The sequence below is a fragment of the Metopolophium dirhodum genome, chromosome 5 (genome assembly GCF_019925205.1).
Source record: "Metopolophium dirhodum isolate CAU chromosome 5, ASM1992520v1, whole genome shotgun sequence".
NCBI classification, from domain to species: domain Eukaryota; kingdom Metazoa; phylum Arthropoda; class Insecta; order Hemiptera; family Aphididae; genus Metopolophium; species Metopolophium dirhodum.
In genome coordinates this window covers 15,438,523-15,505,350 of record NC_083564.1, presented here as the reverse complement: position 1 = coordinate 15,505,350, position 66,828 = coordinate 15,438,523, and the positions used below count along the sequence as shown (strand labels likewise).

Sequence of the window (66,828 nt, the reverse complement as noted above, 5' to 3'; positions counted from 1 at the left end):
ATGATACAAATTTTAAAAATGGTCGTAGAAATGCATTAAAATTGCTTCCTAAATCGTGGTATGGAAAAAAAATGAAGGGCCGATGGAGATGACATTTTTTAAGTTTTATAATTCCACATGGGCGGGGTCGGGGTGATCTACCTACGTCGTGTTTACTTATATATTATAAACGTCACAACGTACGTATTATACAGGTGTAATACCTACAACGTGTGTTGTCAAATTCATCACCATCAGACATGAAATTTTCACTGGTGATCCATCGTAACTTTGACGTGGGAGTCGGGTTGAACGCGAACGGCAACCATATAGGTACACCCCTCGCCACCGCTATCCGCACGTCACGATATTAGGTATTTGTTCCACGTTTATGCGTGGCCGTTCTTGGGGGGTTTAACGTGCTTATTAAGTGTTGAATAGTGCATAATATGTGCTGTATGAGTGTAGACATTCCGGGGAAACTATTATAGGCTTGTATCGGCTACCCGTAAGTACATTTCGATTCTAATTCTCGGTCCCATGAAAAATCGATTGATTCAACTATCCACTAAAACGTATATAGTATAGGTAATCGACCAATAACGAGCCACTATAATGAATCATCTTAGTATATAAGACGTTATTATTATAGATCACCACTATACCTAGGTATATATCGGTTTATTACATTTTTAGTGATTCAGTGATTTTTCATGGAATCTGGCTTACTGAATAGATATTTAATTAATATAAGATTCCAATAATCCCAATACTTGATGCATAGGATAGGTACCTACTCTAAGCATGACAATGGGTTAATCATCATACTTTAAAATAAGTATAGCGTATGGATGCTTAACAACATATTGTGCACCAGCACAAAGATTTGAGTTGACTGTCGAGAGGAGAGGACCTGAGTGGCAATTTTTTATTTTTAGGTAGGTACCTACTTACCTATATTTTATTTATGTTATAACGGTGTTAGAAAACTTCTTTTTTAAATGGCATTATGATGCACCGACCATGTTACGACAAACTGATTTCGCAAAGAAATTAGCGTCGGGTGTGACAATTTGATATTCGTCTCTGTTCCTACATTTATACTGCGAATACCTGGTTAAATTATTATAGGTAGTTATATTTTTTTGCTCGTAGGTATCTTGAATTTTGAAATGAATAAAAAAAATCATCACAATCGAATTTATAACCTTTAATTTGTTTTTATCCTGCAGCAGTTCTGAACCTACGTATTACGTCATATGTTTCAATTCTAAACTTTCAAGCTCCTCAATAAAGTATCGGTAAAGACCAACTGCACCGTGTGGTCATCGAAGGACTTTTTTCTTATTCTACTGGCTCTTTTCTTTGACACTGCAGCGTAAAGTTATTGATTTCCTGGATATTTTATATTATATGTTCAACGATTTTCTTTAAACGTACACAATGTAGGTATCTAGAGTAAATTTTATCTTGGTATTGAAAAAATAAATATAATCTTAGAGTGCAAAAAGAAATATTTATTTTTTATTTATTATAAATAGGTAGACACTTTTATATTATACTAGTTTGTTTAATTGAGTGATAAAGAGTAAACCTATAATAAATAGTGATTCCTTTGTCGTCTATTATCTGACAATATCTTAGAAGACACAAGAGGTTTTTTTTTTGTTTTAAGCATATACCGAATACTGAGTAGGTATCATAAACATTGTAAAAGAGTACTTACGTTCTTAAACATTATAAAAAATGAGAAAATAAGTCCTTCTAATACCTAAGATATTGCCCGAATCACAATAAAAAATGTCTATGAAAATTATATGAATACAAAATATAATACCTATTAACTTATTTTGTATAATTCCTAGTAGTGAAGTAAGTATCTATCTAAGAGAGATGGTAAAAAAAACAATTTATAATATATTTGATTTTGTATAATGCAAATATACAATTGCAAAAAGAAAACATTAACATTAAAATAATATTGTAGGACTCACATTTATTTTAAATTATGTTTGAATGACATTTTTTTTTTATTCAAAGCAGTCTATAGAAAATAATACATTTTCAGTTTTTCATTTATATTGATAAGAATACGTTTAAAATAATTGAAATATATTTTTTAAATTTATACAATATAAATTGATTCAAATTAAATTCTACATCAAATACAGATTTAATAGTTTGTCTGAAATGTTACAAAATATATAAAATGTAAAAAAAGTATTAGAAATGAAAGCGGTCTCCCAACCAACTTGTTGATTTTGATAAAGATAGGTGCATTGTGTAAGCATACCAAAATAATGAAAAATATTTCTATTTTGAACTGGACAATCAATTCAATTTTAATTTTGATACACAATACATTTTTATGCTCATTTTAAATGTATAAATATATCACAAAAATAATAATATATTATGGTTTCTCTAGTCAAATTTCAACCACTGGACGATACTAATAACAATCGATAAACTATAACAATTAATAAGTAATAACTGTAATCTATAAAGCTTCCTTAATGATTTGGTAATTATAATAAATTAACTTTCATGCCATTATCCTTCAACGTTTTAATATAAAATTTACTTTCCATAAAAATTCATCAACATACTTAAAAATATGTGTCATACTTACCTGTGTGCATATTAAATAGGTAAAATAATAGGTACAGAATAGAGTCTCGATTACCCGAATCTCAAGGGGAATAAAAATAAAATATACCTCAAGACTCAAACACAACTTAAATAAAACATCGAGGTGTAAGAAAAAAAAAACCGTGTAATGGAGGCTCTACTGTATATAATAATATGATAAATAATTTCAGCATTTTTTTACCATTACAGTAGGTATTGTATTAATTGTACTCAATTATACTTTATTACGATAACTCCAAAAAAGAAAGAAAAACATATAATTAATATTTAAGAAACCAAATGACGGTTCTGATTTATTTGCTTTTTGTATTTACTTAACACTAAAATATTGTCAAATTTGGATTCAGCACAATATATTGAACTATAATTAGATGATATTATTTTAGATTCTGAGCGAAAAGAATGTACTGATTTTACAATGATGTGTTTTTTTCTTTCTGTCGTCAACATTTTGGGTAGGAATAATGCTCCGATTTCGAGATTAGCATCTTTTCTGATATAAAACTGAATCTAGTTTGTACTTCAGGGAAGTCAGAAGTGAAAATTCCAAGCAGTCTTAGAAAGTGTCAAGAAAAACAAAAAAAAAAGTGGTAATTTGGACACAAAACCAATTTTTGATAAAATTAATTTTATTTATTTGGTGTAACTCATAAATGAATAACCGTAGATCCTTGAAATTTTCGCCAAATATTTATAATTGTATTTTCTATAAATGGTAACATTTTTGAAATACTTTGACTCTATTTAAGCTATTTATAGCCAGGAGACATTTATAAAATGTTTTAAATTTTTTTAGTTAGAAATTCATAAAAGATTTATTTTCATAGCTAAGATTAAAAATGTTAACAGAAGATTAGTTTGTCTACCTAAAACAAAAAAAAAACTATACATATACAGAACAATAATTGTTTATGAGCGTTTGAACTTATAATTTTTACGATATTTGATATTCAGCGATAAATGATCGAATTCCCATTCATCGATTTTTGAGATTTTATTGTATTTCCAAAATGAATAACCATAAGCTCTTGAAATGTTCACCAAATATTTATAATAGCATTTTCCATATATGGTGAAATTTTCAAACATTGTTGACTCTTTATGAGCTATTTATAGTCATGAGAAAGTTTTTCAAATTCTGTAAATTATTTTTCAGTTAGAAATTCATAAACATTTTTCTTTTCGTAGATAACATTAGAAATTTTAAAAGAAGGTTTCCAAAAAGTTATATTACCACTACCAAAAAGAAAATGTTCACGTATAGGTAAGTATTACGCTATTTATATCCATAAGATATTTTCGACTTTCATTAATTTTTTTTTTTAACTATTCAATTTGATTAATTATACAAGTATGATAAGCTGACACAACGTGTTCGCTCAGAATCGTTTTTCGTATACAATGATCTATCATTGAATTCAAATATAATACATCCATTACAACGACATGCTTGACAACTACTTTACAGCAGAGCGGTACACAAAATTTCCAAATATCATTATTTATATATCAATGGTTATGAATTATAATTTATAGAATAATTATCGATAATATAATTAAGCTGAATACAATAGATATAATATTAATTTTTAATCATGAGATATTCACCACACACCAAAATGATTGTTGTTGTCTTGGATGTTGGATCACAACAATAAAAAAATCAAAATATTAAATTAAAAAACAAATATGCAGTGCTATCTAGTGATGAAAGTACAAGACAACATAATATTATCTTAAAAACAATGGTTGCCCGGTGAAGAAGGTCGCGTTTGAGGTCTTTCGGTATGAAATAAGCCCTTAGTAGGAGTAAAATCAATTATTAAGTGATAAATATTGAATTATTATATTTAACGACTATTATTGAAGCCTCATTTTTAATGAAAATCAAAAATCAGTATCTAACACTAAAATGTTATGAAGACATCTTCTCCCTAGTTTCGAAATGGTTGCTAAGTATTGATAAGCGTATACCTAAGGTCGTTGTTTTTTAGATTCTAGGCGGAGCGAGGAAGCTAGTGGTTTTGGTGTCACGTAAATACATCGCGGTAGATTGGTCGCAGTAATTTGGGCGCGGGTGTAATATCGTCGCACGTCATTTTAGCGACTCACGACGATACATGCCTATACTTTATACTTAATCAAATTCTAAATATAATTGAATACAATTGTGCCAAAGATAGCCAAAATAAATTACAAATAATTTATTGTTAAATATAAAATACAGTAATTAATAATACTTAGTTTAAATCAACTTTGTCATAATAAGAAATACGCATTGTTTATTAATTTATTTGTAAGTATAAAATATAATTTAAATCAATTAATGTTTGAGCGTCAAAATAATGAATAATAGTTTTATAAAATACTTTTAGATATAATAGTAGTTTTATTATGTAAATAAAATCGTGTCACAAATAACCAACATAAAAATGTATCAAAAATGTAATTTAAATTATGATTGCAACTGAAAATTAACATCTATCCCATGTAAATAATTTTGAATATTAGTAGTATTTGGGTCAAATGTTGAAGTTAATTTTTTAATACGAATTACGGAATCTTTATATTTTTTTCTTTTTTGGTAATGTTATTCCAGAAAGTAACTGTTCAACTTTAAAAAGGTTTATATTATTTTCTTTTTTCAATGCATTGATAAAAATCCAAATATATGCATGAACTGAATTTTTCAACGAATTGAAACAATTATGCCATCATTCTACTGCATTATTTGTGCGTGGAATATCTTTTTCAACTAAAAACTAACAATTCCATTCTGCAATAGGAAACAGTGGAGGTGTCTTTCGTCCTCTTCTGTTAACGCGACCAATATACGAATCCTCAAAGTAATTTATAAAAGTTGACAGTAGTTCCTCGTTGTTTTTATAAAATTCTGTTTGAAGAAGGTTTTCGAAACTATCTTCAACAAGATTTTCGGGTAAATATGCTAATGCCGGTATTTTTCGAATATTAAGTGCAAATATTTTTAAATCAGTAGAATAATTATTACTTAATTTTAGGCGCACAGCAGCAAAAAATTATGAGCTAAAAAAGAGTTCGATATAAAATCGGCAATTTTATATGGTAATCTAGAAGAAGATATTTACATGAGTCAACCAATTGGATTCGAAGAATTAATAGAACGAGTATGCGAACTAAATGTCTAGTATTGGGAGGTCTTAAAAAACAGTTTGAGATAACACAAGGGAATCTAGATTATTTTCTATGTATGGAAATAACTAGATATACTGACGGATCAATATGTATACTGTATGCATCAAACAAATTACGCTGATACACTTGTTAGCAAATTTTATTTATTAGATGCGAAGTCACACCGATCGATAGGACACATATGGTAAAGAACATGATTTAAAAACGAGTGATAATTAATTTCCATGCAAACGCAGGTTGTAAGAAACTTATTATTCTTATCTCAAGTTACGATGCATTCGCTATAAATTATATAAGTAGGTTTTTAAATAATCCAACGTTGGTACATTGGACCATAGTTAAACGTATAATTCGATGCGTAAAAGGAACAACAAACTTTGGTATATATTATATTATAAATCTAACGTGCATCTGTGTTTAAGTGTTTAAGTGTTTAAAATGTTTATTTTATCATTGACTATACTTATAAATTTTCAAAATATTTAGACTTGTTATGAGCTGTTTACGGACATTTTCAATTTTCAACTTTTAGAAAAATATAAAAAACACACACATTGTACAAAAAATTACAAATTATTTTTTAGTTAAACATTTATAAAATGTTCAACTTTTATAGCTAAGGATTAATAATTTAAAACAAGGTTCCACCGTTTATCACAGATGTTTAAAATATAAATGTATAAAAACCGGTGTAGGTCAGATTGATGTGGAATAATACACACATTTCATATTATTTAGTATTTAGATTTATATTAGGAATATACAATGCACCTATATAGACGATCCTCATAAATTAGTATTAAATTATATTTTAATAATTACAGTTATCGGGTGGTTACAATGTTAAATCATTATGATTGTATTATACTTTGATGAAAAAAATTATCGAAGTATAAAAAAGTATCTCAACTAAGTATCATCGTAGGCCGTAGTTACGGGAATCCCGGTGGCACAAGAACGTGATAACGTATTTTACGAATTATACACACAGGGTCGTATTTATGGTGGTGGGGGGGGGCTGAGTGGGCTGCAGCCCCCCTCCTCGAAATCTTAAGAAAATCTAAAAAATATTATCATTGTCTGTCAAAGTCGCTGCAACTTTTTTTAATTTTAAATTCGTATTTTTATTTTGTTAGCTTATCTTTTCGCTCATGGACAAAAATTTTCCACGCGAGATAATACCGAGAATCATAAATAGTAGATACTTATAATGACCTGTCGTTACCAACGAATAAAGAATATATTATGCACATATTAAGATATCTTAATTCGTGATGCACAATATGGCACAGATGTCAGATATAGATAATAACCTGTTTCTTATCTATTTTTATATAATATGTGTTTTAAATTTCTAATTAGTAAACGGTAACCTTTTTCAACACTACGAAGGTTAAAAAGTAAAATCATATTTGGGAAATTCAACTTCAGAAAATCGTCTAGCGTAGGTTTAACATTTTCAATATATATAACGTGGACTCCCTGGGTCCTACCTATTTTAATTCAATACCTGTTATTATTAAAAAGAATATAATTAACAAACAGAAAAATGTTAAAATAACTATTAATAACTGGCTAATATCTTACTTAGGATAGTCATATAATATTTTTACGAGCAGTTACTGTGTATTCCGTTATGTATTATTCTAGTTTTTATTTGTATTCATATTATTTAATTTATTATTTGTAAGTAAATTGTCGCTCTCCACCTTCAACACAAGCTCCGCTTTTAGAAGGTAGATAAATCTCTTTGTTTATTATGTAATTTTTATGTTTTATGTAATGAATAGATTTATTAAAAACAAATAAAAATATTCATAGAAATATTTGTATATCTGATGATATGGTTTTAGATAAGTTTGCCAATAGTGGACGAGCCTATAACGTTTAAACCTTATTATTTAGTACATTGTATACATTGTGATTTAAATCATGAAATATAATTTTTATATTTTACTGACTATGTTTATAAATTTTGTTCAGCCCTTCCCGAAATAAAATTCTGGATACGCGCCTGTATATACACCATTAACACACTAACATTTATAATTTACTAATTCTCTCATACAGTAACACAGGTCAAATATAAATGCTATATGAAATGCCTATATATTACTCCTTAAAACATGTCACACTCCCCAGCCACCTTAAACAAAATATTTAATATAAGTATAGTTATTTTAAGTTTAAATTTGGACGAATTTCATATTAAATAGCCAAGAATCACGATTTTAGTCATTTCATTGTAATTCAAAAATATTATTCGTGAGTACTTAAAACCTCTCAAGTACCTATTTTATTAATTATTATATACAAATATTGAAATATCATATTATGCAAATAATATTAATTCTACATACCGGCTACCGTATAATAATAATAATACCGATATAAATATTAAATAATAAATAAACATTGCAATATTATTTTAGAAATAGATATTAGATCTAAGGGGGCCGAATATATAACTTAGAACTAGGTAGTATAGGTAGTAATTATATAGGTACCACTGATATACGTACATGTCTTGTTAAGAGAGTGCCCAAAAATATTGTAGTCACCCCCCGAAATTCAGGTCTGCGCACGCCTATATGAATATAATATGAAATATCCTAGACAAACAGTTTCCGCTCAGAATCGTTTTTCGTTTATATAATATCTTATATCATTAAACTCAAATTGAACATCACCCATTACAACAGTGATCCACTTTTAACCTACTGTACAGCAGAGCGACACCCACTTACCCGCTTTTTTTTAATTGTTGTCCATAAAAAATTGTCTGCTCAGTCAATCAACATAAACTTATAATACAAGGTTCCACATAAAATTCTCTCCCCTTAAAAAACTAAACTAAACTGGAATATCCTATTCATTTTTTCGAGCGTTTTAAGTTTATATCATTACTACTTTGGAGGATATTCATGCGTAAAATAACAATTTTTCATTTAACGATATTCTTATTTAGTTATAATTTGAAAACGATGAAGAATTAATTCAACTTACAGTATTATTAATATTATAATAAATAACTTTAGTAGCGATAATATTTATTTATTTATTTAAATTTAACACCCTGAAGTCCGAAGGGGTAAAGAGTACCGGAAATGTCATACAAACTTAAATCTAGTAAGTTACGAAAAATAAAATTCCTAGCAAGAAAATATAACAGGTAACTATTTAAGAAATATTCATAACTATATTTTTAATTTAACTAGAAGTCCAAAACAAAAATCGAAATTAGGTATATCATTACAATGTTTGAAAGTCGGTACTCCGGACCATTTACAATAAATTGAGTTTCTAGAATACTGAGGAACCAGAAAGAGAGGATTGTTTCAAAAAGCAAGGTCAAAAAGAGTCAAAATATTTTCAAAATTGTATGGTGTATAGAAAATGAAAATATAAACATTCAGTAAAATGTTCATGTATCTAAAGTTATTCGTTTTTGAATAACAACAAAATATACATTCTCGCTACACGAGAAATCGAGTGAATATCCAATAGTGTAAAATTATGAATTTCAAACGCTCATTAAAACTTAATTTGATTTGCATGAAGACATTTTTTTTTTGATAAAGATAGACAAACTTATGAAGAATCTTGTATTATATTTTCAAATCTTAGATTTAAAAAGAAAAAAATTTATGAATTCTCAACTCAAAACAGTATGCTAATTTTCGTGATTTTTCCGTATTTTGTCAAGATTTGAACTTTAAAAAAAAACTTTGACTAAGGATTTTTCATGTTTTTTAAATGACATTGTAACAATATATTAGGAGTCTTGCATTAAATTTTCAAACCTTTCCAACAAATAAAGTTTTATCTCCATAGAGAAAAAGACTAATACAATTGGAAACGGAAAATGTTCCTAAACAGTTCAAAACAAATCAAAATATTTTTAAAATTTTAAAGTGTATAGAAAATGCAATTATAAACAGCCAGTGAAAATTTCATGTATATACAATCATTTGTTTTGAAGTTACACCAAAAACCAAAATTGATTTTGTCAAAAACCGATTTTGCGTAAAAATTCCTGTTTTTTCTTAATTTGTATGTTGTTTTTTCCTGGCGCTTTTGAAAACTATTGAGAATTTTAACATGATAAATAATTTCAGCATATTGTTACCACTACAATAGGTATTGTACTAAATTATATTTTATGACAATAACTCCAAAAAATAAATGGAAACATATAAATAATATTTTAAAAACAAATGACGATTCTGATTTATTTGCATTTTGTATTGACTTAAAACTAAAATTGTCAAATTTGAATTCAGCATACCTAATATATTGAACTATAATAAGTTGATATTTTTTAAATTTAATTGTATTATTTAATATTATATCAATGGTTATGAATTATAATTAATAGTATAGTTATCAATGATATTATTAACCTAAAACCTTGATACTATAAATGTAATATTAATTTTCAATCATGAGATTTTCACCACACCAAAATGATTGTTGTTTTCTTGGATCACAACAATAAAAAAAATCAATATATTAAATTTAAAAACAAATATGCAGTGGTATCTAGTAATGAAAGTACAAAACAGCATTTTATCTTAAATATAATGGTTGCACGATGAAAAGGGTCGCGTTAGAGAGCTTTCAGTATGAAATAAGACCTTTGTATAAGCAAAATTAATTAGTAAGTAATAAGTATTGAACAATTATAGTTAACGACTATTATTGTAGATATTTTATTTTAAATGAAAATTAAAAATCAGTATCAAACACTAAAATATAAAGGAAAAAATCTTCTCCCTTGTTTTAAATTGGTGCCAAGTAGTAAAAGTGTATTATATGTAAAACTAATTCCTTCATTCTTTTTTTATATTTAACGCATAGTTTTCTTCGGCTGATTGACAATAATTTTAAGTCTTGGTAAAGACCTCACAATAAAAGTGTTATAAGTAAAAGTTTCAAAGCGACTTGTAGAACTCTACAAGAAACACATAAATCTTAAATATATGAGTGCGCCAATATTTAGATAATATTTTAAGGATTTAGTTATCCAACTTAGTTAATAAATGTCATAAAAAATAAATATAATTTATTAAGTATGTTTTTTAATGCAGAACAGCTTAAATACCATAAAAATAAATTTATAAAAATATTTGGATTGTAAGTGGACATTACATATTTAGGACATACGTTTCTGGCAATCAACGGACTTACCATCAAAGGACAAAAAACACAATCGTCTAAGAAAACATTATATTAAAAAAAATTGTAAAAGTACCTAAATTACAAGTTATCTTAAAACTTAATAACATATTTAATTGCTATAGATGTTAGGTAGGCACTGATTTTGGGCAGCTTATGATAATGATTTAACACATTAATTCAAATACTTACTTTATTTAGAATATTTAAATAATGATTTTGAAAAAAAAAAAAAATTAAAAATAACAGTCATATAAAAACCGAGCAGACTTTGTAACAAAATATTTTCAAATTCTTAAATAATATTAAAATTAGGAGACAATTTTTGACTTGAACGTATACGCAAAATACAAAACTACCATGCTGACAATTGCAGCCAGGAATTCAGAGTTGACCCAAACACCTTTGTAAGCACCGGGATAACGGACGTACGCAGAGTGTACAGGCGTTACACTGCTGATGGATTCTCCATCACGCAACAGTTTCCTGAGTTGACCGTAACCAGCCTCATCATAAAATTTCACATAGTAATCGCCTCGGCGAGCCTTCTTGAAGTCGTCCAACCAACTGACCTGTGGAAACGTCAAGCATAATATTATTACAAAACGGTTTGCGCCCGACACCGGTGACGTCAACGGACTAGGACTACGTACTTGGTATTTGTTTGGACCAGCGTTGGCCGCTACCAGAAGTCGGCCTTCCACTTCGGCATACAGGTTGGACGGTGAATCCTCGCACTCGGCGCTCACTTGTGCGATGAACGCTGCCTCGTTGACGATCATGGCATCGCTGGTGGTGTACGACTCGACGGCATACTTACAACCGGCGGCGGACGAAGCCACCGCGCACAGCGACAGCGCAACGAGAATGCAATGGGTAGGTGTCATCACGGAATTCGGAAAACTTCGAGGAAACAGAGAAAATGATGAGTTATAACGTATACTATTTAGGTGAACGGACACGGTCGATATTAATTATACTTTATGAACTTACTCTGTTTCGAATAATGTAAAAGTGCCAACTGTTACGATCGCGTTTCGCGACGTTTGTGATAACGGGACGTGTCGATAACGCGTGTACTGAGTGTCATCGTTTTTGGGTGTGACCAACGTGACGGGGGCGAGAAGGCAAACACTGTTGCCGCCGGTAAAGAAAAATATAAATTTGGAGGACATAAGAAAAACCTACAAATTGGAATGAGAAAATATATGACCAGAACTACTGGTTTCATATTAGAAGAATTTCAAGTGCATTATGAACTATTTTATAGGTGACGTTGATAAAAAAAATTTGAAGAAAAGGTTACTTTTTTTTGAACTCCGGTGCACCTAAGTTGTTAGCGACATACCTGTTGATGGATTTTTTAATACAAATTTGTCTTTTAGTCAATTTTGTGGTGGAAGGATTTCCGAACGAATTTCAAAACTAAGCTAGATAGTTTACGGCACCGTCGACTAAAAATTTAGCGAAAAAAAAATTCCGAAAATATTAGTTTTAAATAGGAAAGGATCCAAAATAGTTTTTAAAACGATGTTTATGTTACTTGAATTTTAAGTAGAAAGAGGTTATTGAGACGTCTCAAACCAGGCATTATGAATTTATTGTTTTAATGGCGATCTATACGTTGATAGAAAAAAAATTTGGTAAATGTTCAATTTTTTCGAACTTATAATTGTTGCTGGCGACACCTGTTGAAGGCTTTTTTAATACAAATATTACTTAATATCAGTTTTTTGGTGAAATGATTTTTGAGTGAATTTCTAAATTAAAGTCCCTATATAATGTATAGCATCATTGAACAACAATTATGCAATAAAAATATTTCAAAAATGTTAGTATTATATAGGAAAGGTATTGAAAATAGTTTTATAAACGACGTTTATGTTGCTTAGATTTTAAAATAGAAGAAACGTATTGTGACGTGTCAAACTTGGCTTTACAATTTATATAAATGGCGATATATATACTTTGATAAAAATTAATTTGGAAAATATTAAATTTTTTTGAACTTATAGTTTCTGGCGACACCTGTTGAAGGCTATACATATTTTATCTTTTTTGAATTTTGCTGTGGAAAAATTTCCATGTGCAATTCAAAACTATGCTAGTAGTCACTATAATAGTATAGACGTATAGTAGTTAAACCACTTAAACCGATAACGCCGTATTGTTTAAATGGATATTACCTGAAATGTGCAATACAAATTATTTCAAACAATGTACAAAACCAATTGATTGACCACTGATGAGTGCAGTTCATTTGAAGATTAGGCGTCTACAAAAATACTGAAAATATATCATTATTCATTACATAAACTTTAAAGATAATAGCCAGCGTTGGGATAGCTAATTAAAAATATTTGTTGACCCGTGATATAAAAAAAACTTCAAAAAAACAAACGATAAAAATCGAGTCTGTACTGAACTGAATGGCGAAAAAAAACTATCCAATTATTTTTAAGTTTTTGGAATCCTGACATAATATGCTATAACGATGGATATAATTAATGATAGTTGATATAAATAACTGCGTAAGTACCTACGCATTTGTTCACAAAATCGATACCTTTTTAGAATCGTCATATTAGTTGTATAATATCTAATTTCTTACATAATATCTATAGGTAGTACATTAACTCACATAAATATCCCTTGTGGCTTGTTGCCACATAATGACAAGTCTAAAAAACCAAACTAATGTTATTATTTTTTTTCGTATCTTTTTAATTTGTAGAATGTTTAGGTCACCTAATTAGGTGTTTTAAAAAAGTTGTCTAGAATGATAAGTACTAGGTAGTTATAATATTTTCTTGTGATAATACTCTAATAATAAATACTACTATAATAATAATGATTGGTATAGGAATATGAAAAAAAACACAAAATAATAGTATAAAAATAATAATTGTTATTCTATTTTTACTTGAAAATAGGCATATTTAGTATTTACATGGAAAAATGTATTATATTCACAACAAAATATAATTCAACAGTTAAAAATAGTACATATTTATTTATTATGTATTATACATAAATAAAATTTAGACAACAACATATTATAAAAAAAATATGTAAATTATTTACAGTATTATAAAATGTAGGTACTCAACATGAGTGTTATACATACTTATATTTATATAATATATATATTATAAGTATATAATAATATATTATGTGTTTGACACGTTTTGTTCACATAGTTTTTTACACTTATGAGTTACAACATTAATAAAAAAGAAACAAATTATTCAGTCATTAATATTTCATGGTTAATCAAAATAATAGATTAATCATGAATATAATTGGCACAATGCGTACTTGTTCAGTATAAAAGTACAAAATATAATAACCTATCTATATCCATTTTATTTACAGTGCTTTATAAATTATTTTTATTATCGATTTTATCTTAGATATTAATGGTGGTTTTTAATATTGTTAGCAACAAAAAACATATACTTGATCAGTGTTTTGAAAATCATTAATTTATAAATTATAATGTGCCTACCTATATGAAATGAAAGAAAAACTATTATTCGATTACAGTGGCGTGCTCATGGGGCAGGTTGTATCATACCCCTCCACTCCTTTGGCTTATTTTTGTCATATAAAATATATGATAAAGCAATGAATTATGAAAGTATATCAACCGCTATATATAACGTGGTCTGAGAATAGTCCTAAAATTCATATCTCACCCCCCCCCCCCCCCCCCCAACCCATTAAAGACGCTGAGCACGCCACTGATTCGACTCATCCTTAGGTAGACACACATACACACATCGAATTTAAGTAGATAGGGTACATTACTATTAAATAGATTTCATACAACATAATATAATAATATTATGAATGGTTAGAAAAATGATTCTAATCCACCATTCTGCGCACTTACCAACATAAACTTAGGTACAATTCGAAACGTTAAAAAAATATATAAATATACAATACTGAGTAAGATATATTTTCATATGATATTTTTTTTCTCTTCTTTTCAAATATAATTTATAATTAACAGAGTAAAGCAATAATGGATGTAATATACGACAACAGGCACGATGCATATCATGTCGTGGTTTTTACGCAGTCTTCGGTTGTATAAAAAAAAACAAAACGGGCAAACCGTTTGTATAATTTGTATTACGATATATCGGTTAAAAAAATTTGTTGATTTAATAATAATAATTATTATAATAATATATATTACTATCAAAACCAAACGCTAACTGAAGATAGTGTGATGCACATTGATTGTTAGTCAATACGAAATAATATAGAAATAGATTTTTACCATTTGTTATAGAAACATAATATTAAGTCAATAATTGTATCAGTTAACAATATCACGTGTTAAATTAGTTACGTCCGCAAGGAAATTGTCGAAAATAAAAAATGTAATGACTAGCAATAACGAGCACCAGTAGCCGATACTAGCACTGGTTTAATATTATTATCCGGACACTGATCGGATGACATTAAAAAAAACAAATAAATCCGGAAACACCGACAACTTCCTAAGCGGGTTGAACAAACCGCATTCTTCCGCGCATAAACGACCGCGTCACAGAATTCAGTGACCGTGCGGCGTAAACATGCAGTCGATGATGATAATATTGTCGCGAGCGGTGGGCGATAATATTGGATGATAAGGAAGCTGATGATCGTCATATAGTAATATTATAATAATATTGTAATTATGGCGATTGGCGGTGTTCGCGTCTAATTATATACTTAATTATAATTTAACGGTGTCGCGGCGTGTTAGAAAAAACTTCTCCTGTTCCAAGTCGGGACGGTTGCGCATCGCGTGCCCGTTGACCAGACTGTGGCTGTTCCGCTTGATGGTGGCCGTTTCGTAGTCGGCCGGCTTGTTGAACAGCCTGGGCAGGCGTGCCGGTGGCTGAGGTACCGTTGCTGTGATGCTGCGCGCCGACAGTGGGTCGGCTTGGTGAACGACGGCGTCCGCTTGGCGGGCGCGCGGTACTCTTCATCGGCACCGTCACGTACGGGTTCTGCTTGGTGGTGATGTAGTGCGGACTGCTCGGCAACTTCGGCTTCTGACGTCTCTGCCATGCGCAGAACGCGGCTCCAGCCACCAAGGCGCCCGTCAAAAAGGACAGCAGGCACACCAGCAGCGTGGAGCTACTCGAAACTCACTTGCACCGGAACAAAAACCAAAACGTGTAAATATAATATTACGAACGCAGCGCAATACTAATTATTTTTCGTGTTCTGAATGGGGTTGGTGACAGGGTGGCCGAGTGAGTGGTTTAAAACACTTAGATTAGGTTAGGTTAGGTTACAGTGCTGCAGTTTGCTTATGTGGTGAGTGGATAAATATTATTATTCGAACGAATTCGAGCAAAAATCTTTTTTTAATTTATCGCAAAGAGTAGCTACCTATTGTAAAAGCATCCAGTGTCTGTTACACATCGACGATTAAATTATTAAATACCGTTTTCGATTTCAATAATTTTCTTAATAGGTACCTATTAATAAATTAAATAATATGTTGGACAATTAAAAAAAAAAAACAATTTATTTTTATCAAAACTATTGCCATTTTTTTTTTCTAAGCATTGTCTATTTTATAAGTAGGTACATATAAATACGTTATATGGATTATAGGACAATAGTTCGAGTCTATTGAGTAATTTCGTTAGAGGGTCTGTTTTTTATTTACTCGGTAAACATTACTATAAAGTATAATTTTACTAGATATAAAAAAAACCTACAGGCAAACAGTGAAAAATACTAAAAGAATCTCAACAAGAATGGTTTTTTCATTATCTAAGTGTTCAGCTAATTCGTTTGTTTGGTTTTTAAACTTCTTTATTATTGTCTAGGATTTTTCTATTGCAGCTGTGATTGTTAGTTTTTTTTTCAATTTATATTTTAACAACTTCCTAATCAAAAGTGTAATCTACGTACCTAAGTATTTATATTTTAGGTACCAATTTGGTATTGGTGTTACACGGTTACATGTTCATTTTAAATGTCCGTATGCTTACCGATCTCGTTTGTCTCAAAGCAAGGAACAGATTCAATGTTGGGTCCCAAACAACGGTCAAAAGTACATTTTCTAGTCCGATGTTTCTGATTCTCCTTATCGCACACTGACCACTCTGACCAGTCTTCCCAGCCCATATCCATGTCATGACAAGGCGCGTAACACGGTTCTTGGCTTTCGTAAGGGCCATCGCATCCATCAGAGGGCACACCCTTTAGTAGGCAATTGCGCTTGCGAGTTCTGGACGCCTTCACCACAAGTCACAGAACATTCATTAAAGTCTGTCCAACAACTCCATTCTCCTAAGACAATAGCAACAGTGAATATAATATAAACGTGTAGAATTACATTGAAATTATAATATTATTATATATTATAAGGTTGGAATTGGTTTAACTTTTATAAATAATACTACAAAACTAGATACAAAGTCGGAAGTATACTGTATAGTAAGAAGTGCAATAAATATTACAGAATTTATTATTATTTTGTCCAATTACCTTTGCATTGTTGTGTATTGCAAGGCCTGGTAAATGTGGTTTGTCCCTCACAATTATCCAAAGGCCTTCACAAGTTCTAGTCCTGACTTGTACACCACCACCACAATCAGCAGGAACACGGTGACCACGGTGACCATTCTGACCACGAGTCTTCTAAATCTGATGGTTGATCTAATAAAAAAAAATTAAAATTATTATAAAAAAGCCTATAGTTTGTTACCAAAGTTTAAACATTTGAAAACGTGCAATATAGCACATATTATACCAAATTAATATAGATACAATGTACATATTACAGGTAGTAATAGCTGACAACTCACCAAGTCTGTGACACGATCCATCTTGGCACAATCTACTTTCTTCTTTGTCCTGCATAATGTGTAATGCCGAAATGTCTGGCTGCGTTCTGCACGAGAATCTGTATCTTTTATGAGTACCGTTTCCGGCCGGCACCCACGGTGACCACGCCGATATCTTCTTTATGCTATCCGTGCACGGTCTCTGGTTACACAGTTCGTACTCTTCGGAACACCCGATGCAATCCTGTCCTTCCTGTGGCGGTGGGTTGTTACAGTACCGCGACCTCTGTCGAATGCCTCCACCACACTTGGCCGAGCATTTGCCCCACGAGCCCCAGGCGCTCCAGCCCGGCTCTTTTACGACAGGTGGCGAAACTGTGATGGGCGGGGGGAAGGAAAGAGATAAAAGTTAATAACAATAATATAGCGCGACGACGCCGAACGCCGTCGAGAGGGAACACTGACGGTTACCCTTACCTGGACAAGGTGGATTCGAATGGCAAAACATTTCATCGGTGTCCCGTCCTACACACACGCGACCGCCAAAGGCCGGCGCCGGATTTCCACAGGTCCTTTTTCTGACTTTCACGGCAGAACCGCAACTCTGAGTACACGCCGACCAGTCCGACCAACCAGACCATTGTCCGTGTACGGTGCAATTAGTCACCTAAGGGAAAAAAATGAAAGTTAATATATTATGTACGTCAATGACGTTGTTAGTAGTTAACGTGTAATCATGTTTATACGCGTATAAATATGTACATATTATAATATATATTATATATAATAAATGTGTGCGTAGGATATTATAATTTCCCGGTAGTACAACTAATTTATCTATATGATCTCAAATGTAGGTATTCACGTGCCACATATACATACATACTTACTCTAATAAATGTTAAATATAAGTTTTTTCTCATTACATGGGTGTGTAACATTTTTTACTCGGGTTTAAAAAGAATTACAAAGGACTGGTATCTTTATGATAACTGCACGCTGTACTAAAAAATTAGCATATAAAACCAATTTAGTTGAATATTGCTTGCGTTAAAAAAAAATCAAAACACACTATTGTAATTCACTAATGCGTATTATCTGCGGAAAACGGAAAATGTGCGTGATGGTCAGAATATAAGTAAAGCGATAAAAATTATTTACGACAGTAAGTTGTGGTAACGGGTAAAGCACCTCAGTAAAAATAAAAAATAATAGTCTATCGCCAGTCCCACAGTTGGTTTAATTAGTATACCTAGGTAATATTATTATAATATAAACTGGTTGCATGTCATACCTGTATGGTAGGACCTTGGCATTCGGCCCCGTCGTACTTGGGTTCGGGGTTCGTGCACGTTCTGCTCGAACACAAACATTGGTCGGCGGACTCTTTGCCGTTAACGTTTTGCGTACACGCAGCCCATGTCGACCAGCTGGACCAACCACCGTCGATCGGCCTCGACCGGTCCGGACACTTGGTAACGTCCTGTCGCCAATTGTGTTCCATGATGTTACCGTTTGTCGGCGGTTGGCACTTGTCGACGTGCTCGTTCCATCCGCAATAGGGGTCCATCGCGTTCATGCACGCTTCCTTGCTCCGGTGTCGGCCACAGTGCTGGGCCGGTATTTTCAACACCCGGTCACGAGTGCCCACGTAAATCGAGTCCTGCGCAACCATATTATACACACGTGATAACAAATGAGCACGTAATTCCGTCATCGGCCGCATAAAAACGTTAGGTGTTACGTACCGTGACTTTCAGATAATGCAACGCCATGATCTGGGAACCGGAACCCTCGGGGAATATGTTCCATTCCTCCAGTGTGCACGTGGCCGAAGATTTCGGTAGAATAGTAATCTTTTTCACGGTCCCTTCGGTCGTGGCCACGTACAAGACTTTTAAAGATCCGTGTGGTTTGGTTGGTACGACGTCGACAGCAATGTGTGTCAGAATTTCCAAGGGCTTGTAATATAGTGGATCCATCGTGGTGGGCTGTACTGCGTTGTCCATCAGTTGATATCTATTAAGGTACAAAGCATAGCACTTGAGTATAAAACACATACGGTTTACACACTAATATAATGACTGACATATTATTATTATTATATCAGACACCACCTGTCCGAAACATATATTACACACGAAAATGAACATAAATCAAAAATTGATGTGTAGTTTAAGTGAATTATATTTATAATATTTGACACATCCAAAACCGCTTTTATTTCTCAGTAATGTCTATTACGAAAAAATAATAGTAATAACGTTCAACTTAGTACTTATAATATATAGGTGCATCTAAAATTATAAAAAAAAATAAAACTCGTTTGGACGAATGAAATGCAATTATAGCCCTTGTATGACACCCCACTCGATCATAAATAACTCAAATAATTTATTATGTAACGTTTATAAGTTTTCTAAATTTATTGTTTTAGGTTAGGTTTACATATTATAATTAAGAATTTCTTAAGTAGTGTGCAGTATTATTCTTCAATATTGTACATTTATAGAAAACGAATCTAAAAACTGAAAGAATAAAAGAATAATTTAATATGAATTAGCAGATTTACATAAAAAAAAAATAACGGGTAAACGACGAATCGACCACCATCGGAGTTATATACCACATTACTCCGTATTTAAACTATAGAATTATAATATGTTTATTGTATAAACTCAGAAACTCTATAGTACAATAGGTACTTATATATACCACTAATAATAACAATGATAATAAATTAAATACCTCGACGAGTCAAGTATCTGATTTGGATCCTGTCTTTGGCAGTGTCCGTGGTTGAGTTGATGCGGTGGGTTATATCGTATCCATTCCGAACCGACGCTGGCTTGGTGTTTGAACGGTCCATTAAACGCTGCGTTTATAGCGGTAAGGTTAAAACTACATACTGCCGATCCAGCTATACCATTGCTGTACAAAATAATAGCACACACTTTAATTTAGACTGTATGTATAAGTACTCTCACATCAATGCATATAGATAGTAATAGTAAGAATAATAATAACACATGGTTGAAAAGCCAGAGATTAAATATGATGATAGAATTTAATTTAAAACAAAAGGCTACAGTTACCACAGTCACGCGAAGACACGCTCTAAAGAACCATGATAAGACGTATGTGAAAGAAACTTGCTTTGAGTAAACCAAAAAAGTTGTAAAAATAAAGACATGGGTGGGTCATCAGCTGTCATGTAAGTATTCGAATACTATAGTACATGTCATATGAATACTTTTTTACATATTTTAAATACAAATATTAATTCCAATATTTGAGTAATACATTTTAAAAGTAAATTTTTTACAATTCGATGGCCAGAACGATGAGATTGCAAGGGACGACGGACAAAAAGAAATTTTTGACGCTAAACTACTTTTTTCTACTAAACAATTCGCAATATTTTTAGCATATAATATTTTCGTAATATTACCTTGGTGTAGTAAATGTAGCGTACACCAATCCTTCGTCTGGTAAATAAGTCATACCCTGAATTTCATCAAAGTAAAATGGATAGTCACCGGGTAAAGAACAGTTTAAACGGGCCTTAATGAATGTGGTCCAATTGTCTCGCAGCATAGTTTGTCCGCCGACATCATTTTTGCACATCCTAGCAATCCTCGAGTACACCCTCTGTAACATATTATAATAAATTAGTATGTCAACATTGTGCGTATAATGAGGTATAAATTAATTCGTAATTTATTATCAAAACTACGTTAAAACCTTTTATTTATAGTAATGAAATATATTGAGATGTGCAAAAGTATACAATTTTATTAGGTATATTATAACTCATAAATTGTAACATTTCCGGACCAAGTTTATCACGGTATATTTCATAAAATAAAACGACAACCAAATACATACCTTGCCACAGTTTATGTACTCCACTGCACTTTCTCTGAACAAAAAGTACACATAGGCGTCGGTCTCAAACGACCCGACGAACTGGGGCTCGTTCAGCCACTTGGCATCATAGTTCTTTGTCCGCAGGTACGAAGCTCCCAGGTCTCGGACAATGGCCGAGTCTGCGCCGGAAAAGTCCATCGGGCTACCGGCAAAGTACTGGCCGTTGAGCGTGATCATGGCTGTGATGTTGGAAAGCGGACTGTACGGACACTTGCCCACCCCGCGCACGGTGTCGGTCACGCTGTTGGCATTTTCCATCTATCGAAACACAGAAATGTTGCACAATTAGTCCGCGTATAGAGATCAAAGAGAGCTCTCCCCCGTCGCATTTCCCGCCCGAGAAAGACGACACACTTTCGCCGTGCTCGCTGACATTGATGTATTATAATTGGCTAAATGAGCTCTCGGATGGGAATTTATAATAATAGTAGGTAGGTATGATATTATTGTAAGCTATAGCTAGTCATCATAGATTCAGTCCGGACGGGCGGCCAAGGGCGGTTTTAATATTACATAAATAAGCGTTATCAATTTTAATAACGACCGACTGTTGAAAAGTATAAACTATAAATTAACGCATTTAATAACTACGTTTTATTCTCTTAACATTTTATTAGAATGTATAATATATAGGTACGCGTTTGTTAAAAAATCAATGCAATCATCAACAAAGTAGGACGTACATCATAATTTTAGAATGAGTACCTATATACACTACATACAATACAATAGTTCATACGTCGTATTTTGAAACTATACCTACTCTTTTGATTGGCAAACCGCTTTGAAATAATTATACTTCGGATATACGCTATAGTAGCAGTCAGCCCCAAATCTCGAAACACTGAAATGTTTTATTAATATTTTACCTCTCTCCACGTGCACTGTGGTGAAAAAGCTCCAGTACCGCATGCGAACAGCCGTTTTCCAGTGGACAATAGTACTTTGACGTAATTGTGACAGTCGTCGACACTCTGGCCTTTAACCAGGCACAGCTGCACTTTTTCCTCGGCGGCCGGCCAATGTGCGGCCTCGATCTTTTTCAAATCGTCCAAGTCCAGGCGGTATATGTTGTCTCTGTTGGTAAAAATTAAAATAATGTTAAAAAATGAAAATAAAGTCTTGACCTCTTTGTTGTTGATGTTTTTTTTTTAACGATTAAACGACGAGACACCGTATGGGAACGGCTGCAGCGCGTATAAGGACGTGACCCGATCCCCGACCACATGTTCGCCAAACGTCTGTGAAACACGGCAATTTTTGGGGTGGCGACTCCAAACCCATTGCCCCGGAATCGGGTTCGTGGCGAAACGGAGGGACAATCGAAAATTTCGACTCCCGGAGACGCAGAGTACTCAAAATTGGGGAAATTCCTAGAGGCGCCAGCGCGAATTACGATCGACGCACCAGGCGCCGTGTGGGCGCATTTCAGTAAGAAAAAAAAGAAAGAAACTGGTTTACAATATTATATGCATATAGGTGTATTATCGACAAACAATTTAATTTATCATTATTACGTAAAAAAAAAATCCAACTGGCGCGTTATAATTTTTCGTATAAATTTATTCCTACTCCCCTCTTCCCGTTACAATCTAGCAATAGATCCTCCACCTTTCGACGGCTCATAATTCTCCGCCGTTATGATCCAGATGCGTGCGACAGGGACGATATAAAACCGTCGCCACCGTAGCCTCGACCGCCATACGGTAATTGCTACGTAGGCAGGATTTTTTTTTCATCGCGTTGTTTATTAATGAATTCGAAATTGGACCTAATAACAGGCGTGGGTCTCAAGCCTCACCTGTTCGGACCACGGACGTTATAATGCTAATATACATATTATACAGGAGAAAAATATTTTGCGACGTTGTTATAGTGATGATAATAACATACAAAGTGGAAAACTATATTTTGTTTAAACGACACCGAATAATACATAGGTATGAAGTAAGAATAACGCTGATCAAAAAATTATATTTTACTTTTTGAACACATTATTAAAATATAATAAAATAACAATTATAATTGTTACGTAACACGAAAATACGTCAAAAAATATTTTATGGTGAACACGTTTTTTTTTTTATATAATATAATTAAAAGTATATACTTATATACTTTGATAGTGTACTTGAATATATTAAATCATATTTGTTACATTATTTGAATGCACGTTTTAAGTATATGTACTTCAACTAGTGCAATCCAACGAACTACGGAAGTATAATTTAAAAATTATAACATAATATTATCTACGTTTATATCGCAATAAACTAATAAATTCTATAACGGCGTTTCCGTAAAGACTATAAAAACGGAATTTTTACAAGACAAACATCTATAGAATTTTATGTAGGTTTTTTAACCTACACAATTTCTTTAGATACAACATATGATTCTGCATTTAAACTATTTAAAATAGTGAACGGAAAAATATGTAGGCACCTATACAGGTAGTTAAATTAATACGAAATATTTAAACAGTCTACTGAACATTAATAATTATGACGGCACGAAATGTCGTGATGATCGTATTCACTGGGACTTCTGATTTATATTTTATAGACCTATACATAATATACGAAGAATAAGACTACTCATAGCCCAGTATAATACAGTAATAATATACGATCCAATATAGATTATAGTTTTCAATGTTTCACACTTCGAATTTCCCACAGTATGACGTATATTGACGTCTATATTATTATAATAATATGTGAACTACAATTTCCGTTTACAATACAAATAAATTCGTTTCACGATTCTTGTCAGCAGTTATTAGTATATGTCTATAACGACTGCAATACTATACACATCATCGTCTATCACAGAGATGAATCATTTGGACCATACATCGTAACAGCACGAGTCATCATAATATTATAATAATTATACGCATTACTACGCACCATTGAATCGATGATGATTTGTTGATATAATATCGAGTGTATATCTGTATTCGGAAGTTGTATAAACAATATATTTTATTTAAATCTTGACTGATATAACAATATTATACATCGAAAACAATCAACGTGTTTTTCGATCGAACTGAACATGTGCCACGTGCGTGTGAATTATTCAAACATTTCATAATAATAATATACATTAAATATTATTATATTTAGTACCTATGTCCTATACTATTACAACGCCAAGAGGAACAAACAACATTAAGACAATGAGAAATTAAGTTTATATTCTGCAGGAACAATAATATAACGCCCAACCAGATGTTCAATAATTAAGTACTCACTCTATAAACGATGAGACGTGTCTTTATTTGTGTTGGACGACCAACACTGTTTCTTTTTCGAATTTACAACATTAGTTGTAGGTAGGTAATACCTAACAAACATAAACGAAATAAATAACGATTTTATTGATACGATAAATTTGACTGCCTTGCAATAATTACGGAAAACTGGTTTCGAAAACACATAAGTCACACAATAAATTGGCGTTCGACGGTGTAAAATAACCGGTCTTCAAAAAATTTTAAACGGCCCAAAGTGTGTCGGAAAACCGACGATAATTCAGTTTCGACCCGATCCAGGTCCTCGCCGACCGCCGAGCGGCGGATCATCCATGTATTTTAAATTTTTCCGCAATTATAACTATATACATATAATAATACACACGTAATATAATAATATTATAGTAATTGACATTTACGACGCCAGAGATCATATATCATCGTGTATCTGTGCCCGTGACCGCACCGGTGTAGTGCCGATGGTATAATATACGAAGAATAAAATATACACACACGTACAACTGCCTATATATAGGTACCTGCAACCTGCCTACTATAATATACCATTGCAGATGGCATCTATTATTATTGCAGACGTTTTACGTCTGCGTCGCGCCATTGTTTCCAGTCTGTATAATATAATATAATAATTGTGCCCTTTTTTTTCTCTTTTAATTTAATTTTACATTTGGAAGGCGACATTTCTTTTGTATAGTAATAAATTTCTTTCTCTTTTTCTCTCTCTCTCAGGCCGACTTTAAACATAACGACATATTAATAACATAATATATAAAGTCGTAATATATCACTATATTATTATGCTGTTTATTGTGAAGATGCACACCGATTAGGTCAACATTTTGGGTCCCAGCACTAAAATGTTTTTGAGGGGCCCTATATTAAACATTCAATAAAATACAAACCATTACAAACCATTACAAACGGGTGTCCCATACACGATTTCAAGGTAATCAATGACTTGATATATTAATTGTAAATATTATATAGGTTATATTAATTATATTATAAAATAAGTGTTCCTATCATCATTTCAAATTTGATTTCAACGGGACCTTAAAATATCTGTACTCCAGGTCCAATCACCCCCCTTATGGTGGGGGGGGGGGGGGGGGTGGCGGCTGCACCATTAGCATAGTATTTTCTTCGACTTGTATAATATAAGAACCTACCAGTACCAGGATAGTACGACGATGACTCGACAACGCTCTGTTCACATGGACGTATTTCTGTCATCATTGACAGTTAACTATACCAGACAAGTGAGTAGTGACAACTCGCCAAGAAACTTGAGAAGACCTTATCTATAATGTAACACACCGAACTATGGTCCACGAGCCGTAGTAATAGTTTACACTATTAGATTAACCTTGTGGGCAGGATGAAACTAAGCAATTGATACAATTAAAAGGAGACGTCACGCATCTTCTCGAGGTGGAATTTACGTGTGGAGAAACATTAAGTCCTGTATATCAATATTATTAAGATATTGTAATCCGTATTGAAGTCCAAATAATATTCCCATTGATAAAATATTATACGATTTTCCCTCGTAATTATTGTAAAAATTGACATTTTTCTATAACTATACTAATTAGTATGGGCTATGGTATAGTTCGAAACATTCAACAAACAAAATATAACTCAACAAAATATAAAAATAAAATGAAATATAATTATTAGATTGAATATATTATTCAGTTTTAGTAAGTAACTTTCATCGGTTGATTATCATATTGGAGTAGGCGTTCTTCAGGCCATTTGTCTAGATATTTTCAGGCTAGATTGTGTGGTCACTCAAGATGCCTCCAATTACCTATACGGCAGTCTACAACAACAAAAAAATTATGAAATCAACCGATGTAAACGTTTAATTTGTTGACGATCATAATATGCGTGAACGAAATCTCTCAAAGTCTACATCATACATTGTGTCACCCAGTATTGGTACCTTTGAGTTTATGACCATATAATATTGTGGTAAGCCTACTTGCATCGTTGTGTATCTATATACGTTGTTATTGTAGTAAATTATAAATGTTTAAAACTGTTATTGAAATAAACGTATATTATGTAAGCTAGTGTGCGATAGGTATACTATTGTGAATCATAATATTATACAATATACAAATTATATATTAGATAAATTGTTACAATCAGCATCTATACTTTTGTATACGAACGACCTCTGTTCATAATCAAGGAAAGTCCAAATCTATGATCACGCCACTAGCCGGAAGTATATTAATACGGGTAAGCAAGCCCATAGAATCGACTCAATCAGACATTTAGTCTAGCATCTCACTTGTAACATTTTTGTCTGTAAGTCGTTACCCCACGTAGTAATATTACTGATTTCATAAGTATATAATAGTGTATTTTCAAAATGTAAATTATATAATTACTTGTATGTTTAACAAGTGTGTTGATTTTTATTTTATTAACTTATACTTGCCCTGATGTCCAAGATGTGCTACGTCGTTAAATAATTGTAACTATGTTCAAGTACCTACGCAATGTCCTGCACGGCGCACTAAATATTAACAACAGTCATTACCGTTATCCCGGTATTTAAGTAGTTAGGTACTATGGACCAGGCTTCATATTATCCTAAATCCTTGCGACTTTTTATCTCAATATTGCGAAACATTTTAGTATAAATATGTACTTTGATCCCTCTGCATTACATAATTGAAAAACTATCCACATTAAGTATCATATTCATCATTTTAAATACATAACCGGAGAAAAGAATTAATTAATAATTGTTTACTCATACGTAAAATCAGTCCTTGAAAAGCATGTGATGATGAGCTTAAACTTCAAAGCGCCATACGTTCGTATGATGTTGTTCCTTTTTATTTACATTATACAATTCTAAGACACTTACAATAGTATGTTAACTATACTACACGATTATACGAAGCCAATATAGTGGCCACACACTAAATGTTTGAAAAAAAGAGCTGCACAAAACGACAAAAGCGACGCTCTGAACTGGCGCCAACTGCATTTACGACGATGAAACGTGAAATCCGATTATCCGTAAAAATGACAAATATAATCCAAAACGTATACCATAAAGGCATAAAACTATAATCTCTTATCCGGCGCAGCGTGTCGGCCTGGATGAATCGTCATTATATAAAATAAAATATGTCCTGGACCCGCCGCGACGTAATGACCTGCTGCAATATATGGGTACTATATAACATAGTCCCTATATACTATCGTAAAACGTAAACATCTGGAAATAATTGGTACGCACCAGATTGTGTACGAAATGACAATATAATGATATAACAATATTATAAAGTATATTACTCAATTGTCGAACGTTTGTGATTGGCGATTGCCCACACGAAATATATATTATACACGTTAGTTACGTGCGGCGTATGTACCTACGACAGTTGAAAAAATAAAAATAAACAATACAATGGATATCGTTTTTGAACGCGTACCTATTATGTTTAGGTATATTATTCTTGGTAGGTAAATGCATGTATAATTTTGGGTTTCGTCTTCGGGTGTACATGATGTTTAATTATAATAATAATATTCGGCTTTCGAGCGTCACCCCGTCGGTGCATCTTTAATTTCTTTTCTATAGGTATATAATATTAACCGCTATATGAATACCTATTATTTAATAATTTTTCAACGTGAAATATATTTTTATAGGTGTACGCGGCGCGGTTATAATAATAACTACTATATAATGCATATTATTATCTACAAACAATATACACTAGCTAGACGTGCATCATAAAATAATAATATGCATTCATAATTTAAACAATATCGTCGAGTCAGCAGAAGATTTGGTATACCTACCATGAAAACGACCGTCTGAAACAGGCCCCATGAAAAATTTTTGAACTCCACAGCGAGGTGTTGTATATATTTATACAAGTACCAAATCTTATAAGTTATAAGCTATAGCCAATAATACTTTAAACTATTATAAATTATAATACATAATATAAACCTACGCATAGTGTAGTGGTGGCACTCGGTGTAATGTCCTTACGCTTCAACAACCGATGGGATTTATCAAAAAAAAAAAAAAAAACAATAATAGAATTACATATTGTGCAAATAGGCGTAGGAATAGCGTATTGTTTAATCGATCGCTTTCCCCAGGTGAAGAATAATATTGCGTTTACGCGCGAGCGGGACAATGATAAATATGGCGAGTGTCGTCTTCGTATTATATTAGGTACGTGTTTATATACACACAATACAATACACACATATATATATATTATAATATATATTTTCATATATGCAGGTAGGTAGGTAGGTAGGTAGTGTTATGTTATATTGAACAAGTGGTCGATCGATCACGATGAGTAAAATAAAAATAAAAATAATAATCGTTTTCAAAATGTACGATCGGCCGCGCTGAGTGGGAGTCATCGTATATTATGTATATAGGTAACTAACCTATGTGTAGGGTTTTCGGCCCACCCGATCGCCAGCACTCGTCCGCGGAGAGACTGCGCATAATATAATATTATGTGTTCTACAACAATAGGCATCGCCGAATACGCAGCATCAGATAACTGGCGAGAGAAGAAAAAAACAACATTGAAATTCCATTACAAACGCATGCATTTCTCTCTATCTATATATTATATATATATATCTGTTTCTACGTGTGTGTGTGTCTCTCTCTCGTCGATCTAAACAAGGGTTATGTTTTTTTTAACACCTATATTCGATATAGCTATGCGCTCGCACGCTGTGCCGCGATGGGACGTCGTCAGATTCGTAGTCGATCGCCGCGGTAGACTCGATAAACACCCTGTATACACGATAATAATAATAATAATAATATATTATTATTATATTCAATCGTCACATGTATAAAACATGATACCGCGTGATAGTATAATACATATCGCGTATGTGTGCTTACACGAGTTTCGGGTGTAAAATAATAAACGTCAAGAGAAAATAATTATTGCGTTATCGATTCCGCCGCGGAAAACATCGTCGTAATATAATAATATCGTGTTGTGGTGCACGGATCGGAAGGAATAGAGGTCTTCGGGGCCATCACCGGCTGTATTGTGGCTGCACAACATAATACTGTAATCATGCCGACACCGACACTTGATGGTGTAGTTGTGTTCATGATATTATATACACGACTGCAGTAATTCTGTAATGTACACGGATACGGAAGTTTAGCGGTGCTTTAAGACAAACACGATATTAATTAGGCACTTGACGATACCGGACGAGCCGAATATTTTACATTACACGCGCTACAGACCGTAATTTTGTTATTGTACACGCGTGCTGCAGGTGGATCGATAAAATCGTGTCATTTTACACGCCGGCAAATTTTAAGTAATAGTTTAATAACGACCCTGCAGATATATTTGATTGTATCTTTACAATATTTAGTATAGATATATTTTGTTCCAAATGAGTTATTTTGTTCTTTTTTTTCACCCATTTATCTACTTGTAATGTTACACTAATTATACACCGTCGGAATGAATGTAAATGATATCATATATAAACACATTATGCCTAATAGATAATAAATGTTAAAATAATTATTGTTGACTCGGTGGAATGCTTGTAATTTTTTGGTGTTTACCACGACTCACGAGTGAGGGTTTATATTCATTTTAACGGTTTTATGTTTTATTCCTCTACGTGTTGATACAATATAATATTAAAATGTACCTATAGCAAGAAATTGAATGATCGAGTGTGTTTATTTGACGATGTCAAGAGCCTCCGGTTGATTTTAAACTCTGCTCAGCCAGCTGAGTCATTTACACAAGAAAACCGTGACGAAATTGATAAAAAAATAATAATAATAATAAATAAATATTTATAATATTATATTCTTACGTATTTATATATATATATATATATATAAAAGTAACGGGTAAAAATCGCATACCTACTGCAGGCAGATATTGCAGTTGATTGGAAAAAAAATATTCATGGCGATAATAAATATCGGTCAGTTTTACGATGTTATTCAATTAATCAAACGACCATATGATATAGGTACGACAAAGTATTGTAAATGCATAACATAATATGCATTTACCTTAAAATAGTTTTTAAAAAAATATATACGTAGGCCGAGACATAATAACAATAATTATTATACGTCTTGGCTGTTCGCTGCAAACGAGTAGCACGCACCACATGTGTGCCATATTTTATGTATTCACCGCTGAAATATATTATATCATTATTCATTATAACGCGCACTCACCGACAAAATAAAAAACTAATATATATACACATAATATACCATTATATCATTATAATAATACGATACACGGGTAATAATAACATATTATATTATGGTACGATATTGTATCTATACAATAATATTATTATGCGTTATAATACTTTGCTAATATTATTTATAAATGTATAATACATATTGTATTTTATTGGTAATTTTAACGAATTAATAATAAACGACGTTTTTACGACATGAACAGGCTGCTGAAATCCGACACCAATCGTCTAAAGTTTCCGAAAACCGTAAACGTATCCAAGAGACGCATTAATGCATTATTATGTTCGAACACTTTTCGAACCTCTCATTTCTGCGCCGCCGACGGCACCTACTGCGCAGGATAAACGTCGCCGTATATTATTAACACTGCAGGACGAAGAGGAACGCGTTCTCTCTTGATGGCGTTCTCGTTCGGCTGACCACGCAAAAAAAAAAATTGTGTGTTGCTAAAAAAAATATAACGACAGCCAAACCTCGGACGCGTATTTATATATTATTATACGAACGTGACCGAGACGAATTGTGACAGCCGCGCGATCGATGTCCTCTACTACAGCAGCATTGTCCGCACTCGTATATAGACATAGGTACAAACAGTATATTAATGTTTAACTGCATACTAATGGGGTACCTATAATAAGCGATTTACGAACGGTATTTTGTCGATTTCTAGTCAAAATGTCGGTTGTTTAATAGGAAAATGTTCGCGTCAATAGCCGCACGCGGGCCTAGTAAATCGATCTATCTATACATCGGTATCGTATAATACCATAATGTTACCATCCATCTCGTGTCTTATATTACAATATCGTTGTGATAACCACGTAATTATGATGTAGGTACCACATACCGAAATAACAAATTATTTTTCACCGCGGTCAATATTATACACTGAACTGCGCAAAAGGAAGGATGTATTTCATGTCTAATTTCATCCGATACAACTTGGGCATAATATGTAATAGGCACAATAATAAAAGGTACAGTCTAAGTACAACGAGCATGCAATACGTCTGTTTTCTTTCCGAGAAGCGTACAGCGGCGCGCAATGACCTCAGCTCATATAGGATCTCTGTCGCGGAATACGGTTCTCGTCAAACGCGCGGAACACACCGGATACGTCGTAGGTAATCGTCATATATTACTGCACATATATACCAATATAGGTATAATAATATATCGATTCCATATACGTGATTTTATTTTTATTATATATATTTTTTCTCCGTCTTATTTCGCGCATACCTAACCCGAGCCTAACCTAACCTACACGCGTCGTCCAGACAACTCGAAAAGTATACCTATAATATAAGACCCGGTCGCACTTGTACGTGCGGGATCGACGGCGGCGGCGCGGTAAGGAGGTCGCTGGGGTACGACGACCGTTTTGTACGCGACTCCGACGAACGGCTCGCGGCAGTGGCGACGACGACAACCACGACGACCGCGGCGGCGATCCCCGTAAAAGGCATTGGCCATATATGTGCAGGACAACACACATACACACCACTAAACCGGTACACTCGCGTATAATATATATATATATATAATATGAAACTATCAAAACGATAGAGGTTATTATTTTCTTATCCTTTGCTCGTATTCGTTTCTCGCGGGGAGCTGCATCGGCTGTTGTCCACCGCCGGACGACGTGTTACGAGAGCGTCCCCCGGGCCTGACGACTGTCTCTACTTGTATATAATATACAAATATATATTACATATATACACATGATATATAAGTCTTCTCTAGGTTCTCTTTGCACGTCGACGTCTTCGTCCTATCCAGTGGCGGCGACCAGATGTCAAAATACCCGCGGCGAAAAATTCAAGACTCACCCCCCTCCCCCCGCCTTTACTGTGTACAAATTTATCGATCGAGATGATAGTATGCAGATACCAGGCGCCGTATGTATATAAATAGATGATGTTATAATATCAGCGTGTACCGATCCTGTCGCAACACGATCGTAAAACGATAACACGATTTACACGGTAAAAAAAACAATTACGATATTTTTAAATAACTCGTTTACATAATAATATTGTGTTGATATCAAAGAACTCGGAAGTCGAATATAATAAGTAAAATAGGTAGGTATATGAAAGCACCTTACCAAAGTTGTTCGTAATACCTGAACAAGTTTAGACAAAATGTTTAATTTAAAAAAAAGACATGACAAAAAAAAACCTATTTTCACATAGTCCGGCGTGCCGCGTGCGTGACACGCGAGTGTCCCTTGTCCACCATAAGATTTATAATATATTGACTTGACTGGTCCAACTATCTCGCGTTTCGTATCATATATTATAACGGACGCTATGGGAAACGCGACGTGTATATTATATATCTACCACGGAACTGAAAACCCGCTGCTTTTGTCATACCCATATAAAACTATATAGGTATGTATATAATATACTCTCGATAATAATATGATCGAAACATTTTTTAAGTATATAGAATAGAAAACGGCGGGTGCGCCGTAACTGTTCGGTTTGTTGAATAACTTTTTTCTTTTTTTTAAAAAGTGTTCACATATTAAGAAAAAAAAACCAGCTGGACTAGATGTTATACATTATATATATTGTATAAATACACACACGCTGTTCAAGTGGGCTGTAGACTGGATTTGTAAATTATTTCTACCGTACAAAACAAATTCATCGGGCAGTGACATTTTTATGATTTTTTTTTATACACGCGTTTTAATATAATAATATTATGTCCATGCAAAAAAAATAAAATAAATACTTAACATATTATAAAGATATTACACTTTGCCTGGAATTTCATTTTTTGAATTGACTGGCTCAACATGACTTTTTTATATATATTTAATATTATATTATACAGGTCATTAAAATATTTATTAGTGCTAATTTGTATTTCTTTCTATTAACTTAGATAAATTATGTTAATGAATAATAATTATAAGTATAGTAACTACGTATTGGTACGTGTCAATGTAGGATTAATTAAATATAGTTAAATAATTAAATCCTCAAGACATGTTTTCATTATTTGTAAATGGAGCAGTATACAATATTTTAAACCAATTCAAACATAATGTTTATTATTCATGATAAATACTCGCTAGACAGACGAATTCTCTTTCTACAACTAAACGGATTTTGAATCTCATTTAAATAAAATCAATTATAACAGAGAAGTGTTCATTTGAAATTAAAAACAATCGGTCACGATAAACTATAATGGGTATACAAGTATTTGGTATTTTAGTACCAATACCACCCATAAGACAATAAAGAATTACCGACAGTATAAAACCTTGAAATGTTTTGACCAGCTACATTTTAATATTATAATATGTTATGTAGCGGTATCTGGTGTATAGTTGGTATAGCAGGTTGTCAGATGTAAATTTAATGAATTTTTATCGTTACCCGAGATATTACTATAATATTGTAACGACGAAACAAGTCAAATATTTAAATAATATAATCTATTCGACGATAAACAATCGAGTTTGTTGAATAGGTAGGGTACCGCCGTTTTGAACTGATTTCTTTTCGTTGTGGTATTACAACATCACACGTCTGTGAGTTTGAGAGTATAAAACTACGAAGTCCACCACAAAGTGACAGGAAAAGTATGAACCCAACATTTTTTTTTTTTTTTTTTTTTTAATTAGCCTTGGGCGTACGACGACACTCGTGTCAACACCACTACCGGCACTACCACGGTAACTCTCTCACAAACACAAACACACATGCACACATACACACACACATACATATATAAATGTATATATATATATTATATATAAATATAAAATTTATGCGACGAATGCACGAATGATGATTATCTATCGTTCCGCGTTGACCGCGTGCCTCGGTCGTCGCGGCCAGGTGTCGGACTGTCGTCGACGGCGCGGCGGTTCTGTGAAGTTGAAATAGGTTTACTATCGTATTTAAAAAATAATTAAAAGTATGAGTAGATATTTAGTAAATAAGTGGTCAGCGAATTGCACACTTTAATAATTGAGGTATTATCGCAGAAGGTGTTAACGTGGAATCGAGAGAATAGTGAAAAGCGTCCAGCGAAAAAATGAGACAAAATTCATTTTTGTGGCATTTTACCCAGTTTAGCCACAAGTACGATAGAGTAGTATTAAAACTATAATAATTTTATATGGAAAAATATAGAGAAAAATAATTAAATAGTAAAAATAAGAGACAAGACGATTGTTTATTGAAATAATTGTAATTTTAATTTACAACACACCACAAGATTTATCATATATACTTCAGTAGGAGATTAGAATAATATTATAATAATTATTATGATTCATGACACTGGTATATATTTAAAACGGCAGACTATTCAACTTTAATAGCCTCCATAGATAGTAATCAACAGTATTCCAATGTCAGTAAAAAATACTATCAGAAACAAATATTACATTTAGAAATGCTTAAACTAAATAATTATCATTTATCAAAATATATTATCATCTGAATAATATAAAGTGTAGATTTTACGTTTATTTTTATCTTTTTAGTTTAAACTCTAAGAGGGACTGTCATTAACCAACAACTATTACGACGGAAAACAAGGATTTAGCTTACGAATATCCCTGATGATTAATTTGTATTACAGACGTTAGGTATTTGAATGGTTACTATAACATTATAACTTCTATAAGTCAGACATAAAGACGGCACGTTTAATATAGTGTTACTCGTAGTTAATTAAAAATATTCGACGCAACGTGGTATGTAGTTACGCAGCGTTGACAAGGTTATTATTATTTTATTTCTTAAGAAGATCCAAAAATATCCGAAAATGTTTGTAACTAAAAATATTGACGACGTTCATGACAAGACATCGCTGCAGCTATACTAAGCATTCACGGAAGCTGAAACTTAGGGTCGCTCAAGCTAAGAAACCGGAAGTCAGAGTCAAGAATCTATTTTCAAATGTGTAGGTAGTTTAGTTTTTCAAGTACCTACAGCAGATTATAATAATAAATACTAATTAAGTATCATTACGCATATTATGGAGCCATGTGTGGGTGATTATTTTTCTTATTAAACTCAGCTGTTGAATATTAATTAAATTATATAATGGTGGACACGAAGTAGTACCCGGTGAATAAAGATAAGCAAAATCAATCATAAACGCAGTGAAATTATAAAATTATCATACTTAAGTACTTGCGTATAAAATATTATATTTAGTGAATAGACATTAAAACATTACTAATCTACTATTCTAATAATCACTAAAAGTTCATTAAATATTTCACTGATGTATTGTCATATTAAACACTAACTGTATACCAACAATCAATAATTACCTCATGCCTAAACATTTATGGTTGTTGAATACATGATGCAGCATAGAAATTCAAGAGGCAATATAAAATTATGGTAATAAAAATTATTACCGTCCGCAAACAGTATGAAAAGGGTATTATAATAAAATATGTACACAGTACACTATACATACTATACATACACAAAATAATTTCTATCATTGTCAAATTAAAAGTATGGATTTCAATAATTGAAATGCTTACAAAATCAATATTAATATGTTGTGTAATCGAACGGTTGTAAGATGGTGCTATTGTGATGTCTAAGTACATTTTTAAATAATTAAATATAAAAAAAGTATTTATTCAAACCCGTTGGAAAATCATTTTACCGAGTTTCAGAGCAACAAGATTTAAGAATTCAACAATTAAACTGATGACCATACTATTATAAGACATTTAGGTACCTAACTAAAATAATATTACTCATATTAAAAATAGAAAGGGTGCTTTTTCATTAATTTGAGTATAATATTCATTCAATAAAAATGTTGAATACTATAGGTACTTACAATTTACATAGGTTAAATTTGTATACGTTTTATACAAGTATCTTTTATATCTATAATATAATATAACTATTAACTAAATAAGTATTGTGTGGTCGTATAACAACAGAGAAAGTTCAAATAAAATATGCATACCTTCTTAGTTCTTCTACTACTGTTAAAAGGTTTATGGCTATTAACTTAATAGTAGTTATTTTATTGACAAAAAATACTATAACTTCTAAAAATCATTAACATTATACGACAACTGACAAAACTAGTATTAACAAAATATAAATCGATTTCAATTACCGTGGGAATGGGATACTGGGATACCATGTAAAAATATTTATAAATTTTTCTTTGTAATATTTTACGTAATTCTGTGAGCATTTCAACAAAATCAAATGACGACAAATTAAAATGTTATATTTAATTCAAAATATCACTATTAATAAATATGTAATAATTCTTTAATTCTGTGTAAATATCAAAATGTATAACAATCGCACAACAGTTAGCACATAGTTAGGTAATTTAATGAGTCAATAAAAACGATGTTTTCAAATTCATATTAAACGTATACATGTATACTTTTAATTATACGTGTTATTTAAGATAAATAATTCACGATAATTATCTAAACTTGTATTGACAAAAAGTGAAATATATTTTTCCGTGATTAGAAATGTAATATTTAATAATTATTATTATTAATTATCGGTCCCGATTGCCAATCAGGAGACGTCACATCTCATTTCTCAGGACCGAATAGAGAAATATATTTAATACAAACAAAAAGTTACCTACAGATTTCTTTTTTATTATTAGCTATCGAACTATTTGTATGATTGTGTAAACTAACAATATATGAAAAGCTAATAACCCCTGTTTCTGAAGCTTATGATAAATAATACAAATTATTATATTATAGGTAGCACACTTTAGTCATTAAAAAAACTATTATTATTATCATTTATAACCGTCGCGCGTCGATGTCAAAAAGTTATTTCTATTTTATGGAAGTTTTATTGTTATATACTCGTATTATATAATATGAAGTATAACTATTGTAACAAAATCAATTTGTGTGTTTGATGTTATGTAAAGACCTATAGCTACAATCTGCATCATCATTTTGTGATCGACGGTATGAAGTGCGTATAATTTTTATGTTTTGGCCTGCTAAAATTAGTCTTACACTCTTATCTATACTTACTAAATACATTATTATTTATTACACTGTCGAAGGTCAACAGGACCGATTGTTTATTTTGTTCTCATACAATCAAACTGTTGTCTACGGTTCAAAATATTAATAAATAGTATACATTATACATTTTACATGGTGACAAATAAAAAATAAATATATTATATTAATATTCTCGTAGCCCATACCATAGTATTTGTATAGTATAAATTGTTTTCTATTTATGATACTCCAAAAAAGGAAATGAATACGTGAGGGCTGCTACTCTGAAGTTATCAAATAAATAAACGTCATTATATTAATTGTAAAACTAATAAATAGGGTTATCATCATGATTCTGTCAAAAGTTTTTTACGAAATCATTGAAGTGTTCGAAGTGCATAACTAATTTATGAATATTATGATTATAATTTATGGCATTACATTTTAGTAAATTATTAAACGAGAAAAGCAGATAAAACACGCGCGCAGAACAAGTGTAATATTTTGGTTGATTTAATCATCAATATTATGATATTGACAATATAGATATAATATTTATGGCTTTGAAAATGAAAAAAAGAGAAGTATTTTTGATGTATTTGCGTAAAATTCATTTTACTAATCTTGTGATTAATAAAATATATAATATAACATGATTTACATGAAAATCATGTGTATTAAACTTTTTTTATACCGATGTTTTACTTATTTGTCAATTTTTTTTTTACCATAGAAGTAAAGTGTTATTTGATATATTAGCTATTTTTTTATTTAATGTAGTTATATAGTATAAGATATAAATTATAATCTGTCAACTATAAATTCACACCTATAAACAACAATATTTAAAAACAATACATTTTTAAAAGTTTTTGTGAATTACACAGTCAACAATTAAAACTTTATAATATTTCATTACTTATGTCTTATACTGAAGATAACAACGTACCCAATTAATGTTTTACTACTTAAAAACGTCTATTAAAAATTAATATACTTTTGTATATAAATATAATTTTTGTGACATTATCTAATGTGCTCGTATGATAAAGTTTCCATTTGTACATTATATACGATACACAAGTATACAACTGCTACTATGTTCACTTGTAATGATTTTGTAATTCAAAAGCCAAGAAACCCTAGTAACTACCCAAGTAGACACCAGTAATAATACGTGTGCACCTTCGCTGAATCAAAACGAAAGTGACGTGTGCTCAATCACAGCTCTGCGACTATTGTGCATTTGTGTTTGTGTTTATTCATTTAATAAATAAATAATAAGTAATAAGCTGCATATGTTGGCTTCGAGAAAATGTGAAAGCTTCCAAAAATCTACACGAATATATCATTTAACTCAAACGTTTAATTCCAATATTTGAATAACGCATGGCTATATTTTTGTTTTTTTTTCGTTTTTATCCATATAATCAATCTATGCTATAAATCATTAATAAGAACTTATAATTTAATAAAAAATAAACAATCAAATATTAAACACAATACGCATATATTATTGTGATATTAATGTAGGTGCCTATATGTTTTAAAGTATACTATTCATGTAAAATAAATCTTTAAATAAAAGGAAATAAGACCAAGACATTTTGTTCTGTTGAAGCGCATCTAAATTTAAATACTATATTATTATATTAGATACATAAGATTCGAAAATAGTGAATGCTCCTGCATCCCACATTACGGGTTTTCGATTGACTGAACACAACTAGTGGTGCACGAGGGGAACATGCAATACTTGTTTATTTTACTTAAAGGAGTATGTACATTACGAATACAATGACATAGTTAATAGTTATTCAATTTTATATAATGATAATAATACTCTAATAAAAGTACCTTTAAAAATATAAAATTTAAAAAAAACTGAACGATCGAAAACCGTATAATATGTGCCTATGCTCGAGTGATGGACCCAATGTCAATATATTGTTCAATATTGAATCGTCATGCATCAAAAGGAAAAGGTTGGTGCATAAATCACGATTCTTATAAATACGGTTGGTTCTTAAAATACCAAAAGCATAACAATTACAATTTTCGTTCATTTAGGCAGATTTAATTATTAAAAAAATATTTAAGAAATAATTTACTTCATAATATTAAAAATAAATAAATAACAAAACTATAACAATGATAATTTTTGCTAAAAGTGAGAGTTTTAATTGTAAGAACTAAGAAGTTAAATAATTTTACATTATGAGGCACCATATTATTCTCGTTCGTATAACATAGTGTTTTTAATGCTATCTTTTTATTATCTTAAGCAAAGTACTATTTGAACTTGCTATGTATCTTAAAGCAAGCGATAGCCATCTAAATAGACTCTGTTAATGTCTTATGTAAAATAATATCCCAACTAAACACGGAGAACTATCCAAATAATAATAGTTTAGTAATTCAGAATATATTTTAGTTTAATTCGATTTTACTATTTTGAATTCGAGTCAAACGAATTTAACATAAGTATATAGACATGTAGGGACATTTAGATTCTTGATACTAAAAACATTAAGAAAACACCCATAAAAAACGTGTTTGCATTCGAGATAATGTTGTATTGATTAAAAAAATTATAAAAAAAAAATATAGAACACACACATACATATTAATAACATATAATTTGAATTAATTTAATATAGTTCTTTCTCTAACATTAATTCGTTAAATGCCAAATGATTGTATAAGCAATAAATTTAAAAAGCAAATAGTAAATATTTTTGTAGAGTCGTTTTTGATATTTAGCCGTGGGCAAATAATTCAAACGTTCAATAATAATAATAATATTTCTAAGCGAACAAAACACTATCTCTTATACTACTATGGATACCTATAGAAAAGATACGTTCTGTTGTGTTGTTATTATTATTATTATCACCATCGATTTTTATTGAATATTTGTGAGATAAAATAAATAACAAAAAAACGAAATTGTTTTCAACAAACCAATAATCGAACGGGGGAAATGTATTTATTTTAAAAGTTTTAGGTATAGGGCATAGACACTCCACGACGTGAGCGCGTTATACGACACCGGGTTGTGTTATTCGATACCTATATTATAACAACATTATTATACTGTCAAATTCACACGTCACTTGAGCAAAATACATTATACGCACCGTGCAGTGTCATCTATATAATATAATATATCGCTATATTATTGGCTTCTGGCACAATATAATAGTATGGAAGATAAGACATATAGCTAGGTGCCTACCTAATACATATAAATATCTATATACTGTATGAAGTAAATGATACACATACCTTGCACCGACTACCACTTGTTTTCTGGCAATATCGAACAACAGCTGCGAGTACGATGTCACTCCGTCCTCTGAAAACGTGTCAGCCGTCGACATCACATCTGCGAAACACAAAATAATCAAAATTATTCACACGTCAAAAACATAACCTGTGGGCTGTGGCCGCCGTGTCTATTTATTATTATCGGCGACCATTTTTTATACGTTTTCGACCGATTTCGTTTCGTTTTTTATATTTTTATTAACCTGTTCTGTTTATACATTTTTTTCCGTACAGAATACGTTATTCCGCCTCCAGGCATCGATGTCGTTCTCTCGTACCTAGTATTATTGTTATTCGGTTAGTATTTTTATTATACATATTATAATCTTTTTTTGTTGTTGGCGAACGAGTAACGACCATATGGACGCATTCGAAAAGGTAAGAGAAAAGGTGATTTAATTTATTGAGACGCGTGTATGCTGTACAACACCCAACCGGTCCTAAACGCGAGTATTGCCCGCGAATAGTCGGCGGCCATAAAGAAACAAATGCGAAAAAAAAATGATAACCAACTGCAAAGTGATTAATTACATATAAAACGGTTGCTTTTATCTTATTAGACACGTATACAAGTATTTTTTTTTTTGAAAACGTTACAATTATCATAATATCGTAGTTCATGATTTGAATGCACTTGAGTCCATTTCGGTCAAGTGTCAATCGATTGTCGTTTGTCATGAAATCATTTCTCATGGTACGCGCTTATGGTGTACGACTGTTGTTCAAGACACAACGATATTTAAACATATTCATTAAACATCACACAGAAGATCACGATTTTTTTAACATATATTTTTAAAGTTTATATTGCTACAGATTGTTATTGGAAAAACTTGTCGAGGATTATTAATTTTTACATACCTAAGTGGCTAAGTAGCATTCATTTTTAAAACATATTATTATTGCAAACATTAATAATATCTATAGTCACGTCATATTTTCAAATATTACCAGTATTTAAAGTATTACTGTATAGATTTATTGTAAATACTATATACATTCAAAACATTATAATTCTCCAATAGTAAAAATTAATAACAATTGAGGACAGCGCAATAATACAGCTATAGATACTATTGTTTTAATGTTTATAGCAAAATGTGTAGGTTTCTTTTAAATAGAAATGCACATTGGATAATGGATTAGACTCGTAAATAAATTTAAATATAAGTACATACATACACATGCTGTGTTGTTTATACATATAAAGCTTACTATAAAAGCGGTATATATTACATTCTACCCACAAATACCACCCAGGCTATATTGTATGTTTTCTTTCAATTATTCTTATATTAACGATTTAGCTTTTGTGTATTTTATTATAATTTACATACGATATTGTTGAAATTAGCTACCAGTTATTGTTCTTGTATTTCCAAAGATTTTAGAACTCAATTTTTTAATACCTAATTTGTTTATTAAAAAAAGGATAATTATCATTTATGTGTATTTGTGGTTTAATTAGTTCAGTCATCTAAAATGTAACTCATACTGTTTGATTATCCAAAATCGATATGCCATATTATGCTACTACTGGTTGATAGGTACTAGGTACTAAGTAAGTCAATATTAGTTAAAAAATATACTATATACAACCCGAATTATAGGGTACTTATATAGTAATTATATAGAACTTTAAATCTACGAAAAACCATGTTACATCTTCACATCAAATATGTGAACACCAAATCCAAAACATTAAAATACATTTAAATAATTTAATTGACTATATAGCTGTATAATAATATACATTTTTAATTATCAATATATTATTTTCCACAAATATTATGACATTAATAAAGAAAAAAAAATTAAGATTTATAATTTATTGTAATATAGTGTTAACATTCAATATTTACAATAAACTAAATTTTTAAATTGAAATGAAACATTATACATTTATACCTTTATTAAAGAATTTTTTCAACGATATAATGTTCTGTTTACTATATTATGTGGTATCATTCAATCGTGATAGACAAGGTATAACATATATAACTTTACTGTACGGTTGGTGTATGATTAATGCAAGACAGATAGTAATCGAATAAAAGTCATGGTACCTAGGTATACGGTATACGGTACGACTATAATACGAGTATATCTAAAGAACATAATGCCATAATGGAAATTACAGCTTTAGCTCCCGCCATTACAGTCACGAATAAGCAAATCATAATATTATTAAATTTTATTATTTCATTAGAGTTATTCATATTATATTGATTTATGTTAACGTAAATTATTTTAATGTATTTTTTAAATAATTTGTACATTTACTATACGTGTGTGAGATTCACTGATATTCGTCACTTCTTTCATCAGAGAAAATTAATGCTGTTTAAGTTACTCACTAATGGGTGTAGCTTTGTAAGTGATGTTGAATATATGACATTTTGAGGATTTTAGAAAATATTTGCATAATTTTACCGGCAAATTTAAGTCACTTATTTGGTAGGTATGCATTTACATCACCATTATTCGAGTGTTTAGTATATAGTACATATAGGTACCTATTAATGTATTAAATAGTTTGTCCTAATTTATTATCTCAATTCGGAAATAAAACCTGATCGCGTGTAAATTGGCAAAACAGGTTTTTGTTGCTAAATTCGACTAATTATGACTAACGATCACCTTTCGAGTATTTTTATCGGCATAAAACATTTTTAACCATGCCTAATGCATATTTTCGTAGGACGAAATCGCTATATCACGGATTTCTTTGTTCGATACATTTTTGGATTCATCACGACAGTGAAGAGATACTTATCATTATAGCGACTCATATCTTATTCTAATAATTTAAAAATAATAAATTATATAGGTATCAGAATCAAAATCGACCTCAAAATAAATATCCATGATTACGAGACAAGAACATATTAAACGAGATTGTATTTAGAAAAAACAAGTGCTATAAGTTTCATAAAAAATGTTAAATTATTTTTCATTAAAAATTAATATTTATTAAATCCTGATGATTGGAGATAATTCGTGTATTATAATAAAAATTTAAATAGGTACTCTAATTTTTTTAGTTTTTTTTTTCGATTTATGTTATTTATTATATAATGATTCATTATAGTGTACAGTTTTTTTAAAATTATGATTTATTGTATAGTAAATAGTTATTAATCACCCAATATCCAATCAACCACCCACCAGATTTGATATGTGTTGCAATAGCAACACACGGACACGGACCATAGGATGGCCATCACTGGTAACGATTGACGTGTATAATATTATTTGTAATCATTTATATTTAATTTTAAAAATGTCATGAGCAATACAAAATGTAGCATATATAGGTACCTATGATATTTCAAATGAAACTAACGTTTTAAAAAAAATAAATAAAGTTATAATCAGATAAGTAAATAATTAATGTTTTTTTAGTAAAGCTTGAGGTTAATCATCTTACATAATAGAAATAAGGAATATTAATATTGTGTTGTGTACAAATCAAATTATCCTAAACTCAATAATCCAGTAAGCAACCCCATACGAGCCAGAAATATATATTAATCTGTAATATTGCTATTATTTAAATGCATATAAAAGGTAAAATATAACATGATTGTACAAAATTGCATTATACATACTCCAAACAGTAGCAATTAAATGGAAATGCAAAAATAGGTTAGGTTTTGACCTGAAACACATGATATAACACACGTTATGTCATTTAAGATGATCCAGCTTTAAAAATATTAACGTTGGTTTAAGATACAATGTTGAACGTAGAGTTAAAATTAATGCGTGATTATAATAATATAACTATATAAAGTAGAAATCCTTACTGGAATCGTTATCACCTTATTATACTGTTTTCGCTTTGACGAGCCTAGAGTCATTATTCTGAAAAACCGTTTGATGTCCCACAGTGTACGTCATGTAAAATGTAAATATTATATTCATAATATAATCTTTCGCGAAATCCGAAACGCTTTAACGGAGGAGAAACGTAAAACTGGTGTGTCGGGACCAAAGTCGTTGCACATATTATTATATATTATAAATTATAATATACGTACATGGAAAACGTTTGGGTTTTATGCAACGACTTCCTACGGTTGCCGTAAAGAAAAAAGGCAATTTTCGACCTGAACGTCGGGGTTTTCGATATCGGGGTGACCAGATGTGCGCGGAAGAAGAATAAAACTAAGTCTCCGTGGCCGTCGCCTACATCCTCATGTGTGCGACCATATGTTTATATTGGATATTACTGCTGGGAGGCCATGTGCGACGCGAATGAACCTCGTCCTCGCAGATATATACATTATTATTTATACTTCATACATACATACAAATACCTATATATAATATTAATACAGACGGGGGTGTGTGTCGCGCTTAAAGATATCGCGAGACGACACCCACTAGCGAGCCTGGAGAACAGCTCTAAACGACGCGAGTACACGCAAATCGTATGCGCGTCTCCCTCTCTCACTCTCTCAAACCATCTCTCATTTTATCTCTCTCACTATCTCTATATCTGTCTCCGTCTTTCTCGACCGGTGCGTACGCCCGCGGCCATAACCGTTCCGTGCGTCTATGCGGTCTGCTCAATAGTTAGGTATATTATTATAAGTATAATAATTATGACGGCGGCCGCCCGCTATGTCCAAATGCCTTCTCGTTGTCGAAACGAACCGTATAAAAAAAGTATGTATATGTATAATAATAATAATAATAATATTATTATCATCTACCGACGTCAAGGTCGTTCGGACGGCGATCTCCTGTTGTAGTGGTTCGCCATTCGATCGACGGCAACGATAAAGGACTAAGAAGACTCGGCGCCCGTGGAGCGTTTTTGGGGTCCAATCAGTTGGGTTCATTGCCATAAGATATTTTCCAAAACAAAAATAAACTACATTTTTATGAAATACTTAGTATCACTACGATACTTCAAAAATGTACATATTTAATGTAGATATAATTTTGAAAGTAAAATATATAGTAGAACTCTAGGTAGTAGGTATTTATTAGACGGTAAAAATACATTTAACACCTATTATGTTTAATACATAATAATTTTAATACATTTTATAACTAAGCATATTCAAGACTTTTCAAGGTTGCTAATATTTTTTTGATGTGATAACAAGTTTTACAATATGGTTAAGTTTAAGTCTACGTTAAACTTGTCCAACTAAATTTCTTGGTTATAGTCTAGACGTTTAATCACTTCTTAAACCAATCATTAATTCACGTTCTTACAAAACACCAGCCCAAATGTTTCGATATTTTACACAAAACTCTCGTATTTCGTATTTTATAGGTAAGCATACAATTACTGCAAGTATTTCATGTTTCAATATTATATCATCATAAATAAAGTTTTCCAATAATAATGATAAACGAAATATTATCTCTTTCGGTACATTACACATGATTTAATAGTCTAATTAAACTAATTGGCTAAAACGATAAAATAAAATATTATTTAACATTTTCAAATAAATTTAAATCATTCCTTTGTAAGCAAAATAACAATTTCATAACGCATAGGTAAATGGTATCTAGACTTATAGCTTCTTTCAATACTTTAAATAATTAAATGTATAACGTTATTAATATTTTACATTTTCCTTTACTCCGTACTGTTCACAAATTTATTAGGTACTGAAAAAATGCATAAATTAATAACTATACATGATCGTATTTTTTTCTTGTGTACAAAATGAGGTTAGGTACCCAGCCACTCAGGTACTCTACAATTCTACTATTGCACGTCATGTAAAATAAAGCAATAACCTAGTCTGAATACTCCGAACAAATTATTTACTTGGTGGTTTTAATTTGATCCCGCGGGTTGGTTTATATTTTTTTTTCTTTGAAATGAGTTGTTACTTCAGGCATATCAAAACTAACACGTAATACTCTGTATAATGAGTTTATGGCAACACCTAGAACGATATAGGTATTTTATTCGATGAAGATTAACACGTTCGATGAACTACTCGTAATAATTTAAATATTGGCGAGATAAGACTATGGTACATTGGGTGTAATTATTAATTTCATTTAGAATTAAGATTTATGGACGATTATTAGGTACTTATTTTTTTTTTTACTTTCGAAAACATGGCATAAGTACGCTTCACAGTATCTCCTCCAATCTGGTCAGAATTCGATATCAAAAGTAAAAAAAAATTCAATGTAAAATCAAATGAAAAGTTAACTAGGTAGTAACAAAAGAGTAAAACTGATCCATCTTTAGCTGTTTAATAGAATAAAGAGAAAGTTCAGTATTATTAACTGCATATAATACACATTGCCGAACAATTCGAGTTTCTCAAATAATCCACAGATGTATATAGAGACATACAAAATTAAAAACGTAAGTTCAAAAAAAATCGCAATTTCCTTACAGAAGAAATACATTTTTTATTGAAATATTCATTAAGTATTTGTTTTTTTTTGGAATTTATTTTGTAATTTATGTCTTTTTAATAATTTATTGAACATTTGTAATAGGTACCTACCTATAATATATAATTAGTTGGCTATACAATTTCACTACTAACATATTGTGTTTAACGAAAACTACATAGGTAATATATGGTCGGCGAACACGTAAGACATCGTGTAATCATCCCACTATATTATTGAATAAAAGGAAAAACATGATTTGTCTAAACTATTCATATACTTGCAATGATCTTTTATTTCCGAGAAAATATTATTCACACAACACCCGATAATAAACGAGACATTCGATTGCATCCATCGTGATTTTGTGCGATTCGGTATAGGTACACCACGCAACCTGTAGTACTACTGTCTATATACTGCTATACCACTATACTATATTATGCTAAGACACCGATCGACAAGTTTGCCCACGAGTTTTCCTGCAGATCCTTTGACCTCTGTTATTCGTAACAATTATTATTATTATAACGAGAGAGAATGATATATATTATTATATTTATTATATTCATACATAAAGACGGTCGCGTGGGAATCCACGTCGTTCCATCAAGTCACCGTATTGACATTATGCAAACTTCGGTATTGTTTCGTTACCAGCGCCCCAAACACACGCCCCGGGTACCTATACAGTGTGCGCTATCACGGCGGCCAATTAAAAAAAAAATCAGCCCTGTTATCGGCGTGTGTTGATTTTTAAAATTTAGGCCGTGGATGTGAAATCTCCGAGGCAACGTATAGTGGTAACAACAAAAAAAAAAAAAAAGAGAAGAAAAAACTCCATACTCGGGTCCGGTACTGTATAAGGACAATACGGCATTCTTTTCTGTATATACCGGACCGAGCTTCTGGTCTATAACGGATGATTTGTACAGCCTAAACGGGCACGTCTTCATTAACGAGAAAACGTCCCCTCCGCCCGCCGTGTTCGTCTCCAGATCCGGACGTCCGCAACGAAGGTCACGAGCGCGAAAATATAAAACCCCCGACGGCAAGGACCTCCATACACGTATACGTCCTGGGTCTGCAGAGAAAAATATAGCTCGGATAACAGTATCGTAAGGACTGCATGCGCTCTTTTCCACGAGCATAATAATATAATGCGTAGCTTATTATCAGCGCAGGTTATTAAACTATATATGCCGGACGGTATATACACAGTCAACAAATGTTTTTGTTAAAAACAACATACCTATACACCGTCTATTAATTTATTTCTATTGTTCTATGTATATATATGTACACTATTATATAGGTACTGTATTACCTATGTATACAGACAGACGCGTTAGTGGTACGTAGTCTTGAGTATATAGTATATTACCTACATATTAATATTAAATACGTTGTCATACGATAACGGCAGATGCGGTGTGTGTGTGTACCTCTTGGTTGTACCTGTAATCTGTACAATTATAATAATATAGTATGCCCTAATAGTAATATATATATTATATACACATTTGTTTATTTTTCGTCTAAATTCCTTTAAACAAGCTAGTTAATATCATAACATAAATTTGTATTGTATTATCAACTTATTAACGGTAATTTATATAGCATTTATCTTTTATTGAAAAGTTTCGATTATAATATGAACGTTTATGTTATAGTTTACTACATTAGTAGTAACTATAACCTAGATTACTAATTAAAATTATTTACTTTAAAAATTATTAATGGCATAACATAATATTAAATTATACTCTCCTATAGGTCAACTAATATACCTATAGGTACCAATAGGTAATAGGTATATATTAGAATTAGTATAATAAATAATTCAATTAATTTAGAATTATTATGAATGCGATATTTTACATAATATTATTATATGCAATCAAAATATTACAAACAAATGTAATTCATATATAATTTTCGATAGTCGATAGACAATCTACTATAAATGTATAAATTAGTAAAATTGACATTCATGCTATGTCTACATAAATACTTACATAAATATCTAGTAATGTTTTGTATTGAAAAAAATTAATGTACTTTATTATATTAGTTAATAGTTATGACAGATATTGCAATTTTATTGTTGTACTCAGAATCTAGAATAACGAATTAATTTTTCTAAAATGTAATTTAAATGGACGAAAGGTAATACAGATGATTTATCTGTCATGTTGGGGTCGATTTATTATACAACTAACAATACGTGCATACTTTTAACACTAAACTTAGTCATGCAATCATATACCCTTTACCTGAAAATATAACTATCTAAGCATCAGAATAAGTCTCGTCGTTAGGATACTTTAAGCTGTCGTGACACATCACATGATTTACTAGTACTTTCTACGAGTATTATTATAAACTTCACGACAGTTCAAGGCAGTTTTGTGCACTGTGGACGATTTTCCAGTTATACTCCGTTCATGACATTTTTCAGAAAAAATGTTTACTCCTTTCCAAATAATAATAGAAATAAAATATTTTCATGCAATATTTACCTTTATAGGGTATAACATGATATCCTGGTTCGGTTTGATGACCATTGACGCACGCTACCACCAAAAATACGAGGAACAGCATAATTTCGTTTTGTCTTTTAATAAGTCCTGAAAACAAAAACCAAACAATCAAACAATGTAGGCACAATCAACCATTATTTAGTCGGATACATAATAATACACGTGACACGTTTAACGTCTCGAAATATTACCAATAGTAATCACTTTTTTGACGTTCAGACTCCAGACTTACGACCAACAATCGTTCAGTGTCATTAAAGAGACATATGAAACGGATCGTGTGCAACGGTCGACCTAACCTTACGCAAATCAATATAGTTTACTATGCATACTTTAAACCCTATTAGGGACAAGGGAGAGAGGACGGTAGGTCAGTATAGGGTACCCAATACGAGAGTATATAATATTATAAAATCTACTTTAATGCTTGTTCAGCGTGATAGATTACCCGCTGTGCACCGACTGTCGTTTGTTGGAACCGTGGGGCCATCGAGGTCTGTAGACCAATCTGCTGGCAAGGAAAGCAATCAGACGTTTAGTCCACTTAAACACAAAATATAATGTAATGACTCAGAAAGATGTTTAGTTTTTCAATTTTATCGCCAAATAAAATAATTATGATGTCCATTTATTATTAAAATTGTATTGGCTATAGCTGTAGAGGATATTTTTACAAACAAATTATATTCAGTGTTTCAAAGAATAACGATTTAAAAAAAATTAATTTTATAAACCGGCATAATTTAAGTATCATATCATTATAACATTATATTATGATCCACAGTCATAAAAATTGCTGTTTTCATTTTCACACAAATTTAAAACACAGATATTATAAACATTGACATAAAAATGTGGCAATATATGAAAAAGTAAAAATATACATTTTGTCAACTATATACATATACAATATATTAATTGTTATGTTCAAAATAAAATAAAGTTAAGCTTATTTCACGGAACTATAAAAGGAACAATACAAAATAGAAAATCGTTTGATTGAAACTAATTTTAGTATGTTTTTATTGTACCCAGTAAGTAATTATATGTTGTATAGAAAGTTCGATTATATTTTTTTTATTAAATAATATATAATATTTAAATAGGCTACCTAATATTCTAAATGGCCAATGTGTTTAAGATCAATAAAAAAAAAATAATAATAATAAACAGTAGTCACTTCGGGCAAATTAACCTAATTTAAACTGTAATTATATTTTTAATAAGAAGCTTTATATACGTACATGTTTACTTTCATAAATTATACACTGTCTAATGAGTGTCCCTCAACAATTTTACTCCAGTAAATGGATTATTACAGTAAAATATATATTATATAATTATATATTATATTGAATATTGCAAACCTGCAGTAGACGCAATTTATAGAACTTATATTTCTATCTAAAATAATAAAATGTCTATTATACGATTTGTATGATTATCAAAAGCAATTCAATTATACGTTATTAAATACATTTTTAAGTATAGGTATCTAAAACGTTAAAATATTTTGTAATAATTTACAAACATTTTGATAATGGTTCTTCACTGCACAGTGGTCAGTGGCGCACCATCCATATTATAAGGTATAGCTACTAAATATGCAAATAAGAGTAGATACTATATAAATTATACTTTGTTACTCAGTCTCGTGTGTTATAAGATTACTGGATCATATTATTACACTACTAATTATGTATACGTGACTTTTATCGGAAAACAAAATATACCAAATAGGTAGGTACCAATATCAAGTCCATATAGAGTTTGATAAAGTAATTTTAATGTTATAATATCATGGTATATTGTATAAGTCAAGCTATCAGTTTATTAGTCAAATAAATTGCAAGTCAAATGTTATTTATCTGACCTGATAAAAATTAAAGATTGCATACAAGAAACAACAAATAAATAAGTAACTGTTTTCCTTTGATTTAATTGCAATTCAGAATTATTGCTTAATAGTTGATACAATATACCTAGTATCTAATAGGTATAGTATAATTTATTATACCGCTATATTGTTTATTTATTATTTTATTATTTTTTCGAGCGTCATTACTATTGAAAATATTATGATGAGAGGACAAGATAGGTATTAGGTATATTTCAATGGACTTATATAAATGCCTTCAACGAATATTTTATTAAAATTCTAGCAAAAGATGGTGTTCACGGTGGATGGCTTAAAATATATTTTATATATTTTTTTTTGTTGACTACAGTAGTTGTTTAGAGGGAAAACATGGTTCTAACTGAACACAAAAACGGACAGTAGGTATAGGTAATAATTTCAAGCCCAATACGGTTTCTCTTGAACTTAGCTGAATACGTTATAATAAGAATGAAAGAGGAAAAAATGATTTCGATACTAGTTTTTATTTTAAACCTACTGCGTCTTGAGCAGACACGTACACACGCACGCATCCGGTTGGTGTATAATACCTCCTTGTGTGGCTACCGTTTTATTTTTAACAAAAAAAAAGTACTCTTACAAACATATCCGCAATGAATACAAAATATAACAAAACGGTCAGTGGTGACCGATACAATAATGCTATAGTGTTCTCGGTTCTTGGAACTAAAATGTCGTTTTATATTATATTATAGTTATAATTTTTCATGTGATAGTGTAATATCGCTATTATAATATTATATATAATAATATATTATTGGTTTTTATTTAGCCTCACATGCATTATTATATTTGTTGAAATAACATGCATGCTGTGATGAATTGAACACACACAAACATTATCGATAAACTCAAAATATATTTTAAGAAATCAATCTTTGTAAGAGCAAAAATAATAACAATGAATTATACCATAAACATCAAACTATAAGGCTGAATCGTGGTACTGTATAATAATATAATAGTAGGTAAAATTAACTTATAAGAGTAGGAATATAAAAATAAAAATATTTAATTTTTTTGCTGACACACTATATATACTACAGTCTACACTACAGTACTATACACTATTATATAGTAGATAAAAAGATCAAAGAATATTGAGTAGCTAATACTACTGTCGGCAAATGTTAAAACCCAGTGTAATTAATTTATTGGCAATAATATAGTATGGCCGTTATTTTATATACGCTAACTAACAAATAATATATAGAAATTAATAAAATCTATTCTAAAAATTGCATGGTTAAAATAATTTCGACTAATTAGTTACAAATATGTATTACTAAGATAAAACCAATTTCATTTCATTTCATAAAAATAATTTTCTAATTCACGATCATAATATAATTAAAAACTACTAACTCAACTACTAATTCACCTATACTATAATAAATTATCATTAAAAATTAACAAACCCTATTTTCGTCTATATAAGTACATACAAATACGTATAAGTGAAATATTTATAAATACAAATTATAGTTCATTTTGTTAACTAATTAATAAATATATATTTACATGCCAGAAAAAAAATTCTTATCGTATGTATGAATCTACTATATTATGATTATATGAACTCCGAAGTCCGAAGATGACTTATTTTTAATGCAATAAAGAAATCATAATAATATCACTTCTTTAAATTTTAGAATAAAATATAATAAAAAATATTTTAGGTACTTACATAAAAATATGTACTATACATATTATACCATATTATATTATGGTTTAATCTTGTTCATACTATAGTGTATTAAAATGTTTCCAATATAATTTTTAAGCTACAGACTGAGCGCAATTCTACCATGATTTTAAGATAAATATACATAGATAGGTACATACTGCATAGGCCCAATTGGAGCAAGAGGCGTTTTACTCTTTTTAACTAAAATAAATCACACATAATATTTAAAACCCGTGTATATTCCTCGCTCACCTCAGAATCTAAAATAACAATGAAAATGTTTGCCTCATTTTTGTTTTATTGAATATAGGTAACTTCAATTTTAATTTTAATGACTTAAAGTTGAAATATTAGGCGTTTAGAATGAATATTATAATTAATATAACAATGGCAAATATAATTTTCTTAAAATACGAAATTTCCTATTTTTTTACAAATAAGTTTATAAACAGATTATTTCCATATATAGGTATTAAAGAAAATTAAATACTGTTGATCAGCTACCTACTGTAGTTAGCATTTTATCACATCATTGTGATTTTAATGGTTTTCAACAACGGGCGGTGTCCATTGACATGGGCCATTAATTTCATTGAATGATAAAATATGTTAATTAACATACTCACATTTCAATACCACTATACGGTGTCAAATAGAATAGGCCTTTGCGATTTACCCAAAAAATCCTTCCATAGATTTTTACTAATAAAAAAAGTGAACAAAAATTGCAATACGATATTGTATGTACCAGCCTATATTATATATATCATCCATCTATCATCTATAACTTATAAGTATCATGTTAAACTGCTAAGCAGGCTAAAATTAAACTGATTGAAGTTTTATAAAAGAAACAGAAACCATCTTTTGTCAACCATTGTCATTGAAAAATTACTTTTTTTTTAATTATAAAGAGTCATCAACGTTTTTTTTTTTGAAAAGTCATTAAAATAAATAACATTATTAGCATTGAAAAAAATATAATCAAGAATAAATGTAAAATATGAAAGGAAGCATAAGGAGTATAGGTACCTACAATTAGATATTGTTTATGTACATATATTATAGTCTTAATAATTTGAGTTCATAATTTTAAAATTATTATGCTATTAATAAAGCTAATATTAATCAATATAATTTTAAAATAAAACATTTACGTGCATTTATATTTAAGAGGGATTGCTTAAATATTAACATAAGCTGAAATTCAGGTTAATATAATAATATGTGACATGTGTATTGTCCAAAATTGTTAAACACCCAAACACATTATAATTATAAGCTATTAACCATTGTTGTTAAAGATTTAAATAAAATAAAGTGTAATATTCGTCACTTACGCATAGTCATTCTACGTATTACAGTTTTACATAATTTGACCATCATTTCAAATTTGTTTACAGCAGCAATCTCCCTAGGTATTCGATTCTCCTTCAAGTCTTACTACGCATTATAACTTTCGATTTTATCTCCATATAATCTGGTAACCTTTTCATATAAGAAGACATTAGGAGTTCGATTATATGAAACACATTTGTACAAACCAAAAACTGGTTTGTGCAACCATTGTACCTATATATAAAAAAAAATATTCCAAAACTACTATAGTAGGATTAAAAAGAAGAACAATCAATAAAATCGTTTTAAAATACAATTTATCTTAATATCATTATCATTATCGTTATTCAAAGAAAAATCTATTAACTTTTAAGTAAATTATACTAAATGGGATTAGTTAGCATTAACAAAATAATGTAGAGAAAATTTAGATAGGTAATTGTATTTTTTTTAACAAACCTGATAAATTTAACAAAAAGACATTTGGTAATAAATTATTATACTTGAACACCTATATTATGTACGAGCATATAAAAAGTTAATATTTACAGTAGTTGCCGGAAACCGTTGGTGATATTTGATATCATAATCATTATGTTGTAATGATTCAAGGGAAACCCATAATACCATAATATATTATATTTTACAATGACTAATGCTTTATCAGAATTGATTTTTTTCATTACTCTTGGAAACATATTATTAATTTTAAGCAAATATAAGTAGGTAGGTACATACAAATGAATAAATTAGTTTATAATTACCTATAATATGTTAATAACGATAATTTATTTATTGCTGATAATTCAACAGCAAATCTGCTGATTATACATTCTTCACACATTTTTTATTGTTATTTTATAACCAAGTGATATTATAGCAAACAATTGATCAAATAATTATCATAACATAAGAAACAAATCATAACTGTATGCGCATAAAATAATACTTGCGAAAGAAAATATACAGGCATTACCTTCAATATACATTTTAAGCAGGTAGGTATATAATATTATTTATTGTGTATTATTCCGTTATACCTACCTGCTGAAAGAAATATAATAATATTTAGTGAATATAATATTGATGGTGAAAACATTAATTTTGGCTTACACAACTCGTACATAATAATATTATGTGAATTTGCTACAGGTAGGTACCACACCTGTACAGAGCTGATGCCGCCAAGAAGGGTATACCGGCGAAATATGGCAGCAGCGACTCGTAGGTACGCCTGCGAGCAGATTACCATAATAATGTAAAAAGAAAAGAAAACCACAGCTTCGGCGGCGGCTGATGAATAATGCGCCCTAAAATGTTGACACAAGATAATATCCAACATGGCGGGTGCATTTAAATATTACATTATATAGGTACACAACTCACACACACACACACACACACAGATATATTTAAAAATATATAATAGACTATAATGTGGAAGAAGGCTCGTAATTAAAATTGACCATAGAAGGTGCACATGTTTTACGGATAATCCATTGTATGCCGTCGGGCTCTATGCCGACCGTATAGCAGCCGCAGAAGATGCACGCCACTGTCCCCGAAGCCGCCACAGATGGTACCGGTTTTTATATATATAGTATTATTATATTTTACATAGGTATAAGATACATATTATATATATTATATTTATATATATCCATCTCATTTTTTTCAAGCATGCAATGGGTCTAATTTTTTTTCGTCTACTTTTCCCGAAACCCGCGTAGCACGTGCTATGTACACGGAACGACGCGGTTCATCTGTCATTGTCAGTAGGCATTGTGTTGTAAAAGAAAATATACACTGCGTACAGCCAGAAGAGAAACGATTTCCATTATTATTACGACGCGTGCACGGCAACTATTGTGTTAAACGTTAAGTGTATCGATAATGAAGATTATAATATTATATTTTCTAAAACCTAAAAGCGTACAGGTGTATATAATAGTGTACCTGTACACTTATTATAATATAGTTGTGTGCATGTGAGTGCACTGCACATACTCATAATCAGTGAAATCGGGGATAATAGCCAATGTTGTATTTAACCACACAATGACCGCAAGACCAGAGATTGGATTTCTTACCGTGCAGGTCAACAATTATTTACGAGAAGAGATTCAAAAACCTTATAAGTACGCGAATTTGGGTAATATCCACGCCATTGCCATAATAGTTGCAATACTAAAGAGGATATAAAATCAAAAACAAATAAAATATAACTTTTTTGACATAACCTAATTAAAAAAAGTTATTAAATATCATGAAAATATAATTTTTTCCATGGGTAAATTTAAAATAATAACGGTATAATACAATTCAATAATATACTATTATATTTATGAGTTTCTGGGTCTATGACTTTTGAACGGACTAGATGTATACAAATTAATGTTCAATAAATATATTGAGTAGCAGTAACTGAAAAATACTACGATCTATAGGTCATCAGAATAATATGTTAATATTGTATTGATCAATACAAAACATTACTATTGATTTTGTCTAACATTAAAACACGTAGGTAGGTACTATATAGGTATAATAATATAACCATATATACAGTACACCTACCAGACCTAACCTATTTGGAATAATTGTTAGTATGTTAGTAGAATGAACTGTATTATTCATAATAGTAGATAATACCAATCTCTATATAATATAATATAACACTGATCATTTATTTGACAGATTTTAATGCGCCAAGATAATAACTTTTAAATTTTAATGAATGACAAAATAATTTGATCATAATATATATTATATTTCAGAACTATTATGCACTTAAATTAAATATATAATACAATTTCAGTTTCTGGTTTTATTAGAACATTTTATTATCTAAATAATTAAATATTTAAATACATTTTTTTCTATGGCTATTGAATCAGTACTTTTTATTAATACAGACAAATGTACTAAACAACATGGTGTCCGTGGTATAAATTTGAGTAAATGCATTGGCGGTCACCTATAAATACATTTTAAATAGTTTTGGATACACCACGATAGTTCAACAAAAGTGTCTTTAATAAATATAATTTAAAAATATTCCGCCACAAACCCTTTTTTTACGATTTAAGGAAGTAGGTAACATAAATGGTGTTTTCAAGTGTTGGTATCCTTAATTAATATTTGAATTATTTTTAAACGGCTATATAATGGCCTACAAACCCGTGATAAGATAAATGCCCATAGGATTATCAAACATTATAAGTTATAACTATTTAGTCGGTTATGATAAGAAGGTGAACAAGGAAATGTGGTAATCGATAAGCGATTGTTTCATGTTTTTTTTTTTTTAAAGTCAGTGGTGAATGGGTTGTTATTTATACATAACCGCATAATTTTATTTTATTTTTAATACCATGTTGGTTAAAATTAATTGTTTTATTTATTTGTTTTGCTGTGCACACAACATACATAATTCAGTATTTACTAGAGTCTTTACGCTGATTATAAGTTGCTAATGTGATATTTTAGATTTGTTTCGCCGATCGACACGACACTATAAGATAATTCACGTCATTATATTACATTAGATTGTTTGAGATAAAATTCAAATCAGGAAAACGTTCTAAAGGATCGGTCGTACGAATTATTAGGGCGAAGCACGTTTATACCGGTTGGAGGAAATCGTATTAAAAAATGTCAACCTGTTTTTCCAATATTATTTCTACAATTCTACCTAAAAAACCTATTGTTTTTATAACATTTTTAATATTTATAATATTTTGAAATAATTATGTCAACGTCTATAATACAAAACTTGCTATCACTTTTAGTTTGTTGTTATTTTAGGTATAAAACCCGTTTTTGTGTAAATAAATAAATAAATTACATTTAAATTATTTATTACTTATAATATTCTTTTTTTGTAGCTACCTGCAAATTTTGATATTATGGATATTAGCCACTATTAAGTATAGGTACTATTTTAATTGTAACGCAGTGTCGCAGTGTTTAAGTTCAACGCCCAATTATTTTATCGCAGTTAATATTAAAAATAAAAAAATCCTTGCCCATGACTCTATCTATACATTCAAAGTATACGTCTTTATTTGATGGCATATATACATATTTGTATACACGGACGAATGACGATGCACCGTTATTTAAAAAAACGTCCTATATTCGGGTCGCTTTTGTCTTTCGTCTTGCCAAATTCGCATCCTACACATTTATATTGTTGCAGTCGACCACGGCCCACAATAATATAGAATAACATCGCAGATCTAGTTGTATACGCGATAACGATTATATATTATAAATGATGCGACACAATGATATTTGACAATAAACGCGATATGTCACGCGACCGAGATTTTGCTTTGATTTTTTGACCGTTTACTGTGATTTGAATAGACGCACATATAATACGTAAATGTGTATAATAGATTCTAAATAAGTGTCGCAGAGGTGTATTCAATTTACTAGGAACGTGTGAATAATATTAAAATACCTGACTGATGTGCATCCTACCTTAACGTACTGCCCGCGCGCTTAATTCTCGAGAAACAGGCGAGCGACACCTTTTAGTCGGACCAGAGGTGATACGGAGACCCGTTCAAGATACATTTCACCAAAATGTCATCGCACTTCACATCACTGGGCCAATAAAATATGGAAAGATAAACGCGGTTGCGCACTATAAATTCGCAGACGGCGGCGATAAAACGAATCGATCAAAATCGCTTTAAGTACATCGAACGGCGTGTGGAGAGACTGATGCGAAGAATATACCGCGGTATAACGGCAGCACCCGGTTGTTGCGAGAATGATGACCAACGGAAAATATCTCGGATACTAGCTTATCACGAGTATACTGTAAATAATATGATCACGGGTTACCTCGGTATAAGCGGCGTCAAGGCGACCGGTGACCATATACCTATTAAATGTATCATATACTCACGGTGGACGGATAACAAAGATATTTTCCGTTGGTCGTTCTTAAGAAAGTGTTTTCATGGCCATATTCTTCGCATCACCACCGTCCGGTTCACTACCACTGCACCGTCTTCATATTATATTTTTTTTTTCTCGTCCGTGAGCGTGAGTGTATAATAGTATCATTCAATTCGATTTCTAACCAATCTTTTACGCGTCACCGAGTACGTATTATTTATAGAAACAAGTCTTGATCACCTCCGATGACACGTGCCACTTGTTTCCAGAGGATTATGCGCCGATCGGCCTCTGTCAAGGCAGGATGCACAAAGTCACCTATATGACTCTATCATATTCACATGTTCCTCGTAGGAATAGACAGTTGTACACGTTAGTATACGATCGTAATTATTAAGAAATATATGGAATTTATCATAAGCGTTAAAATATTATAATATTATGGATACGTTTGGAAGATCCGAGCTGTACTTATAAGTAGCCAATAAGTATATACTACTTACCAGCTATCTATATATTATCTATTATACGTCATAATATAATATTTTAAGTTTAATGGTTAGGTATAAACTAAAAATTACAAAATATTAGGATCACAATTCACATTTTATAATGTCCAATTAACAATCCAAAATAGTATAGGTAATAGGTATATGCTATACCTATATGCATATAAGCAATAAGATTATATAGATTGATGGGTCAACATTTTATAACTAGTGTGCCAATATAGGTATTTGACTATAACAGAAAGTCTCGAAATATTAATTGGTCAAAACGGGTAACCAAAATTAACCCAAATATCTTGTATTTTTTTTTTTTTGATTATTCCAAACGAGTCCTGCATGCATTATTTATGTCAGTTATCTGTCGATAAATATGTAAAATAAAATAATATTTTAAAATTGTGTAAAATCATCAGACGGATTTACGCGCAACGCCGATCCCATTCGATTAAAAAGGCGGGAAAATTATACGCCGCATGGACACGGTCCCTCGAAAATGGTAAAATAACAATGTCCTACAGGCCCAGGAGAACATGAACAATTAAATATAAAAAAACCCACGCTATTGACACGTAACAAACCGTAAACGAATACGCAGCATAATATGTATAGTATTATATAGTAATATAGTGGTGAAGTCTCCGAACTATAGCACGATCCGGACGTACCTATATCGCACAAAACGAACTATCTTTTCAATTTGGTTTGACGTCGGTGGCAAGAGAGGTTTAAGACGTTTGTAGAGTTTCGTCGCGCACACCAATCGTCGTCGTCGTGCGTATTATAATAAATAATAATAATACAACGACGTACGAGCGGTAAACCACTGCTGGTGTTGTTACCATGATGGCAGCGAACACCCTCTCAAACTCGGGAGCTGAGACGCTCCAACACTATTTTATATTATATTTATACACAATAACGTGTGTGGGGTGCCTTAATTCCAACAGTTTTCTCGGAGAAAAAAACGTACAGACACACTGCACCGGTCCTAGGGTCAACCAAGGTCATCAGAACAATCGCTTGCGCGCTCACATTATACTATTATAGGTGCACACCATTATAAAATACATATTATTAATGTCACGGGTAGGTATATGCGAGCGGGTTATTGTTCTGTCGCAGGGTGCAACCGGTTTTTATGATATTTTTTTTTTTAGGACAATATTATTCCATTTCGTTTAAAAATAAAATAAACTGGCTTACAAGTTTAATAATAATATTATGTAGATGTGTGTATTTAGGTGGGATTTAGGTGGTACCTATTTAGGCTGATACGAAGTTGAACGTATCGCATAAATAAAAGTATAAAACGTATAAATCCGTACGCGCGCGATAGTGCTTAGGTTAAGATCGCGCAGTCTACGCGATCTTACTGCGATATAGGTCTAGCCTATACCTACTCTTTGAAAGAACGAGGAAAAACCTACCTGAGGGTATACCTATATACATAAAGGTAGGTGCAAATGCAAATATCGTGCACGACAACCGCACACGACTGTAGTTATTATATACAATAATAGTGATAACATTAATATATACCTACGACATTACTCTTTAGATGCTAAAAGCTATACGTCGGGGCTACTACCACCTACACCCTACCCCTTTCCGCACACCATGGTCGTGAATGTCGTGACCCGCATGGCGCCACGGACCAGGTAAATGGTCACCGTCGGACGTTCCCGGCCCGTCGCGTCTGTGCAGGCGCCGGACGGCTGCGAAGGGCATTATATTATATAGTATGTCCCCGTGGTGGAGCCACCCGGTGGCGACGAACCCGAAGACGACGAGACACAATATATAATGGAGTGTTCAAGCAAAACGTGTCGTAAGACCCATCAGGATGATTTTTCCCTTTTTTTCTTGTTTACCTTAAAGATTCTATATAGGTATACACACAATACAGATTACGTAGGTAGGTGGTTTCTATACAAACAGTGGCCATTTTTGTCTGCAACGGCCCTCACGCCCTCAGTAAAAAAAAACAACCCTTATGACAATAATAATTTATACAACCACGACGACGACAATCACCCGCCGGGCTCGTCGACCGGAAACAATCGGTGACAGGATAGATAATTAATGGTGGACGCTTCGTATAATATTATTACATATGGGCGTAGGTGGTTTATCCGACCACTTAGTAAGCCACTTTCGAACCCTCTCAACGAAGACCTACGAGCGCGACAACAAAGACGCTGTGATAATGGACGTATTGATTACGTGCGAAATCAAACCCGGTCGATTACGAATCGTGTTACAACCTGGTCCAGTGGCGGCGCGAAAGTGCATTATTGTCTATGTCCGACTGCACCACTCCACAGTATCACTGGCCGGAGTCTGAATCCGAAATCTATAGACGCTGTTTGGAGGGCTCGGGAGACCATACAACCCCAGTTTTGAAATCGGCGTTTTCACAATTTATACCATTTACGGCTGACTGGCAACTATAGTTCTTATATTTTTTATGAAATACCATGATTAAATACTGTGTGATAGTTGAATGGGGGGGGGGAGGCTAAGTTCCTAATTCTGCAGTGCAGGGCCATAATAGACGAACTGAAGAAATGCTGAGACTTTAGCACCCCTACCCGCCTAGTTTTTTTCCCCTGGCAGAGACGTCGACTGCGAGCCCCGGGTACACGCGATTTCATCGTCGCAATGGTAATAACTATCGACTGTAACTAAAAAAATAATTTAAAGAAAACTCACCTGAGTTACTACCGGCTTGCGGACATCATACAGCAATCCGGAAAACTGGAAAATGTGTAACACTGGAGAATACTCGCGACGGCAAAACGAAATGCGAAAACAAAATGCACTCACGGCGCGCACACTAGCAGCAGCAGCAAGAAGCTGTTTCACACAGCGCAGAGGACGAGTGGTCGGCGCGGACGTCGGTACGAGACTGGGGCCACGTTATTGTCGTCGCGGCCGCCGCCGCCCGCGTACCGCGGTACGCACGCGCTGCACGCACGCACGATGCGTACGGCCGCCGCGTACAATGGGTAAACACCTGCGACCACTCCCCTGCGACAAAGCGGCGGCGATACCCCCGCGCCGAGGTTGTACAACCGCGCGCGTACAACACCCGGCCGTCAAAATCTCTGAAACCGGTCTAGGGGACGCGCCGCCCGAACGCGATCCGTATACGATTAAAATCGCGCGTGTCGGGACGTTCGAGTACGATAATACTACGACGACTACTACGACGACGAAGACTACTAGGTACAACAATGGTATATATTGGTATACAATGGTATACGACTGCGGCGACCGGCGACTGGCGCGGGTTTTGGCGCGACGATCGGTACGATATTATAATATGATTGTCTTCCGGACGAAACGCGAAAAATCGACAAAACTCAGCAACTTATTTATCCGATAAACAACTGCAGAGTTATAATATTATACAGTCTACAACCAACGATGAAAAGCGCACCGTTGTACAACACCCATATGCACTCAGGCCCGCGGTTAGGCCCGGCGAGTAAAATTTGGGCCGGCTTAGTAATATATTATATGGCCGAAAATATTTGAACGATGAAATATGAATAATATTAAATAATAAATACTATTGAATAATGGGCCGTTAATTTTTTTAGGGCCGGTTAAGGTCTTAAAACTCGGTGAGACATGCCTTGCCTATCCGGCACTGTATGCGCTATTACTTATTGTTATACTAGAACTTGAGAACATAATTTAAGTGACGGTATATATTATGTATACCGTCGTGGTATATGATGATGATAATATTATACCACGAATGGTTTTTAACTATTTGTGTGAGAAACATTATTATTTTCCATATGATTTTGCAACATTTTATAATATTATACTATACGCTATTACTACAGATGAATTACCTGAAAAGCATTCGACCCACTGTAATAATATAACGAGGACATAATACGTAATAGAATCGCCTAACAAGTATAACAACGGGTAAAAATAATTAAATATAATATAACAACGTTACATATAATTATATATTATGTTTAAAATACGATAATATTATGTAGGTACGTATATTTAATTATTTTATCTGCGTATACCTACACATATCGTCAACACTGTAAAATAATAAATATAAACTAACATATTTTATCCGAGTGTTCAAATTTGATTAGTCTTGAAAATATGTTTGTATTTGTCTTAGTGAATTGTATTTACCTATATAATGTTATTAATATATTATTAAATATAATATTTGAATCAATTAGATAAGCAATGAAAAAGCCGATAGGTATATAAATATAATATATATAATATAATTATAATATTATGATACCTAATCAACAATAATTGTATTATATAGTTACCATCAAAACCTTACTTATAAAGTATATATGCGTGAGTATATTATGTGTACTGCATACGTACAAAGTCCTGAATTATGGACTTTATGCGATGTGTAAAAATGTTTTATACCTTTTTAGTAACACAAAAGAATTAATTTTTTTTTAAATAACAATAAAATTAACTTTTTGATCTAACTTGGTAAATTACTTCTTCAGAATTGTTAAAACATTTGTCTTGTGGATAATTCCGGACTTAGTGTTTAACATAATTTAAAATAATATGTGTATATAATACGATAGTTACATCACACATAGGCGTAGATTAGAATGGAAAAATAAAAATGTAATTTTGTTTCGTAATTTATGAAGTGCTCAAAATATAAATTCTGACTCAGATTCATAGTTAACTTGGTTTGTCGAGTCTACACAAAAGACCAATATTCAAACACGGTATAGTCTCCTTTATTTATTTAGAGAAACACAAAAAACATGGTCGTAAAACTGTAGCCTGCAGTCTATAGACATTATAATGTATACTAACTTTTTATTTATCGGTATAACAACTACAGAATACGATAATGCTTTTTAGTTTTTATACACACGAAGGAGATAGGTATAAGTACTGATGTTTTCGGTAGATTTTTTTTTTTAGTTCTTTGATTTCAGTGTAGGTACTTTAAGTTGCAGATCGGCCATGCTGCAGAACCTAGGTCACAGCTGGACAAACTTTTTTATACCCCCCCCCCTCAACAAAAAAACTCGAAATCACACTAATTTAAAAATCATGTTTAATAATGATCAATAATCATACAGTAATAAATTCGTAAAATGTTATATGATTTTAATGGTCATGAACTCGTATCCCCCCCCCCCTCAAACCTCGCCTATGATTATAATATCAATACAAATAAACCGATAACAATATTATATTATATTATGGTTATTTGTTATATTATATTATGTTAAAATATCGTATTTGCGAGCGGCACAGCATATGTTTGTTTTAACGTCGAGCACGTACGCAAGCAATAACACATTCGTAGAGGAGAGATCGCGTTTGAAAAATTACGACCAAAAAAAAAAAAAAAAAAACAAAAAATGCCAAGTCACCACGGCGCGGGAAACAAAGGAAACATATTATTATTATTTGTCGTTTAAATAAACGAGGTTCGCGAGATTACGAGTCGACTGTTACTCCCGCGTCAGTAGCAGAGAGTGCTAAATTATTTGTATTATTATTATTATTATTATTATTATGTGTGTGTGTGCACTTTTACATTATATTATGAGCGAGACTGTGCGTGTAGAACAATGTTCGTCATCGGCCGTTTTTCTGTCGAACGATCGACTACGATATTGATACGTCGACGCAAAAGTTGTGTTCGTTTGTTTTTTATTATAATATATATGCCGATATGGCTTATAGTACACCAATATGTGTATGGCTTATGGCATAGGTAATATATATTATAATATGCTTGAAAACGCTGCAAAACGCTTAAAGTAGAAACAATTACCTATATATGCCGGGGTATACAACATAATTATATTGTATGTAAGAGGTCAACATCCAAACAATTTCGAAAACAATTATT

At 31.6% G+C, this 66,828-nt stretch overlaps 2 protein-coding genes across 2 annotated transcripts; both read right to left on the bottom strand.

The window, feature by feature from the left end:
- Window positions 1-11,020: 11,020 nt before the first annotated feature.
- On the bottom strand, window positions 11,021-12,044 carry LOC132944629 (translocon-associated protein subunit delta). Its single transcript, XM_061014082.1, has 3 exons — window positions 11,977-12,044; window positions 11,637-11,886; window positions 11,021-11,555 (listed from the first exon to the last, which is right to left on the bottom strand). The coding sequence occupies exons 2-3, from the start codon at window positions 11,868-11,870 to the stop codon at window positions 11,295-11,297; spliced, it is 495 nt and encodes a 164-aa protein (XP_060870065.1). The 5' UTR covers window positions 11,871-11,886; window positions 11,977-12,044; the 3' UTR covers window positions 11,021-11,294.
- A 2,927-nt stretch (window positions 12,045-14,971) lies between these two features.
- Window positions 14,972-63,858, bottom strand: LOC132944487 (semaphorin-5A-like). Its single transcript, XM_061013861.1, is given in 20 exon segments — window positions 14,972-15,871; window positions 15,873-15,920; window positions 15,922-15,971; window positions 15,974-16,135; window positions 16,995-17,235; window positions 17,237-17,295; window positions 17,494-17,559; window positions 17,562-17,604; window positions 17,606-17,664; window positions 17,814-18,167; window positions 18,270-18,459; window positions 19,087-19,455; window positions 19,541-19,811; window positions 20,541-20,723; window positions 21,244-21,443; window positions 21,681-21,980; window positions 22,592-22,799; window positions 41,595-41,694; window positions 50,546-50,653; window positions 63,645-63,858. Coding segments are annotated over 19 exon segments (3,138 nt in total). The 5' UTR covers window positions 50,628-50,653; window positions 63,645-63,858; the 3' UTR covers window positions 14,972-15,718.
- Window positions 63,859-66,828: the final 2,970 nt, after the last annotated feature.

Excerpts from the sequence above, each read along its gene's own strand:
- LOC132944629 (XM_061014082.1), bottom strand. The coding sequence starts at position 11,870 with ATGACACCTACCCATTGCATTCTCGTTGCGCTGTCGCTGTGCGCGGTG. Across the intron at positions 11,556-11,636 it reads CTGGTCCAAACAAATACCAA|GTCAGTTGGTTGGACGACTT; the intron begins GTACGTAGTCCT and ends ACGTTTCCACAG.